Here is a 72,089-nt window from a genome sequence, read left to right on the forward strand (position 1 = left end):
CACGCAAGGGCCTACACCCACACACTTTTGCCAACAAACTGATGTAAATTATTGGGAAGAATGGTGCTGCTATCCGTGAGACTGCAGGGAGGTGATGGTTTATTCTCACCTGGACAGCTTCAAGCTCATGTTCAGCTCCATATTCTGCCAGTTCCTTTCCTTCCAGCTCCAACACGGCCAAGTATCAGACCTTACAGTTGCATTGTTTAACCAGTGGCATACGTCTTGCTTATAAAACAACACTGTTGCTGCTTCCACTCATGGTGATTTGAGCTGGTGGATTTGCAAGTAGCACCAGCCATCAGGAGAAAGGCAGCAGATCCACCTGCAAGCTCCCCTCCTCACCACTCGCCACCCTGACCTCACTCAGTGTCACCACATCGAAATCGTCCAATTCCTGCCACACCAGTGCTTTAAGATCACAGGGGTCACAGAGATCCTTAAGATCCCTGGTGCATTGCCCATGATCAGACACAGTAATTCGGTTTGTGCCCCTTCACTTACCCAGTTTTGGAGTTTGTGTAATGTTGCGCTATCTTTGGAAGCAGGAGACGAGGGAATGTGAAGGTTTACCCACAGTTGTGCAGCTCGACAGCGAATCTGTTTAGCCACTCGAGGATAATGTCCTTTTCAAGAGCCCTCCCTCAGCACAGGCAGCTCCGGGTACCCCGAGAGACAGAGAGGTCCTTCCTTGGAGGGTGCCCCTGCTGATGGTTTGCTATGCTTCAGCTCTTTGTGTTAATGTCACACAGGCCCAACCTGGGACTCAGAGACTTCGAGGGAGTGGGACTCAGTGCTGCTGGCCCCAGGATAGCCCTCCCTCCCCCCAAACCCCCACCCTACCCCCTCCTCTCCCTCACCTCCCCTCCCTCCCTCTTCCCCCCCTCATTCCACTACCCCCGCTCTCCCCCGCACCCCTCCTTCCCTCCCTCTCTCCTCCTTCCCTCCCTCTCTCCTCCTTCCTCCCCCTTTCCCTATTCTCTCCCTGTTCCCCCTCCCTCTCCCCTTCCTTCCCTCTCCCCTCCCTCACTCCCCTCGCCCCGTCCATCTCCCCTCCACTCTCCTTCTCCCCTCTCACTGGTGACGTTTTTCCCGGGAAATGACTCACTGAGACTGGGGCTATCACAGAGAGAGGAGGACCAGACCCTGATGGGAAAGGAGGCGTTCCCTTTCAGAGACTGGGATAACTCAGAGCAGCGAGAGAAGACAGAGAGAGAGAGGCAGAGAAAGTAAGAGAGACAGAAGGAGAGAGCCAGGGATAGAGGGAGAGACAGAGTAACAGACAGAAAGGGAAAGACAAGTGTAGAGAAAGATACAGAGAGAGAGGGAGAGAGAGAGGCAGAGAAAGTAAGAGAGACAGAAGGGGGGAGCCAGGGATAGAGGGAGAGACAGAGTAACAGACAGACAAGTGTAGAGAAAGATAGAGAGAGAGGAAGAGAGAAAACGAGAGGGAGACAGGGATAGAAAGAGAGACAGGAGAGAGAGAGAGGAGTACGGAGGGAGAAGGAGAGGGACAGGGAGAAATAGACAGAGAGAGAGAGAGAGGGGGAGCGACAGGCAGAGAGACGGGGACAGTGAGGGTGAGAGAGAGAGAGAGAGACGGAGGAGCGGCTCACTTCCAGCTGTGAGTTAGCCAGGAATGAGCTGGATATTCCCGGGGGACAGAGAGCAGGGAGAGGGGGAAAGGAGGCAGCGCTGAGGGGAGGTAGGCAAGGGACCTGCCTCCGGTATGAAGCCGTTTCTGTTGGGTGACTCTGTCCTGCTGCTCCTGCTGTGCCCAGGTAAGCACTCACTGACTCAGGGAGGGGGGACATCCCGGAGCCATCCTCCCCGTCAGCTCAGCCCACAGCCTACACCCCACACCCCACAGCCCAGACCGGAACCCGAGAGAGCGGCTCCCTCACTCTCATACTCTCTAACACTCACTCTCTCCCAGTCTGCGCTCTCTCTCACACTCTCTCTAACACTCACTCTTTCCCAGTCTGCGCTCTCTCTCTCTAACACTCTCTCTCTCTCTCTCTCTAACACTCACTCTCTCCCAGTCTGCGCGCTCTCTCTCTCTAACACTCACTCTCTCCCAGTCTGCGCTCTCTCTCACACTCTCTCTAACACTCACTCTTTCCCAGTCTGCGCTCTCTCTCTCTCTCTAACACTCTCTCTCTCTCTCTCTCTCTAACACTCACTCTCTCCCAGTCTGCGCGCTCTCTCTCTCTAACACTCACTCTCTCCCAGTCTGCTCTCTCTCTCACACTCTCTCTAACACTCACTCTCTCCCAGTCTGCGCTCTCTATCCCTCTCTAACACTCTCTCTCCCAGCCTACTCTCTCCCTCACTCTCACACTCTGACTATATTACCAGCCCCAATTTGCTGCCTTGGTGTTTTTTTAAATTATGTTTTAATGAGTTTCTGCTCTTTGATGTGATAAACAGCCCCCAGTGGCGGGGATTACCTTCAGACTGTTTTACCTGCTCACTGACCCCAGTAAGCAGTAAAACAGATCTCTCAGCTACAATTCTGTCGGATCCCTCAAACTGAACGGACTTTCTGAATCCCGAACTCGAGATGCTTCCCACAGCCACTGCTCCTGATGTGCTGTCTGTATGCGGTTCAGTTCACATTGTGATGGGGAACTCGAACTGACCCTTATCATTATCCCAACAACCCCACCCGCTCTCCAACAAACCCTCCAGTTGTACCCCCTGAACCAGATGGGTTTTACAACTCTCAATGGTTTCTCATGGGCAAGCTTTCAATTCCAGATTCATTGATTGAATTTTTACAAGTTTATAAGGTGGCCCAGGTGGGATAGAACCCGTGGCCCAAGTGAGTTAACCTGGGTCGTGGAATGGGCAGGACATGAGCACATCAATCAGATTGATAGCTCTGCTCCTGACAGTGCCCGGGCTGTGAACCGGTCACAAGTTGATTTGTCCACAAGTTAGAACACGATGCAAGACAATAGAAAGGAACTACTTGCAAGCAGGAAATGTTGGAATCTTGGGTCGCTCAAACTATTCTCACATCCCAAACTGGCTGGAACAATACCTCCTCTTCAGACCAGGCACTTTACAACCTTTTGGATTTAATATTGAGTTCAACAAATTGGGAATGATTTCTGTCAGCTTGCTCCCCCATCCCATTTACTGTCCTGTCCAGTCTGGTCGGTACCCACCATTGCTCTGCTATTCTCACATTCCCATCGCTTAATGTAAACGAACATCTTTTCTCCACCAGCACCCATTATCCTCCCAGCCCCCTGCCGAACTATAGTATAACTGCTGTCCTGTCCACACCACGTCAGCTCTGATGAAGTCAATCTAGATTCAAAACATTAGTTCGCTCGCTCTCCATGGATGCTGTCTGACCCGCTGTGATCTCCAGCAGATTCCAGCATCTGCCGAAATGTGTTCCTACCCCCTGTGTAGGATCATGTTTGTAAGTGTAGGTGGTCTTAAATCAGAGCCCCTTGTACAATATTACCTTTTGGCTACTCACTTGCCCTCTCAGATAAACGACCTCAGAGCATCATTTTAAATGAGTGCTCATTTCTCATCAAAGGCCAGAGGGAGGAAGCTCCAGCGTTGAGATTAATGCCTTTTTTTAGAATAAACAATTTATTCATTCATGGGATGAAGAGGGTCACTGGCTGGGCTTGCATCTATTACATCATTACGCAAAAGTGGGTACTGCAGATACTGGAGATCAGAATCAAGATTAGAGTGGTGCTGGAAAAGCACAGCGGGTCAGGCAGCATCCGAGGAGCAGGAAAATCAACGTTTCGGGCAAAAGCCCTTCATCAGGAATGAGGCGAGGAGCCTCTGGGGTGGAGATAAATGGGCTGCCCACCACCTCCCAGCCTCATTCCTGATGAAGGGCTTTTGCCCGAAACGTCGATTTTCCTGTTCCTCGGATGCTGCCTGACCCGCTGTGCTTTTCCAGCACCACTCTAATCTTGATTCTATTACCTCATTGTCGAGGGGGCAGCTGTGGGTCTGGAGTCAAATGTAGGCCAGACTAGGTAAGGATGGCACTTAGTGAAGGACATCAATGAACCAGATGGGGTATCCCCCTGACTGGGAGGTGGTGGGCAGCCCATTTATCTCCACCCCAGAGGCTCCTCGCCTCATTCCTGATGAAGAGCTTTTGCCTGAAACTTCGATTTTCCTGCTCCTCGGATGCTGCCTGACCCGCTGTGCTTTTCCAGCACGACTCTAATCTTGACTCTATTACCTCATTGTCGAGAGGGCAGCTGTGGGTCTGGAGTCAAATGTAGGCCAGACTAGGTAAGGATGGCACTTAGTGAAGGACATCAATGAACCAGATGGGGTATCCCCCTGACACTCTCCAGATTCAAATTCCACTATCTGATATCATTGGGATTTGAACTTTAGTGTTGTGGTTCTGTTCGCTGAGCTGGGAATTTGTCTTGCAAACGTTTCGTCCCCTGTCTAGGTGACATCCTCAGTGCTTGGGACCCTCCTGTGAAGCGCTTCATAGGAGGCTCCCAGCACTGAGGATGTCACCTAGACAGGGGACAAAACGTTTGCAAGACAAATTCCCAGCTCGGCGAACAGAACCACAACAACAAGCACCCGAGCTACAAATCTTCTCCCAAACTTTGAACCTCTGTCTCTGGGTTAACAGGCCTGCAATAACACCACGAGACCATCACATCCCCTTTACCATAAGACATAGGGGTGGAAGTAAGGCCGTTCAGCCCATCAATTCCAGTCCGCTGTTCAATCATGGCTGATGGGCATTTCAACTCCCCTGTCCTGCATTCTCCGCGTAGCCCCTAATTCCTTGTGACATCAAGACTTTACGTTAAAGTCTTTTGTTGCTGCTGTGTATTTTAAGTTGGGAGAATGTGGTTTGTTTTAAATTGAAGATCAGCTGGTTCAGAAGCCTGCAGCCATTCAGTGTAATCCCAGCGAGGGAACCACAGCTCAGCGTAAATCTGTTTTAACCACCAAGAGACCAACTACTTGTAAAATGGAGAATAATTAAACTTCCGTGGTCCTATAGAGAAGTGTTGTGAGGAAAATGAGCCTCGAGCTAAATAAACTAACAGCCTGGAAGATAGAAGCTTTTGATGGAAACAGTTCCAGGGTTTGGAGGCGGGGGGGGGGGGGGGGGGGAGTCTGTGACACATCAGGCAGGTCTGTATTATTATTATTATTATTCTGTAGGGTTGAAGGATATCCCAAGGATAGGAAGGGGCAGGACAGAAAGGGATTTAAGAATGTCCATTCATAATCTGTCCCTGGGACAGTTTCTAACTTTAGTCCCACACAAGCTTTCTGAATCATCTACCAGGACACAGCAGCTAAAATACATGCATATGAATGGATGAATTAGCAACAAGAGGAGGCCATTCAGCCCCTTGAGCCTGCTACAGCATTCAGTAAGATCATGACTGATCTGCTCATGATCTTCACTTTCTCCTCTACCCTTTGACTCCCTCTTCCATCAAGAATTTATTCAGTTCAGCTTTAAAATTATCCATTGACCCAGCTTCCCCTCCTGCTAGTTCTGCCTTATTCTCTGTGCAGAGCTGAGGTGGTGTCACTGACCTCTGTAACAACTGAACTTTTCTGGTGTTTTTTTTCTTCCCCCAGCTTGTTGTAAGTTGGAATCTCAGGTTCAGGCTGAGGAACGGCTGCTGAAAACTCTCTTCACTGGCTACAACAAACTGTCCCGACCCGTGATCAACTCCTCTGACACTGTGCTTGTCCATTTTGGCTTGTCGATTGCACAACTTGTGGATGTGGTACGTGCAAGATATTAGAGTGTCCAGCAATAGTGGTCTCACAGATTCAACTTTGTTAACTAACCTCTAATACTTTACCCACGATATTAAGCAATGTTATATTGTTACATACGGAGAGATATTGTGTTAAAATACACGGAAGGAGGGAACAGTTAAGTTAAGGTACATGTGAAACAATTACCAAAGTAACGTGTAACAAAGTCAATATCAAGAAATATCATTCAAACTACCCCACTCAGAACCGGCAACTGGAAACAGTCCAGGTACATAAATATTGAACACTTTCTAGTATTTTTGATCCAAAACTATTTTTCTTGAGGATAAATAAAGTATAGACTCTTAGCTTTTGACTCACTGACTCCCAAGTGGAACCAGAATTACCTGCTGTGTCTATGTTATTCAGGGTTGAATTTTTAATTCGATCATTACCCTGAAAGTCAAGGTTGGAGTTTCTCACTCACTGTATTACGTTTTGTTGTTACAGAAACAGAAATTGCTGGAAAATCTCAGCAGGTTTGGCAGCATTCATGAAGTGAAATCAGGGTTAATGTTTCTGGTTGCATCACCCTTCTTCAAAAGGGTCTGATGATGCCAATATGCAGGTGGACTGGGTAAATAATGTTGCTAGTGGATCTAAAGAAAGGGAATTCATGGAATGCTTACAGGATGGCTTTTTGGAACAGCTTGTCATGGAGCCCACAAGAGAGCAGGCTATTCTGGACCTAGTGCTTTGCAATGAACCAGACTCTATAAAAGATCTTAAAGTAAGGGAACCCTTAGGAAGTAGCGACCATAATATGGTAGAGTTCAGTCTGGAGTTTGAAAGGGAGAAGGCGAAATCTGATGTAATGGTGTTACAGTTGAATAAAGGTAATTATGAGGGCATGAGAGAGGAACTGACTAAAATAGACTGGAAGCAGAGGCTAACCGGGAAGACACTAGAGCAAAAATGGCAGGAGTTTGTAGGTATAATTGAGGACACTGTACAGAGGTTCATTCCCAAGAAAAGAAAGATTAACCGGGGAGGGATTAGACAACCTTGGCTGACAAAGGAAGTCAGGAAATGTATTAAAGAAAAAGAGAGATCCTATAAAGTGGCTAAGAACAGTGGGAAATCAGAAGATTGGGAAGGATACAAAAGCAAACAGAGGATAACAAAGAGTGTAATAAGAAATGAGAGGATCAAATATGAAGGTAGGCTAGCCAGTAATATTAGAAATAATAGTAAAAGTTTCTTTCAGTACATAAGAAACAAACGACAGGCAAAAGTAGACATTGGGCCACTTCAAACTGATGCAGGGAGCCTAGTGATGGGAGATAAGGAAATAGCAGGAGAACTTAACAAGTACTTTGCGTCAGTTTTCACAGTGGAAGACATGAGTAATATCCCAAAAATTAAAGGGTGTCACGGGGCTGAGTTGAGTATGGTTGCCATTACGAAAGAGATAGTGCTAGAAAAGTTAAAAAGTCTTAAAATTGATAAATCTCCTGGCCCCGATGGGATACACCCTAGAGTTCTGAGAGAGGTTGCTGAGGAAATAGCAGAGGCATTGGTTGAGATCTTTCAAGAGTCACTGGAGTCAGGAAAGGTCCCGGATGATTGGAAGATGGCTGTAGTAACCCCCTTGTTCAAGAAAGGATCAAGGCAAAAGATGGAAAATTATAGGCCAATCAGCTTAACCTCGGTTGTTGGTAAAATTCTAGAATCCATCATTAAGGATGAGGTTTCTAAATTCTTGGAAGAGCAGAGTCTGATTAGAACAAGTCAACATGGATTTAGTAAAGGGAGGTCATGCCTGACAAACCTGTTGGAATTTTTTGAAGAGGTAACAAGTAGGTTAGACCAGGGGAACCCAGTGGATGTGGTCTATCTGGACTTTCAAAAGGCCTTTGATAAGATGCCACACGGGAGACTGCTGAGCAAGGTGAGGGCCCATGGTGTTCGAGGTGAGCTGCTGGGATGGATTGAGGATTGGCTATCTAACAGAAGGCAGAGAGTTGGGATAAAAGGTTCTTTTTCAGAATGGCAGCCAGTGACGAGCGGTGTCCCGCAGGGTTCGGTGCTGGGGCCACAGCTGTTCGCATTATATATTAATGATTTGGATGAGGGAACCGGGGGCATTCTAGCGAAGTTTGCCGATGATACAAAGTTAGGTAGACAGGCAGGTAGTACTGAGGAAGTGGGGAGGCTACAGAAGGATCTAGACAGGTTGGGAGAGTGGTCCAGGAAATGGCTGATGGAATTTAACGTGAGCAAGTGCGAGGTCTTGCACTTTGGCAAAAAGAATATAGGAATGGACTACTTTCTAAATGGTGAGAAACTTAATAAAGCCAAAGCACAAAGGGATCTGGGAGTGCTAGTCGAGGATTCTCTAAAGGTAAACATGCAGGTTGAGTCTGTGATTAAGAAAGCGAATGCAATGTTGTCTCTTATCTCAAGAGGGTTGGAATATAAAAGCAGAGATGTACTACTAAGACTTTATAAAGCTCTGGTTAGGCCCCATTTGGAGTACTGTGTCCAGTTTTGGTCCCCACACCTCAGGAAGGACATACTGGCACTGGAACGTGTCCAGCGGAGATTCACACGGATGATCCCTGGAATGACAGGTCTAGCATATGAGGAATGGCTGAGGATACTGGGATTGTATTCGTTGGAGTTTAGAAGATTAAGGGGAGATCTAATAGAGACGTATAAAATAATACATGGCTTTGAAAAGGTGGATGCTAGAAAATTGTTTCTGTTAGGCGAGGAGACTAGGACCCGTGGACACAGCCTTAGAATTAGAGGGGGTCATTTCAGAACGGAAATGCGGAGACATTTCTTCAGCCAGAGAGTGGTGGGCCTGTGGAATTCATTGCCACGGAGTGCAGTGGAAGCCGGGACGCTAAATGTCTTCAAGGCCGAGATTGATAGGTTCTTGTTGTCTAGAGGAATTAAGGGCTACGGGGAGAACGCTGGCAAGTGGAGCTGAAATGCGCATCAGCCATGATTGAATGGCGGAGTGGACTCGATGGGCCGAATGGCCTTACTTCCACTCCTATGTCTTATGGTCTTATGGTCTAACTTCAACAAAGGACCTTCCAAAGTGTCCACCTTCTTCCACAACCAAGGATTTCCCAGCTAGAAAAGTCATTGGACCCGAATCATGAACTCTGATTTCTCTGCACAGACACTGTTAGACCTGTTGAGCTTTTCCAGAAATTTCAGTTTTTGTTTCAGATTTCCAGTATCTGTAGTTCTTTCGGTTTTTGTCTAGTAATTCTTTGTTAACCTGCTTTAATATTCTTTTGTTTGGTGTTGAATGCTGCAGTGTATCGGACTCTGCTCTTTGAGTTCTATGATTTGGTGCCAATACTGATTACAATATTGTGACCCAGGAATGATGTGAAGAACAGAAAATATCTCGATAGATTTCAGGTTTCCATGATGGAAGGTTCAAGGAATTTTCTTAGTGACTGTTTTGGAGAGTTTCTTTAAAGAACCTCTACAAGGTTTCTGGACTTAACAAGAACTACTTTTTATTACAAAGAAATCCGAAAAACAAAATATGAATCGTCAATAGATAACTCTACAGCCGAAACTCTGACGCACACATGCAATACTCATACACACAGAAACATATGCACATATACACGCACATGTTTACACATACACAAACACACTCGCACACACACACAATACTCATACATACAGAAACATATACACATATACATGTACACAAACACATTCACAAATACACATACACACACACACATGCTCTCGCATACACATACACGCACACACTCTTTCATACTCTCTCAAACACACACACACACATACTCTCATGCATATACACACACGCATATGCACATACACAGACACAAACACATGCACACAAAAACATGCACAGAAACGCATGCACAGACATCCACACACAGACACACATAGATATACAGACTTATATTCACACATACTGACATACGTGCTCTAACATACATTCACATACACACACTTACAGACAAACAAATAAACAAATATGGGTGTAATGGATGGAGGAATAAGTACTGGTGAAATATGATTCAACTCCACCAGGCCGCAGGATTAGATGAAGGGACCCCTTTGCTTCCCATGACCTTCTGTTCTCCATTTCCCTTGTTTCCAGGTTCTTTCCATGCTTTGCAGAAGACACAAGCTTGCTCTGAAATCTCACCATGATCTCTCACTGATTTCCCCAGCCCACGATCCTCTCCGAGATCCACACTCCTCTAATTCTGCTCTCTTGTATATTCCCAGTTATAATAATTGCTCCACCGTTGGTAGCTGTGCTTACATTTGTCTAGGTCCTAAACTCTGGAATATCCTCCACTCTCCACCTCTGTAACCCCCTTCCATCCACTATGGCAATCCTAACTAGGCTTTTGGTCACCTGACCTAACACCATGACTGAATGTCAGAGCCCCCCTGGATGTTTCGTTATGTTCCTGCATCAATATAAGTCGTTGTGCAAATTAATCAGTTAATTTATAAAAATGTAATGCTTTTTGCTTCCTGCACAGGATGAAAAGAATCAAATGATGACCACGAATGTCTGGATCAAACAGGTAAGTTTTGGTCAAAAATCAACTTTGATTGTTTTGTTTCACTGGTTTCTATGAAAAGTCTCCATGTTTGATTTGTCCAACATCTTACCTTTTCTCTTGATTTTCAGGAATGGCATGATTTTAAACTCCGTTGGAATCCCTTGGAATATAGGAATGTCACCTCAATTAGAGTCCCCTCGGAGTTTCTCTGGAGACCTGATATTGTCCTCTACAACAAGTGGGTCACACCAAATGAATGTATTGACCTTGTTTGCTGTCAATTATTGGGATACAAGAATCCCTAAAATTAAAGACACAATAAAGCTGAGGGAGAGCTGGAGTTCATATGTAAACATTAGAATTGAAAGGCAAATTATATCAAATCTGAATTTAGACCACACTTGGAGTACCATATATATTTATGTATAGTATAGATTGAAGCTCTGGATTAGGTGCAATAATTTTTCCAAAGGTGATATTTGAAAAGTGGTGGATTGGAATTAATCCCCTGTGCCAGACATAATGTGCTACAGGTGACTAAATTAATGCAGAAACAAAACCAGAAGCTGCTGGAAAAGTTTAGCAGGTCTGACAGCATCTGTGAAGAGAAATCAGAGTTAACATATCAGGTCCAGAGACTGTTCCTCAGACTGGTGACAGTTAGGAAAATGTCAGTTTATCTGCAGAAGATCATGTGGGGGCAAGGGATGAGGATTAAACAATAGATAGGGATAGAGCCCAAAGAGAGAGACAAACAGTTGGAGAGATAAACCAACTCCTTTGTTTGTCCAACTGTCCTTCTCTCTCTCAGGACTCTATCCCCACCCCCTGCCCCCATCTCATCTTCTGCAGATAAACTGACATTTTCCCAGCTATCATCAATTCTGAGGAAGGGTCTCTGAATCTGAAAGGTTAACTCTGATTTTTCTTCACAGATGCTGCCAGACCTGCTGAGCTTTTCCAGCAATTCCTGTGTTTGTTTCTGCTTTACAGCATCTTCAATTCTTTCAGTTTTTAAATTAATGCAGAGCTTCCCCAGGAACCCTGCTTCCTTGGAGTAGCCAGCCAATCTGATTGGCTGGAAGGGCAGGCAGTTCCCAACAGTGCCTGCACTTCATATAAAGTTAAAAATCACCCAACAGCAGGTTATAGTCCAACAGGTTTATTTGGAAGCACTAGCTTTCGGAGTGCTGTTCCTTCATCAGGTGGTTGTGGAGAATAAGACTGTAAGACACAGAATTTATATGAAAAGTTTTCAGTGTGATGTAACTGAAGTTATATATTGAAAAGACCTGGATTGTTTGTTAAGTCTCTCATCTTTTAGAATGAACATGTTAGTTTCAGTTCTTTCATATGTAACTCACAAAACATTTTTTTTAGAAGTTACATTTTCAAGTGAACTATAACAATTGGTATCATGTCGGCCCAGATAATGTATTGAAGGTGTGAGCTTCCCTGTAGGGTTGTCTGTACCACGATGGTCAGACTGATTCTAATCTGAAAAATGGATTTACCGAATCTTACATGGATTAATGCAGTTTTTGCGCAAAGTAAAATGTAATTTTGCAAGTACAAATTCATCCCACAGACTTACATGTGTATGTGTGCATGTGGGTGGGTGTGTGTCTGTGTGTGGTGGGGGGCAGGTAATTAGTGTCTGTGAGAGAGTGTGTGTATGTGAGTGTAAAAGGGTATAGGTCTGTGAGAGGTTGTGTGTGGGAATGTATGTGTGAGCATATGAGAGTCTGCCTGAGTGTGTGTGTCTGTAAGAGAGTGTGTGTGTGTGGGAGTGTCTGTGTGTGTCTGTGTGTGTGTGGGGTGCAGTGGGGTCACCTGAAGTGTGACATGAACCCAAGGTCCCAGTTGAGGCCATTCCCCTGGGTACCGAACTTGGCTATTTTTTAGGGGTGTAGCACTTTGTAGTGGTGGTTGCCGGGACTGCAGCAGGGCCCAGGACAAAGGCTCCAGTGGATTCTGCATCCAGTTGGTCAGGGCCATTGGGTGGGCAGAGTTTGGTAACCTCAGGGAGGGAGGCAGGCATAAGGGGGGTGGGTTTCAAAGTCAATGTGGAGAGGAAATAGTTATGGTTACTAATGTGCAGATGAGGGGCAGGATCCAATGGGAATTGTTAATGTCAGGGTGAGGAAGCCCCTGATGTGTAGAGACCTGCCAAAGGTAGTAACCTCACCTTCATTCATAACTTTTGCAAAACCTTTTTAAAACTGGGCTGCTCTCTCCCACCCAGCAGCCCACACGCTGTACTATAGAGTAGTCTTGGGGTGAATTGAGCTTTTAACAAATTGTATTGATCCTAATTATTGGGTTAAATATCAATCATACCTGCGCATCCCCCAATTCCATTTCCATCCATTCTACCCTGTACAGCACACCCAGTGAGGGCGTGTAAAGACCAACTCATGGATCGACATTTAATTCTTAGGAGTAAATCACCATGACAACCTGAATGACTTGAGGATTTCCTAAATGGCAACAAAACCTTTCCCAACATTAGCTCCCGAGAATTTGAGCTCTCAGAAAGTGACACAAACATTTCGGGAATAATTCGACTGAACTATCATCTGTAGCAGTTCAGCCTTTCACTCAGTGAGCCGTGAGGGTGAGGACATAGGAACCTTTTCACTAGTAACTTGCAGAAATGAAATTTGATAAACAAGTTAAAACAGTAACGCTGATAGTGTCATGGAAATGACAGGGGAATGAGACTGATTATATTACTCTTTCAAGGAGCTAGTATGGACACAATGGGCTGAAGAGACTCCTTCTGTGATGCATATTTGTTATTGTAATTCCTGATTTATATAAAGAAAGGCAAAAAGCAAAAATGTAACAGAGACAGAAAATCTTATCATTCAATCCAGAAGAATAACAAGGTCTAGACAGTTAGGTGATGGAGGTGCCAATGTTAGACTGGGGTGGACAAGGTCAGAAGTCACACGACACCAGGTGATAGTCCAAAAGGTTGATTTGAAATCACAAGCTTTCAGAGCACTGCTCCTTCAGCCGGTGAAGTTAGTTAGGGAGAACAGGTTGCATCGAACTATTTTGTACTCCCTTGACTACAGGAGATTGAGTCATAATCTAATAAAAAGTTTTAAGATGTTGAAAGGATTTAATAGAATTGATGTGAAGAAACGATTTCACTGAGGAGAGATTAGAGTCCATGATGCCCTAGATTTATGAAGCCAGAGGACACAATCCTGGGGTGAAATCAGGAAGCACTCTTTTATACAAAGGACAATGGAAAACCTCAATGTTCTCCTTCCACCCACTGTTTTAAACCACAGTGGTACATGGTTTTGCCTGTTAAAGGCATTGGGTGACATGCAGTGTAGGTGGGGTAACTAGGGTTCAGGTGCATAGCAGCCATTAGCTAATTGACTAGCAGGACAGGCTGAGTGGACTCTTCCTGGTGCTAATGTTACTATGTTCCTAAAGAGAGGAACATAGGAGTTGAGTGAGTACGTGGGATTAGGAAACAGGTATTGCTTGAATGGAGGAAAACACCAACTTGGTTGGACCAAATAGGCCATGTTTTATGTGATTTATGTAACTCCATGACTGGGTTCCTGAAAACTCTATGCTACTTTCTCCCCACCCCCACCATCCTCTCATTTATCTCTCCACCCTTCAGGCACTCTGCCTGTATTCCTGATGAAGGACTATTGCCTGAAACGTCAATTTTCCTGCTCCTCGGATGCTGCCTGAACTGCTGTGCTTTTCCAGCACCACTAATCCAGAATCTGGGTTCTTTCATTAGGCAGCATGATGGCTCAGTGGTTAGCACCGTTGACTCATAGTGCCAGGAACCCAGGTTCAATTACACTCTTGAATAACTATCTGTGTGGAGTTTGCACACTCTCCCCGTGTCTGCGTGGATTTCCTCCGGGTGCCCCAGTCCAAAAATGTGCAGGTCAGGGTGAATTGGCCAGAGGAAATGTAGGGTTTCAGGAATGGGATGGGTCTAGGTAGGATGCTTTGGAGTGTCGGTGTGAATACGATGGGCTGAATGGCCTGCTTCCATGCTGTATGGATTTTCTTCTATCTCCCCTGGTATTTATCTTAAAACATTCTGCCTTTTGCTTTCAGAAATAGCTCAGATTGTTTTGTGACCAAGAAAGGTACGAGAATAGAATTGAATAGTAATTTATTGTCACTTGTATTTTTTTATAAAAACTACAGTGAAAAGTGTTTAAGTTGCTATACTCTGACACATATATTAATAACAGAAATCATATGTAAAGAAAAATTAAGACAAATCTCAGTCCTGTCTTTCTTTACTTGCAGTGCTGACGGAGACTTTGCCATCACCCACTTGACCAAGGCCCACCTGTTCCACAGCGGCAGGATCAAGTGGACTCCTCCTGCTATCTACAAGAGCTCCTGCAGTATTGACGTGACCTTCTTCCCGTTTGACCAGCAGAACTGTACCATGAAATTTGGATCATGGACATTTGACAAAGCCAAGATAGACCTGGTCAGCATGGCCAGGCATGTAGACCAGCAGGACTACTGGGAAAGTGGGGAATGGGTCATTATCAGTGCAGTTGGGAATTACAACATCAAAAAGTACGAATGTTGTCGCGAAGTCTACTCCGATATTACCTACTCCTTCCTGATCAGGCGCCTCCCTCTGTTCTACACCATCAACCTCATCATTCCCTGTTTGCTCATATCATGTTTAACAGTGTTGGTCTTTTACCTCCCCTCAGATTGTGGGGAAAAGATCACACTTTGTATCTCTGTGTTACTTTCTCTGACTGTCTTCCTACTCCTTATAACAGAGATTATTCCGTCCACATCCCTCGTCATCCCTCTGATTGGGGAATACCTTCTCTTCACAATGATATTTGTCACACTATCCATTATTATCACGGTGTTTGTGTTAAATGTTCACCATCGCTCCCCCCACACACACACCATGCCAGGTTGGGTCCGAAGGTTCTTTCTGGATTTTCTTCCTCGCGTTCTCTTCATGCAGCGGCCAATGGCTGTGATCACAAACTGTAATGAACTGATCATACCGATACACGAAGCCTCGAGCTCTCCAATGTACCCTCCCAAAGGTGAGGAAGAGCAAAACCAAATCTTGGCCCGAGGATCAGACCAACAATCGGGTACTAACCCATCATTGACGACTTCGTGTTATCTTCAGGAAGATCAGGGCACGCCCAAAACACAGTGCCCATCACAATCCTGCCCGGAGGACCAGTCCCAACCTCACTATCCATGTTCTTCACCCACCAATCTCCCTCATCACCGTATCAAAGAACAGCCCAAGGGGAGGTCATTGAGTCCTCAATACATTTGCAGGCAGGATGATTCGCTAGAGACTAATATCCACTGTAGGTCCCGCAGGATCCAGTACAGCCATCTACATGAGGATCTATCCTACTCGAATGGGCAACCCAGAGAGACTCAGCAATGCCATGAGAATGGAAATACACCTCAATCAGCTCCATCTTTGTGTAAAGGCAAACTTGGGAACAAGGTGAAGAGAACCGCCTCGGGCACAAAGCGAGAGTCAAAAGTAGCCAAGCGCAGAGAGCAGAAGATAGCAACATTAACCCCAGCTCTGAAATTGGCAGTGGAAAGTATTCATTACATTGCAAACCACTTACGAGCAGAGGATGCTGATTTCCTTGTAAGTAGTTATGTTATTGAACTTCGATATAGACATAGATTCAGTCAGATTTTTCTTGTCATTCACATTCTAATGAAACCTTATCAATAACACAATGACAAAGACATTTTATGATGACAGAATGGTATGTAAACACAAACGACTTTCAGTATTGACAGGAGGTTACTACCTCAATGGTATCAAATTAGGTAAAGGGGCTGTTCAGAGAGATCTGGGTGTTCTTGTCCACCAGTCAATGAAGGCAAGCATGCAGGTACAGCAGGTCGTGAAGAAGGCTAATAGCATGCTGGCCTTCATAACAAGAGGGATTGAGTATAGAAGCAAAGAGGTGCTTCTGCAGCTGTACAGGGCCCTGGTGAGACCACACCTGGAGTACTGTGTACAGTTCTGGTCTCCAAATTTGAGGAAAGACATTCTGGCTATTGAGGGAGTGCAGCGTAGGTTCACGAGGTCAATTCCTGGAATGGCAGGATTGCCTTACACGGAAAGACTGAAGCGACTGGGCTTGTATACCCTTGAGTTTAGAAGACTGAGAGGGGATCTGATTGAAACGTATAGGCTTATGAAAGGACTGGACACTCTGGCAGGAGGGAACATATTTCCGTTGATGGGGGAGTGCCGAACCAGAGGACACAACTTAAAAATACGGGGTAGACCATTTAGGACAGAGATGAGGAGAAACTACTTCACCCAGAGAGTGGTGGCTGTGTGGAATGCTCTGCCCCAGAGGGCAGTGGAGGCCCAGTCTCTGGATTCTTTTAAGAAAGAATTGGATAGAGCTCTTAAAGATAGTGGAGTCAAGGGGTATGGAGATAAGGCTGGAACAGGATACTGATTAGGAATGATCAGCCATGATCATATTGAATGGCGGTGCAGGCTCGAAGGGCAGAATGGCCTACTCCTGCATCTATTGTCTATTGTCTATTGTCTATTGTCTATTGAGGTCACCTGTATTGCTGGCAGCAAAAAGGAGGGCACATATTGTTTAGAAGATAAGATTAAATGTGATAAGACAAACAGCAGGATCTCAGGGTATGCACTCACAAATCTTTAAAAAATAAGGGGCCAGAACTATAAGATATTCTCGAAGAATTGGACTTTAATCAGAACTCAGCTGCAGTATGGTGCCTAGTTCTGCTCTCCAGATTTCAAAAATGAGATAGAAGAGAGAGTGCCAGAATTCTGAAGTGTATAACTTTTTGTTCTTGACTCCCCAAAGCCTGTCCACCATCTACAAGGCACAAGTCAGGAGTGTGATGGAATACTCCCCACTTGCCTGGATAGGGGCAGCTGCAACTACACTCAAGAAGCTCAACACCATCCAGGACAAAACAGCCTGCTTGATTGGTACCCACAAACATCCACTCCCTCCCCCACTGACGCTCAGTAGAAGCAGTGTGTGCTATCTACAAGAAGCACTGCAGAAATTCACCTCAGACAGCACCTTCCAAACCCCCGACCATTTCAATCTAGAAGAATACGGACTGTAAGTAAATGGGATCACTACTCCCTCCACGTTCTCCATGCCACTCTCCATCCTGATTTGGAAATATATTCCTATTCCTTCAGCGTTACTGGGTCACAAACCTGGAATTCCCAGTAGGTGGGTCGACCTACAGCACACAGTCTGCAGCTCACTCTCACCTTCTCAAGGGGCAACTAGAGACGGGTAATAAGTGCTGGGCCCAGCCAGTGACACCCGCGTCCCATGAGTGAATGAAGGAAAAGGTTTATGAAAGTGATTTCAGGGAGCAGAAGCTTCAATAATGAAGAAAGATTGGAGTATTACAGAGAGGGCAAGAGGAGGTTTGACAGAAGTTTTTAAAATTGTGAAGGGCCTGGACAAAATAAATAGGGAGAAACTATTTCTGCTTGTAAAAAGAATGAGAATGTGAGAACACAGATTTTAAAGTAATTTGTAAAAGAAGTAAATGCAATGTGACAAAAAAAAATTCACACAATGAGTGGTGTGGAAATCAGGTGGAGCTGGGTTCCACTGAGGCATTTAAGAGGGCACTGGATAATTATTTAAACAGAAACAATGAGCAAGGTCACAGGGAAAGGGCAAGAGATTGACTCTAGGTCATAACGCTCAATCAGAGAGCCAGTGCAGATGCAATGGACCGAAGGGCCTCCTTTGGCACTGTAACAATGTTATGATTCTCTGCAGAATCCCAGTAAGGAATCAGGAGAAACTTCAGCCGTGAAAATGTGGAACTTGCCAGGGTGTGGTTGAGTTGAATAAGATTGAAGCATTAAGGGGCAAGCTAGAGAAGCTCATGAGGGAGAAGGGAGCAAAAGGGAAAATGATGATGGGGTTAGATGAAGGTCACAAGAGATTGAGTATTGAGGAGAACATCATATTTCTCATCACTCCAGAGAACTGAGCACAGCTTCCAGGTAATTACTCAAGTGCAGTGCGGATCGAGTGCGTCACTGTCAGAGGAACTGTCAAACAGATGAAGAGTTAAAGTTATGTACACACTCCCAGAGGCCACTATTTGAGAAAAGCATGGAGCTCTCCGTAGTGTTCTGGTTGATATTTATCTCTCAACGAACGTCACTAACAGATAAATAATCTGGTCTATATCACATTTTTGTGGGACCTGGTGGAGAAATTGGTTACAGCATTCCCCGCATTTGATAGTGATTATGTTATTGAGCATAAAGCAGTTTGTGACCTCCTGACATCATGAAAGGTGCTATATAAATGCAAGTCTTTCTCTTTCTGTAACCTTGATGGTTTTTTTCCGTGGGAGAGGTCTATTTGGACAGGGACACATTTTGGTTCCTGTAATTGCCGCCTGAGTGTTCTTGGCTCTCCCCCTTGATTTGTGCCCTAACCTGTGTTATTGGGGTTCCACCAAATTCCTGTTAGTTATGGGAGCAGCACAACAGGAAGTGTAAAGGCAGTGTGAGTAAAAGAGCATTTTGATTTAATTCACGGCAACAGGCATGTTCCATGAATAAAAATGCTCTGAAAGCAATCTGCTGTCAACTTGTCATCTTGCCTTTGTCAGTCTGAGCCTGTCAGGGACAATCAACTTGGTCACAAGGTGCTACATTAACAGATCCGCATCAAGGTTGACAACTTAGCTCTGAAGGACATCGTTTATGTGGAGCCTGTTAGTATAGAACTGTATCAAGTCTGATGTCTGATAAATTGTCTCTTAATCTTTATCTGAGGGATCTGCAAACAAATTATGGAAAACACCATCTTAAAATGTTCAGTGTTTAAGCCCACTTCTCAAATGCTAATCCTTGGATAAAATTTTAATTTCTTAGCTCATGCTTTGTTCTCCCTTGTCAGTGACGATATCGCATTTCGAGATTAATCATTTGATGTTATCTTGGACTAAATTCACCCAAAGATCAAATGTGACATTATGCCCTTTGCAACCTATTCACAGCCAATAGCAAATGACACCAAGGCCAAACGACGATAGGAGATAGGAACAGGAGTTCTGCCCCTCGTGCCTGTCCTATCCTTCAATGAGCTCACGCCATAGACCTGCCTTTGGCTCATATCCCTTAAAATCTTTGCTGAACAAAAAAGACTCATCTCTCTCCAATTTACAATTATCAATTGCTCCAGCATCCACTGCCATTTGTGAAGAGAATTCCAAATCTCTCCCACCCTGTGTGTGTAGAATGCTTCCTAACACCTCTCCTGAATGCTCTGGCCCTCATTCTCAGTTTACATCCCCTAGTTCTAGAATCCCTAACGTCTTGAAAGCTTCAATTGGATCACCCCATAACCTTCTAAAATCTGGAGAAAACTGGCCTAATTTGTACAACCTCTCCTCATAACATTAACTCCTGATGCCCAGGTATCATTCTTGTAAACCTACGTTGCACTCCTCCAAGATCAATCTACCCTTTTTAAGGTGAGCGTTGTTATGCTAAATGGACTGAGAAATATATTGAATTTCCTACAGCAGTTGGAAAGTATATTTAGACAGCATTGAGCAAGATATAATGTATCGGAAAATGATGATTGTCATGACCAGGCAGAATAAAATGCCCTCTGTGCCCTCCAGTAGGGATTGAACCATTTCCTAAGCCAAATATAATGAGCTGACATAAAGCCTGGTGTAGCAGAGGCCATATGCATTAACCAGTCTCCAGAAATCGTCTCCCTTCTCAAAGGTGACCCTCACAGAATCTTTGTACAGATACCTTTCATCAGATCAAATTTGAGACAAAGCTTCTGTTGGATCAGAACATTGAATAATGATCATTGAAGGCAGCTCAGTTCTATCTGACTTTAGCAAAGAAATTCAGATGATAGTCGAGTGGTATTACCACTGAACTGTTAATCCTGAGATCCAGGTAATCTTCTAGGGACCCGGATTTGAAACCCACCACGGCAGATGGTGATGTTGTATTCAATTTTTAAAAATGTAGTTAAGAGTCTAATGATGTTGATTGCCAGGATAAAAAACCCCATCTGGTTCAATCATGTCCTTTTGGGAAGGAAACAGCCATCCTTACCTGGTCTGGCCTACACGTGACTCCAGACCCACAGCAACGTGGCTGACTCTTAACTGCCCTGTGGGTAATTAGGGATGGGTAATAAATGCTGGGCCTAGCTAGTGATGCCCATATCCTGTGAATGGATTTTAAAAAACATTTGTGTTGTGCTGTAAGGTGACTGTAATATAATAACCAAGATGTTGCGTTGCTCCCGGTAGTTCAGCAGTACTCTGACCTGTACCATACCTATGATTCTCAAGGTTAAAAGCAGAGATTATGAATCATATCACAAAGTCTGACAAAGTTCTACATAATATCTGTGACACAGAAATGAACCATTTGGTCCAGTTGGTCTGCGCTGAGGATTCTACTCTGTACAAGTCTTTTTCCACCCTCTTCATCTCAAGGCCATAAGAAATAGAAACAGTAGTAGGCCATTCGGCCCCTCCCCAATTCAATATGATCCTGGCTGATCTGACAACATTTCTCACATTCACTTTCCTGCCCTTTCTCCTTGATTCCCTGACTGATCAAGAATCTATCGATCTTAGCCTTAAATCTGCACAAGGACTCTGCCCCCATGGCTCTCTGTGGCAAGGGGTTCCAAATACTCGTAACCCTCTGAGAGAAGAAATTCCTCTTCATCTCAGTCTTAAATTGGCACCTCTTTATTCTTATAGAGACAGTGCCCTCTGGTCCTACACTCTCCCATGGCGGGGAGTACCCTCTCAGTATTTACCCTGTCAAGCCTCTTAAGAATCCTGTATGATCATCTCTCAACCCATCAGCATAACCTTCTACATCTGTCTGTCTTTTGTATTTATCTTTCTCTTATATTTATCAATACCGTTCACCTCAAATATTCCTTGTGGTTATGGGTTGCCACCCTTCACTGGCTAACAGTGTTTCTTCTCAGTTCTTACTGGATTTTTGAGGGCCAGCAGCATTCAGTGTAATGTTAAGGTTGTTTCATTAAACAAGGAAGATTTAAAAGAGGTAAAATGACCGATCAATGTCTGAAATTTACTACAGGGGACTGTGTGCTAAATTTATACAACTTTGGTGCCACAGACATAATGTATAATTACAAACTGAAAGATTTATCATTGCATTAAGGGAGTCATTCTATAGTAATTCTCTTATACCACTGTCTGGCTTTCAGCAGAGTTGCTACATTGCTAGAGTTTCCCTTTGGTGTGGCTACTGTCTAATTGTTATCCACCAGTGTTGTGGTTAAAGAATCAGTTCAACAGATTATCCTCAGGACAGTGATCATTCGCTGTACCAACAGAATGGTTACATGGTACAGGAGGTACAAGGTGACGTGAGGGGTGGCATTACAAATTTTTCATTGAACTTGTTCAAGTGACAATAAGGGCTATTCTATTCTATTCACACCAGTCCTCAGAACTAGCAACACACCGAAGGTCTCGCCACTGACCATCTCCCCTCATTTTCCAATAATAATCTAATTTCCTCTTGAATCCCTCTCAATTTGACGTGCCTGCACCACCCTCTTAGGCAGAGCATTACAGATCTCAATCACCACAATGTTTTCCTTCTGTCATCAATTAGAGTCATAGAGATGTACAGCATGAAAACAGATCCTTCAGTACAACTTGTCTTTGCCAACCAGATATCCTAAATTAATCCAGTCTCATTTGCCAGCACTTGTCTCATATTCCTCTGAACCCTTCCTATTCACATACCCATCCATTGCCTTTTAAATGTTGCAATTGTACCAGCCTCCACCACATCCTCTGGCAGCTCATTCCATACACATAGATTAGATTAGATTACTTACAGTGTGGAAACAGGCCCTTCGGCCCAATAAGTCCACACCGCCCCGCCGAAGCGTAACCCACCCATACCCCTACATCTACATCTACCCCTTATCTAACACTACAGACAATTTAGCATGGCCAATTCACCTGACCTGCACATCTTTGGACTGTGGGAGGAAACCGGAGCACCCGGAGGAAACCCACGCAGACACAGGGAGAACGTGCAAACTCCACACAGTCAGTTGCCTGAGGCGGGAAATGAACCTGGGTCTCTGGCGCTGTGAGGCAGCAGTGCTAACCACTGTGCCACCGTGCCACCCACACACATCACCCTCTGTGTGAAAATGTTGCCCCTCGGGGTCCCTTTTAAATCATTCCCCTCTCACCTTAAAACTATGCCCTCCAGTCTTGGACTCCACTACCCTGGGGAAAAGACCTTGTCCAGTTATCCTATCTATGCCCCTCATGATTTTTAAAAACTTCTATAAGGTCACTCCTCAGCCTCCGAAACTCCAGGGAAAATAGCCCCAGTCTATGCCACCTCTCCCTAGAGTTCAAACGTTCCAACCCCGGCAACATTCTTGCAAATCTTTTCTGAATCCTTTCAAGTTCCACAACATTCTTCCAATCACAGGGAGACCATAATTGAATGCAGTGTTCTGAAAGTGGCCTAACCAATGTCTTTTTCAGCGCAAAATGACCTCCCAACTCCTGTACTCAATACTCTGACCAATAAAGGAAAGCATACCAAACACCTTCTTCACTATCCTATCTACCTGCGACTCCACTTTCAAGGAGCTTTAACCTGCACAAAGGTCTCTTTGTTCAGCAACACTTCCCCAGGCTCTACTATAGATGTATAAATCTTGCTCTGATTTGCCTTTTCAAAATGCAGTGCCTCACATAAATTAAACTCCATCTGCTATTCCTTGCCCATCTGATCAAGGTCCCTTTGTACTCCGAGATAACCTTCTTTACTGTCCACTACACCTCCAATTTTGGTGTCATCAATTAATTTGCTTTTGTAAATTATCTCAAATCTGTGCCTGCCCTATCATGACTCTCAGGTTCTCAATTCCTTTGTGACCAGGCACTGTTTTCCTCTACTCTGTCCTGATCCCTCAATTTTAAAACATCTTATAAAATCTTGTCACAGCTTTCTCTTCTCTATGGACACCAATCTATACATATAACTGATGTTCCTAATCCCTGAAACCACTCTCATACATCTTTCCTCTATTGTCATGAAAGGTGTGTGATTTCTATACCTAAATGTCAATTTTTTTAGAGTTATAATTTCAAACTAGTCATATGTGATGATTGTTAAATTTTTTGATTGAGCTTTAAAAATTACCTCGGTTACTCTTCTCAGATCCACCATTTTAAACCTGTATGGCCTCCAGGAGATTCCTGAAGAAGGGCTTATGCCCGAAACGTCGATTCTCCGGCTCCTTGGATCCTGCCTGACCTGCTGCGCTTTTCCAGCAACACATTTTTCAGCTCTGATCTCCAGCATCTGCAGTCCTCACTTTCTCCTGGCCTCCAGGAGTGTTAATGGAAGTTTATTTTGAGCAGGATTATGGCAGGAGCAGAAAATATTGAAAGACATTAGCTTGCTTTTGTGTTTAGAATAAGCAAGGATTGATTTTAATGTAGAAAAACACAGAGTTGGAAAGCATTTGGATGACTTGAAAGAAACTCGACTAAACTTAGATGCAGGTATTGTTTTTTCCCCTGAGAAAGGAAATTGTTCAGATCAGTTAAGGAAACAAGCTGCTTCAGTTAGAAAAAGGGTTTATTTTGTGAAACTTTAAGAAATAGAGTGTTTGATGAGAAACGTGCATTGGTTATTCAAAGTTGACAAAGTCAAAGCTCTCAATTGTGTGAGTGATCAAAGGTGGAAAGGCTTTGTGGGGCACAGCACCAGAACTGAGAAGAAGCACTTAACTGAAATTTGTGGATAGAGCATAGAACATTATAGCACAGTACAGCTCACCCCCGCCTTCTCAAGGGGCAACTGGGAATGGGCAATAAATGCTGGCCCAGCCAGGGATACCCACATCCCACAAATAAATAAAACATATCTTTAGGCAGTCCATATGCACCACATCCACAGCACTCCCCTAACAAAAAACTCTCAAGTAATTTAACTAGACATCATTTGTCCTTAACAACTCCATTCTGGATGTCCTTAATAAAACCATATTTGCTCAAGTGACTTTTGGTGTTGTCCCAAATTAATATTTCTAGATGTTTCTCCACTGCCAAGGTTAATATGATTGGCCTGTAGTTGCTTGACTCAATTTCACATTATTTTTGAACAAAGATATAAACTTTGTTGTTCCCCAGTGCTGTGTCATCAACCTAAGTCAACACAAGACTGAGGAATTATAGCCAGTACCTCTACAAACTATAATTCTCTTTTCCCTCAGTTTCATTGGGTATATCCATCCCAGTGTTAGTGCCTAATCACCTGTAGGTATACGCAGGCTATCATCCTCCCTATCAATTTTAACCACCTGAAGTAAAGCCATATTGGACTCAAAACATTAACACTATTTGCCTGCACAGAACCTGCCAGACTTTCTGAGGGCCTCTATACCTTTCTGTTTTTATTTCAGATCTCCAGCATCTGCAGCATTTTGCTTTGTTTCCTGTCAGACATCTGACAAAAGCATTATATTCATCTTCATTTTAATCCTTTTACTTTTACTCACCTGGATTGTTGGATCTCTTTGCTTTGCCATTCTCCTTCCAGGGAATTTTCCTTGGCTGCACCTGAACTCTCATTTCTTTAAAGGTTGTATTTCATTTAGCTCCTTGTTTACAATGTACCTGGGCTGGATCCTTTCTGGAGTTGAATTTCCCCTCAGTTAACTATTCTTAATCTGGATATTTCTTTGTCTTTTTACAGACCTTACAATATAAAGATCATTGTCTTCTAAACACTCCCCCCATTTCATTCCCATGAACCAATATCACCTTTATTGTTGAATTGGGGATATGCAGTCCACGAGCTCCATCCCTTCTCTCCCTTTATTCTCCTGCTATCCCAGATTACATGCAAATAATTAAAGTGCCCCCATTCTATAATTTTGCATCTCTCTGAAATGTATTTGCAGATTGGTTCCTCTGTACATTTCTCACTAGTCAGTAGCTCATAGACTGCAGTGAGCAATATGATTGTACCTTTTTTGTTTCTTAACCAAAGCCATACTGATTCTGTCCTTGACCTTTTGTGGGACATTCCGTGTTAGATTAGATTAGATTACTTACAGTGTGGAAACAAGCCCTTCGGCCCAACAAGTCCACACCGACCCGCCGAAGCGCAACCCACCCATACCCCTACATTTACCCCTTACCTAACACTATGGGCAATTTAGCATGGCCAATTCACCTGACCCTTGCACATCTTTGGACTGTGGGAGGAAACCGGAGCACCCAGAGGAAACCCACGCAGACACGGGGAGAACGTGCAAACTCCACACAGTCAGTCGCCTGAGGCGGGAATTGAACCCGGGTCTCTGGCGCTGTGAGGCAGTGCTAACCACTGTGCCACCATGTCTCTCAGTATTTAACACCCAGTCCACTTTTTCTTTGAGTCGCAGCTCCATGATAGCTATAGCATCATACTTATACCTGGCAATCTGGGTCTGTAAACTCTTATTGACCAATGTGTTCCAAAATGTAATTGCACAGCAACAAAGAGAATGACTTCTCTCAGGAGGTGGTGAATTTTTGAAATTCTTTACCACAGAGGGTTGTTAAAGTTGGGCTGTTCAGATTATTTAAGGCTGAGAGAGAGTATTTAGTCTGGAAAGGAATCAAGGGGCTTGAGGAAATTGTCAGAAAAATGCAGCTGAATATTATCACAGCCATGATCTCATCGCCTGGCAGAGCAGATGGGCTGCTTGGAAGGTTTATGGTCTCAGCACACTCTGTGCATCCACTCACAGTGACTGTAGTACATTCTCAATTCCGCAGAACTCACTGATAATTTGCTATTTCCTACACTAGGAGACAGTGAGGTCTGCAGGTGCTGGAGATCAGAGTCAAGTGTGTGTTGCTGGAAAAGCACAGCAGGTCAGACAGGATGATTCCTGATGAAGGGCTCTGGTCTGAAACGTTGATTCGCCTACTTCTCGGATGCTGCCAGACCTGCTGTGCTTTTCCAGCAACACACTCTTGATCCTATTTCCTACCCTAGGCTTATCCGTCTCACCCAGTATTCTGTGTATGTGGTATCACTCCCTATTATTATCTCCTGGTTTTCACACCCTTGCCAAGCGAGCTTAAATCTTCCTATGTAGTTGAAAAGATGATCCCTTATTGGTTGAATGAAATATTCTGTGTTCAGTGATAGGTTGCTCAGTTGAAACTGGAATATTTATTTCCTCTGGTTCAATGTTCGCCTTGTTCCTGTTTTGTGTCGAGTCATAGCAAGTGTTGACACTGCTGAGATTGGGCAGTTCAGGATGGGGTTCCCACGGTTTGTTAGCCTCCGTCCCAAAGCAGCACTTTCTTGTGTTCCTTGTGGTTTGCCCTTTTACCCAGGATTGATGATGTTCTCTGATTTTCAGGTGAAGGAAGACTGGAAGTACGTCGGCATGGTGATTGACCGTATCTTCCTGTGGATTTTTATTTTAATTTGCGTACTGGGAACGCTGGGCCTCTTCCTGCCTCCTTGGATGGCAGGAATGCTGTGAGAATGAAAGACATCAACAAACCCATGGCAAGATAGACCACTTCGATGGGAGTGATGGGACTGTTACTTTGACCTCCGTCTCCACCTCTCCATCACTTCCCAGTTATTGGAAACTACATTAAGGAAGATAAGAATTGTCTGGGCAAGAGAAATATCATTTTACTCTTCTGTAAATATTAGGTGACATTACTATTATATCACAACTGCAACATTGAACTGAAAGGTTTAAACCATCAGGACTTCCTTTACAAAATCAGAAGTCACATGACACTAGGTTATAGTCCAACAGGTTTGTTTGAAATCACACGCTTTCGAAGCGCTGCTTCACTTGACAAAGGCTCACTGGACTTTACATTAGGCACTTGTAATTTCAAACAAACCTGTTGGACTATAACCCGGTGTCGTGTAACTTCTGACTTTGTCCACCCCAGGCCAACACCCCCACTTCCACATCTTTAGAAAGATGAAGGCCAAAAGAAGCAATCTTTAAGATTACAAAAGGACTCAATGGGTTAGACACGGAAAAGGTGTTGCCACTGGTGGGCAGGAGCAGAAAGAAGACCACAATAAAACATAATCACCAAAAAATCTATTCAGGAGAAACTTCCTTACTCAGAGAATGGTGAGAATGTGGAAATGAATATCACAGTAAGTAGTTGAGGTGAATAAGGTAGATATATTGAATAAACACACAATGGGAAAAGGGATTGGAGTATATATTGATAGGGTGAGAAACCAAGTGGTGGGAGGGGGCTTATCCAGTGTGAATCAGTTGGGCTGAATGGCCTTACACTGCTATGAAAACCCTGACAACAAAGAACAATTAATCCATTTTTAACTAAATATATAGAAATGTAGAAACCAGGAGCAGGAGTAGGCCATTCGGCCCTTTGAACCTGCTTCCCCCAGTCAATACAATCATGGCTGATTGTCCAACTCAGTCCCCTGTTCCTGTTTTCTCCCCCATTACCTTTGATTCCTTTAACCAGAAGAACGATATCTAACTCCTGGATAAAAGCAAATTCCTACGGATGCTGGAATCTGAAACCAAAAGAGAAAATGCTGGAAAATCTCAGCAGGTCTGGCAGCATCTGTAAGGAGAGAAAAGAGCTGATGTTTCGAGTTTAACTGACCCTTTGTCAAAGCTCAAAAAAGGGAGAAATAGGGAGGTATTTATACTAGGCTGAGAGAAGGGGAGTCATGGTCCCAGAAGCAAAGGTAGCAACAAAGAGGTGACAATGACCGTGCATAGAGAGATTATAGGGAGATTAGAAACTGGGAATGACCAAGGCTGAAGCCAGTGCTATGTGACAAAATATGTGGGGGATGGAGGGGGGATGGGTGAAGCAGAGGCAAAATGGAAAACAGGGGAGAAGGGTAGCAAAGAGGGAAGAGGAGAGGAAAAAGGTGATGGGAGAGTGGGGAGCAAGAGGAAGAGACACAATCAAGAAATAAGAGGTACAGAACAGTGAAAAAAATATAAAAAAAGATAAATAAAATAAATGAAATAAAATTATCTGAAGTTGTTGAATTCAGTGTTGAGGCCAGCAGGCTGTAACGGGCCTAGTCGGAAGATGAGATGCTGTTCCTTCAGTTTGCGTTGAGCTTCACTGGAACATTGCAGCAATGATACCTGGCTCAGCATTCAGGTGTTAAGAGATTTGGGGGTAGATAGGGATGTGGAATTCAAAGCATCAACACATCTTCCATGAATGGAAGGGCAGGTATGAGGGGCAGAATGGTCTACTTCTGCTCCCATTTTATATGTTCACCTGCATGGTTAAGACTCAGTAGCTAGTTATGTACACCTGAGTTGCATAACATTTCTTCTGCAACCTCAGACTCGATGGGCCAAATGGCCTCTTTCTGCTCTATAGGGATTCTATGATTCCAAGATTCTAGACTTAAGAGTAATTACGCATTACAATTAGCAACTTGATGAAATCAAACAAAAAACTGCAGATGCTGGAGATCTGAAACAAAAACAGAGAGTGCTGGAGAAACTCAGCAGGTTCTGCAGCAGCTGTGGAGAGTGAAATAGAGTCAATGGCATGAGTCTAGCGAGGCTTTGTCAGAACTGACGTGGATTTAGCACAGAATTGGTTATCTCCTCCCAGCACCAGTCCATTATAGCCTGATGTGTGGAGTTTATCTTGTCATGACAGGTAATCCTCTCAGACACTAACTGTTTTAAATAACACAGGGGGGCTGGAAGACACCTGGGTACATGGAGTTACAGTGTGATACTGACAGAGAAAACAGTTTACATCAGCACAGGGAATGATGTAGCATCCTATGATCATAATCTTGCTCTCCAATAGCCTCATAGCCTAACTTCTGTTAGACGCTGTCACTGTTGTTATGTTTGCTAATAAAAGTAATTGTTTTCACCCTACCAACTTGGTCAATATTATTTGGCAATACAACAATACTGAGAATAGTCTGGGACCACTAGAACTGACAATAATGGAGAGCGATAGGCAGTGGGGAAGGTTTGGGAAAGGAAATTTGTAGGTTGAGGTGTAACCAGACCGGGAGTTCAGGCGAATGGGACTTGGAGGAAGTTGGAGGGGCAGAAGGGATAAGCTGAAACCTACAGGGAGTAGGTGTCTCATTAGGGACCGTTGAACAATCCAGTTGATGCGGAATAACCACAATTCAGTTTCAGTTGCAAGTGGGCCATGGTCGGTGGAGAAGGCTTACATCCCGTAAAAGGCAGAGGGTAGTGGTGGAAGGGTGGACAACTGTCATTATACAATTAACGGCAGGACCCGGAACAGCACTGATGTACAGAGGGATCTTGGGGTTCAAGTTCATAGCTCCCTGAAAGTGGCCCCACAAGGAGACAGGGTGGTAAAGAAGGTGTACGGCATGCTGCCTTTATTGGTCGGGGAATTGAGTACAAGAGTCAGGATGTCATGGTGCAGCTTTATAAGACTTTGGTTAGGCCACACTTGGAATATTGTGTTCAATTCTGGTCACCACATTACAGGAAGGATGTGGAGGCTTTGGAGATGGTGCAGAAGAGGTATATCAGGATGCTGTCTGGATTAGAGCAAATCAGCTACGAGGAGTGGCTAGAAAAATTCAGGTTATTTTTCTCTGGAGCGGTGGAGGCTGAGGGGACACTTGACGGAAGTTTATAAAATCATGAGAGGCATAGATGGGGTCGATGGTCAGAATCTTTTTCCCAGAGTTGAAATGTGAATACAAGGGGGCATGCATTTAAGGTGAGGAGGGGGGGGAAGTTCAAACAAGATATGAGGGACAAGTTTTTTACACAGAGAGGGGTAGGAGCGTGGAGCATGCTATCAGGGGTGGTGCTGGAGGCATGTACGATAAGAGCATTTAAGAGACATTTAGACAAGCCACATGTATATGCAGAGAATGGAGGGATATGGACCAAGGGCAGGCAGAAAGGATTAGTTTAATTCGGCATCATGTTTGCCACAGCATTGTGGGCCGAGTTCCTGTGCTGTACTGTTCTCTGTTCTAATTAGGAAATATGGGCAGAAACAAATCTGGGATCAAATAGGAAGTGACCATCCAGCCAGCCAGTTTCCAGTTGTGAAGCATCCTTCATTTTATTGCTGTGAGAGTCACAAAGTGAAGCCTCCTGACTGCTAGGTACCTCTATCGCCTTATGCTCTCTCACTGACCACTGACCCTGCATTACACCCATTGCTGCAAAAAACTCACCAACACCATCCAATATATGTAAATAGGTAAGTCCCTTGGGCCAGATGGGATTTATCCCAGGATTCTCTGGGAAGACAGGGAGGAGATTCCTGAGCCTTTGGCTTTGATCTTTATGTCATCATTATCGACAGGAATAGTGCCAGAAGACTGGAGGATAGCAAATGTTGTTCCCTTATTCAAGAAGAGGAGTAGAGACAACCCTGGTAATTATAGACCAGTGAGTCTCACCTTGGTTGTATTAGGAAGGATTATAAGAGATAGGATTTATAATAATCTAGAAATGAATAAGTTGATTAGGGATAGTCAACACAGTTTTGTGAGGGGTAGGTCGTGCCTCACAAACCTTACTGAGTTCTTCGAGAAGTGACCAAACAGGTGGATGAGGGTAAAGTGGTTGATGTGGTGTATATGGATTTCAGTCAGGCATTTGATAAGGTTCCCTATGGTAGACTATTGCAGAAAATATGGAGATATGGGATTGAGGGTGATTTAGTGGTTTGGATTAGAAATTGGCTAGCTGAAAGAAGACAGAGGGTGATGGTTGATGGGAAATGTTCATCCTGGAGTTCAGTAACTAGTGGGGTACCGCAAGGATCTGTTTTGGGGCCATGGCTGTTTGTCATTTTTATAATTTAAGTTAGTGGAGTTATGGACAGTGTGGAAGCATGTTGCAGGTTACAGAGGGACATAGATAAGCTGCAGAGCTGGGCTGAGAGGTGGCAAATGCTGTTTAATGCGGAAAAGTGTGAGGTGATTCACTTTGGAAGGTGTAACAGGAATGCAGAGTACTGGGCGAATGGTAAGATTCTTGGTTGTGTAGATGAGCAGAGAGATCTCGGTGTCCATGTACATGGATCCCTGAAAGTTGCTACCCAGGTTGATAGGGTTGTTAAAGCTTACAGTGTCTAGATTAGAGTGGTGCTGGAAAAGCACAGCAGGTCCACTGTAATCTAGACTCTGGTTTCCAGCATCTGCAGTCCTTGATTTTAACTAAAGCATATGGTGTGTTAGCTTCTATTGGCAGAGGGATTGACTTTTGGAGCCATGACGTCATGTTGCAGCTACACAAAACTCTGGTGCAGCCGCACGTGGAGTATTGTGTACAATTCTGGTAACCACGTTATAGGAAGGATGTGGAAGCTTTGGAAAGGGTTCAGAGGAGATTCACGAGGATATTGCCTGGTATGGAGGGAAGGTCTTATGAGGAAAGGCTGAGGGACTTGAGGCTGTTTTCATTAGAGAAAAGAAGGTTAAGAGGTGACTTAATATAGACATACAAGGTAATCAGAGGGTTAGATTGGGTGGACAGTGAGCACCTTTTTCCTTGGATGTTGATGGCTAGCATGAGGGGACATAGCTTTAAATTGAGGACTGATAGATATAAGACAGATGTCAGAGGTATTTTCTTAACTCAGTGAGTAGTAAGGGTGTTGAATGTCCTGCCTGCAACAGTAGAAGAGTCGCCAACTTTAAGGGCATTTAAATGGTCATTGGATAAACATATAGATGATAATGGAATAGTGTAGGTTAGATGGGCTTCAGATTGGTTTCACAGGTCGATGCAACATCGAGGACCACAGCACCACTGTGCTGTAATGTTCTGTGTTATATGTTCTAACCACAATCCAAAGTGTGCTTGGGAATCTGCATTGTACCCCCTCCCAAGTCAATATCTCCTTCTGGAGTGTGGGACCCCAATCTGAAACCAGTTATATGGGGCTGACAAAACTCTGTACAACTAAAACATCTTTTCCTCCAGCAGACTATATGATATAGGAGCAGAAGTAAGTCATTCAGCCCATCGAGTCTCCTCCATTACTCAGTGAAATTGGGGCTGATCTGATAACCCTCCCCTTTCCTACCTTCTCCCTGTAACCCTCGATTCCCTTCCTGATTAAAAATCTGTCCATCTCAGCTTGAACATACTGAATGACCCACTCTCAACAGCCCTTATAGTAAAGAATTTCACAGATTGACTAATCTCTGGGAGGAGAAATTCCTCCTCATCTCTGCCTTAAGTGTGTAACACACTACTCTGAGATTACGCCCTCTGGTCCAACACTCCCCCACAAGAGGAAACAAACTCCCCATATTTACCCCCAAAGGTCCCTGTAAGTCTTGTGCCTTCAACAAGGTTCCCTCCCATTCCTCTAAACTCCACGTACAATCCCAACCTGCTCAACCTCTCCTCGGCAGTCAGTCCCTCCATCCCTGCTATCTACCTTCTCCGGCCAGTATCTAATGTCAACATATCTTTCCATTGTTAAAGTTATCAAAACTGTTCACAGTATCCCAGCTGTGATCTGACTTGGTCCCTGGCACCGTTTTAGTAAGACCTTCCTGTGCTTTTATACCATTTCCTTTGAAATAAAAGTCAATATTCCATTTGCCTTCCCTATTAGTCACTGAACTTAGATGCTTAGTTTTTGTGTTTTATGTACTAGGATTCCCAAATATCTCTGTGCTGAATTCCTCTTCCTATTTCAGACCCTTGAGGTAAAGATCAATATTCCATCAAGTTTTTGAATGACTTGTCTACCTCAATCACTCCACTCTGATTGTTCTCAGCTTCTCTTTGTTTGGAAAGTACCTGGTTGATCTTTCTTAGGATCAAGTCAGAACTCACACGACACCAGGTTATAGTCCAACAGGATTATTTGAGATCATAAGTTTTTGGACCGCTGCTCCCTTGTCAGGTGAAGTCAGGCACCTCCACATCTTTTCTTAGGCTCCAACATGGATGATCTCATATTCCCACACTGAATTCCTTCATTCATAGTTTTGTCCACTTAGTTTTTCCATCAATGTTTCTTTGTAAGTTGCTACTCCCACATTAATAACTGTACTGTCCAACTCAGTATTTTCAGCAATTTGATTTGACTTGTCTTCCTAAGGAGGTTGTGGCATAGTTACAAGATCAGTAACCCAGAACCTCTGGCCAATGTTCTGAGCGTTAAAGACAAAGATTGATAGGTTCTTGATTAGTAAGGGGATCAAGGGTTATGGGAAAAAGCCAGGAGAATGGGGTTGAGAAACAATTCAGCCATGATTGAATGGCAGAGCAGACTCAATGAGCTGAATGTCCGAATTCTGCTCCCACACCTGATAGTCTTATAGATATTGTTTTGAATCTAACCCCATGGCAGATGGTGAAATGTGAATTCAATAAATAGGAGTTGGTCTAATGATGATCCATGAAACCATTGTTGATTTCCATAAAAAAACCCCATCTAGTTCACTAATATCCTTCAGGGAAGGAAATCTGCTAACGTTCCCTGGTCTGGCCTACATGTGACTCCAGGCCCACAGCAATGTGGCCCACAGCAGACTGCCCTGTGAAATAGCGCTGTTGAAGGACCCTGAGGGGTGGGCAATAATTGATTTCCTAACAATGGCACCCAGATCCCATGAATTAAAAAAAAACTTTGTAGAATATTTTTAAAAGGATTTTTTCTTAGGAAGTGGGTGTTGGCAATGTTGGCATTTGTTGACTATTGCTAATTATCCTTGAACTGAGTGACTCGTTTGGGCTATTTTGGAGGGTCGTCCACTCCACCACATTGCTGCTTGTCTGGACTCACGTGCAGGACAGATTGGGTAGGAAGGCAGGTTTCCATCCATAAGGGAAATGAGTGAATCAAATGGGTTTTTAACAATCGATAATATTTTCATGGTCATCTTCACTGAGATTAGCTTTCAAATCCAGGTTTATTCATTGAATATAAATCCCACCAGCTTGGCTGGAACTGAACATCTCAGAGCATTATCCTGGCCTCTGTATTATCAATTACACCCCCATCTCCCTGTCTCACTGTACACAGAAGGTCATCGCACCCATCATACCTGTACTGGCAATCTGCAAAAACAAAGATTCAGTTAATCTCACTCTCTGCATGTTCCCAAAACCTTGTAAAAGCATTTCCCTTCAAGTACTTATTCAGTCATCCTTTAAAATATTTCATAAATTTGCCTTAACCAGCCTTACTAACAAATGATAGACCATTGACTGTACAAAAAAAAGTGACTACTGCTTCCTTTTGTCAATTTTCTTAAATCTGCATCTTTTGCATAGCAATTTTCCTGACACTGAAAACAGTTTTACCCTGTTAATGTTATTTTGTATCCTTCACCCTCTAAACATTATTTTATATCCTTTTCCCTGTTAGCTTTATTTTATATTCTTCAAGATTTAAAACACTCCTACTAAATCTGCATTTGAAGGAGAACATCCCCAGCTCTCAACAGAGCTGGTGCTCCTCCTCCTTGATACCCTTGTAATATTATCACTAAGTCATTAATAAGTTTTTAGTTATTTGACATTATCGCGTGACCTGGAAGGCCAAAGGAACTGGTATCCAAACATGGAACAGCATAAAGAATTTAACTTCCCTCAAACGGTTACATTTATTGTTCGTATGGAGGGAGACTGCCCCCTGGAGGATGCATTGACTTTTAAAAGGCTGTTCAATGTACAATGTTTTCCTTATTCCTTCAGGGGACGGGGTGAGCTGTTTATTGCTCATCCTTTGTTGAGATTGGATTGAATGGTTCACTAGGGCCATTTCAGAGGGTAATTGAGAGTCAAACACCTTGCTGTGGACTGGAATCTGATCAAATAAATATACAGATTCCTTCCCTAAAGGGAATCAGTGAGCCACGTGGGCAATTATGACAATTCATAACCATCTTATACTCATGACACTGCAGCTTTCAGCTCCAGGCTGTTGACTGAAACTGAATTTAAATCCCACCAGATACTGTGGTGAGATTTGAACAGCTCTTCATCATTTATATCAATGATTTGGATGTGAATACAGGTATGGTTAGTAAGTTTGCAAATGACACTCAAGTTGGTGGTGTAATGGACAGTGAAGAAGATTATCTCAAAGTACAATGGGACTTTGATCAGATGGGCCAATTGGGCCAGGGAGTGGCAGATGAAGTTTAATTTAGATAAATGTGACGTACTACGTTTTGGAAAGGCAAATCAGGCAGGATGTATATACTTAATGGTAAGGTCCAAGGGAGTGTTGCCAAACAAAGACATTTAGGGGTACAGCTTCCTTGAAAGTTCCTTGAAAGTGGAGTCTCAGGTCGACAGGATAATGAGGAAGGTGTTTGGTATACTTGCCTTCATTGGTCAATGCATTGAATATAGGAGTTGGGAGGTCATGTTGAGGCTGTACAAGGAGACTTTTGGAATACTGCGTTGAATTCTGGTCTCCCTGCTATAGAAAAGATGTTGTTAAACTTGAAAAGGTTCAGAAAATATTTACAAGGAGGTGCCAAGTTTGGAGGTTTTGAGCTATAGGGAGAGGCTGAACAGGCTGAGGCTGTTTTCCCTGGAACGTTGGAGGCTGAGGGGTGACCTCATAGAGGTTTATAAAATCATGAGGGCATGGATAGGATGGTTTAGACAAAGTTTTTTTCCCTGGGGTGGGAGAGTCCAGAACTAGAGGGCATCGGTTTAGGGTGAGAGGGGAAAAATATAAAAGAAAGTTACGGGGTAACTTTTTCACACAGAGGGTGGTACATGTATGGAATGGGCTGCCAGAGGAAGTGATGGAGGCTGGTACAATGACAACATTTAAAAGGCACCTGGGTAGGTGGTGTTTAGAGAGATGGGGCCAAGTGCTGGCAAGTGGGACTAGATTAATTTTGGATCATGTGGTCAGCACAGATGTGTTGGACTGAAGGGACTGTTTCTGTGCTGGACAACTGTAATAATGTATGAACTCATTTACCCAGATTTTCAGCCCAGGATTTGAGATTAGTGACCAACAGACTTTACTGCTGCAGCACCAACTCCTCTGCTTTGAATCCTTTGGGAAAGAAAATAGAAAGATTCACGTTTGTATTTTGCAGTTTTTCACAACTTCAGAATAGTTTCACGAGCAATTGCTGTTGAGATACAGGAAATGTGATAGCCATTTTGTGCACAGCAAGCTCCCATAAACATCAATGTGCAAATAGCCAGATAATGTGTTTTAGATGATGCTGGTTGAGGGATAGAACTGGCCTGGATGCCAGTGAGATGTCACATCCTCTTTTTTGCAATAAAATCCTGGAATCCACCTGAGAGGCAAGACAGAGTCACATTTCAGCCTGAGCTGGGTTTTCCAGCAGTCGTCCCCATGCTGTCCATTTCCACCTCAGTAATATTGTCCAACTCTAACACCAGCCAAGGCCCATCACTGTGCCTGTGTTGCCTCTAGGTGTGATATTTCTGTTGCACTCCTGACTGGTCTCCCAAGCTCGAAAAATGCGGTGCCGGAAAAGCATAACCAGTCAGGCAGTATCCAAGGAGCGTTCCTAATGAAGGGCTTATGCCCGAAACATTGACTCACCTGCTCCTTGAATGCTGCCTGACCTGCTGTGCTTTACCAGCACCACACTTGTTGACTCTGATTCCCAGCATCTGCAGGCCTCGCTTTCTCCCAGTCTCCCAGACTCTCCCTCCTATAAAGTAAAGGTCTTCAAAACTCTGCTGTTTGTATTGCGAACTCAAGGCAAGTCCCATTCACCTAAGTCCATTTGCACATCGAGATATATTAGCCCCTGGTTAAACAACATTTCAACTTGTAAAATCTCATTATTGCTCATTTTTATTCATTCATGGCATGTGAGTCTCACTGGCTAGGCCAGTGTTTATTGTCTATCAGTAGTTGCCCAGAGGACAGTTGAAACTTAAGCACATTGCTGTGGGTCTGGAGTCACATGTAGGCCAGACCAGGTAAGGATGGCAGATTCCTTCCGTAAAGAACATTCATAAACCAAATGGCTATTTCTCTAGCAACAGTTTCATGGTCATCATAAGACTCTTAATTCTAGATCTTTTAAAAAATTGAATCCAGATTCTACCAGCTAACTAAGACTTGAACTCAGGTTCCCAGAACATTGCCACCATCTCTGGATTAACAGGCTTGCAATTATATTACTAGACTAGTAACTCCCCATGGCACCTCTGTGCATCCAATCCCCACATGACCTCAACCCTTCCCTATCTGTACAATCTCCTTCAACACCACAGTCTCTGAGATACCTTTGCTGTATTCACCATCACCTTTTTATATTGACCTGGTTTCAGTTCCTGAACTCTTGAATTCCCTCCTTAGACAATGATGTCTCTCCGCCCCTCTCTCCACCTTTAAAAAAAACTCCTTAAAATGTAGTTCTTTCTCTGAAATATGTGCTGGCTGACCTAATATCTCTGTAACTCATCCTCCCGTAAGAATGCATTCAACTTAAAAGGAGCCAAGATATAAAGCTACGGTTGCAATTAAATTGTAATTAGAAGGCTGTTGTTAATGGACAATTATGAGCGCAACAAAACTCTTCTAGTTAAACCAGCGATAGTTAGATGGCATTCCTTATTCATGCTAGATCACGTTGGGTTTGAAGGAGATAACGCAGACAACATGCTCAATAACAACATAGAAATATAGAAACTAAATGCAGGGAGAGGCCATTTGGCCCCTTTCAGCTTGGTCTCCCATTCACTATGATCACGGCTAATCCTCTATCTCAATGCCATATTGCTGCTTTCTCCCCATATTCCTTGATGCTTTTAAAATCTAAAAACTTGTCAATCTTTTTATCGATCCCTTTTTATTCTTCTGATCTCTAGTGAGGACAGGCCCAGTTGCACTAATCTCTCCTCATGGGCCTGTCCTGTCATCCTTGGTATCAGCCTGGTGAACCTCCACTGCACTCCCTCTGTAGTGAGTATAGCCTTTCTGAGGTCGAGAGACCAAAAGTACCTACAATACTCCGGGTGTGGTCTCACCAAGACCCGGCATAACTACAATATGGCATGGAAGCACCAAAGGTCTGGAAGCTCACTTGGATGATGGCAGAAAGATAGGTTAGAGAGTGAGTTGAGAAGAGGTCATAAGGAGCCTACCAAGGGATAGAGATCGGGTCAGTGGGTGGACAAAGATCTGCCAAATGGAGTACCTTGTGGGAAACTGTGAAATTGTCCATTTTGGCAGAAAGAATAAAAAGAAGAGTCTTATCTAAACAGTGAGAAGTGGTGGAACTCTGAGATACAGAGGGAGCTGGGTGTCCCAGTGCATGTTTCACAGAAGGTTAGTCTGCAGGCACAGCAAGTCATCAGGAAAACTAGTAGGATGTTACTGTGAGGGGAATTGAATGTCGATTAGGGAGGTTATATTTCAGTTATACAGGGCATTGGTGAGACCACATCTAGAGCATGGTGTACAGGACTGGTCATTGAACTTACAGAAGGATGTTATTGGAATCAGTTCAGAGAAGGTTTATTAGACTAATCCGTGGAATGAGCCATTGCTTTATGAGGAAAGGCTGGACAGGCTAGGCATGTATCCTCTGGAGTTGAGAAGAGTCTGAGGTAACCTAATTGAAACAGATTAGATCCTGATGGGTCTTTACTGGTTGGATGTGGAAAGGATGTTTCTTCTTGTGGGAGAATCTAGAACCTGGGGTCAGAGAATAAAAATAAGGTAACATCCACTTCAAACAGAAAAGGAGAATGGTTTTCTCTCAGAGGGTTGTGAGTCCCCTCCTCAAAAGGCAGCAGATGCAGCACCTTTACATATTTTTAAGGCAGAGAGAGATAGACTCTTGATGACCCAGGGGACAATAGATTATTGGGGAAATACAGGAACGTAGAGTTGAGGGTTAAATCAGATTAGCCATGACCTTACTGAATGGTGGAGCAGAGTCAAAGGAGAGAGTGACCTACTCCTGTTCCTTCATTCTCACATTCTCACTTCAGAACTCAAACCATCTTGCAATGAAGACCAACTTACCATTTGTCTTCCTCATTGCTCCCTGCTCCTGACTGTCTATTTTCATTGAAGGGTGTACATGAACACCCAGATCCCTCTGTACATTCAACATAGTGAGAATAATGGCCTTTGACACAATTCAGTGAATGGTGGTGACCGGTGCTATATCTAAATGGTGCCAACAAAGAAAATTCAACTCCAGACCTTCAAGATGAAAAAGAAGACTCCAACAGAAACAGATACTTCTATTGGCTGCCAATAGCAAACCCCAACACATGAGAATACTTCAGAGAATGACACAGCAGTAAGCATCATTGCACTGTATTGATATCATGGAGAATTGGTTAGAGTAAAGAAGGAGATAATCAGGAAGGCTAATGGAATGTTGGCCCTTATTTCTCGGGGGTTGGAGTATAAGAGAAGGGAAATCTTAATACAACTGGGTCAAGTGCTGGTGAGACCATATCAGGAATACTGTGCAAAAACAAAGAACTGCACATGCTGGAAATCTGAAGCAAACATTGCTGGGAAAACTCAGTGGATCTGGCAGCATCTTTGGAGAGAAGGCAGTGTCAATGTTTCTGGTCAGAACCGAAGAAGCATCAACTGGACCCAAAATGGGCAAAGGTCAGGACTGCAGATACTGGAAACCAGAGTTTAGATCACAGTGGTGCTGGAAAAGCCCAGCAGGTCAGGCAGCATCTGAGGAGCAGAAAAATCAATGGTGATTCTCCTGCTCCTCTGATGCTGCCTGACTTGCTGTGCTTTTCCAGCACCACTCGAATCTAAACACTGGACCCAAAATGTCAACTCTGATTTCAATCCATAGATGCTGACAAACCTGTTGAATTTTTTCCAGCAGTTTCTGATTTTGTTTCTGGAGTACGTGTGCAGATTTGGTCCCTTATTTACCAAAGATATCATCCTACTGGAGGCAGTTCAGAGAAGGTTCATTAGGATGATCCTCGGTATGGAGGGATTGTCTCATGAGCAAAGATTAATCAGGTTGGGACTCTACTCCCTGGAGATTAGAAGAATGAGAGGTGATCTCATTGAAACATATCGGATTCTGAAGGGGCTTGATGGGGTCAATGCTGAGAGGATGCTTCCCCTCATGGGAGAGTTTACAACCAGAGGGTACAGTCTCAGAATAAAGGGGCACCAATTTAAGACTCAGAAGAGGAGAGATTCCTTCTCTCAGAGGGTTGTGAGTCTTTGGAACTCCTTGCCACAGGGAGAGCTGTGGGGGCAGAGTCCTTGTGTGTATTTAAGGCTGAGATAGATTCTTGATCAGTCAGGGAATGAAGAGTTACAGGGAACGGACAGGAAAGTGGACATGAGGAATGTCAGATCAGCCATGATCCTGTTGAATGGTGGAGAGGCTGAAGGAGCCGAATGGCCTCCTCCTGTTTCAAATGGTCTTAATGGAGACAGACCTGAGGTTCTGTAATAATGAAGGCAATATTCAGGAAATCTGTAAACAGCTTCAGTGGTTCAATAAACATCCTGTTGTTTACTCAATCGGGATTATTCTAGTTAGACCAGAAAGGTGGGTATTCTCACCCACAATTCAATCATTTCAGGCTTGAGGGGGCCAACAGAAATAGCAGTGAACTTTGATTCTCTCTCTACAGTTTTGATCTGGCTTTCTGAATAATTCCAACCTTCTCTGCCCCTGATTTCCTGCCTGTGCTGTACATTCTGTTGTTAATAGTGTTGAAGATTTCACTCGACATTCTGCACTCAGGGACATTCGGAGGAGTGAGCTCCAGACATCCAATAGGTTCTTGCGTGTGAATTTGTATAAATTTACCAAAGAAATTCAATTTAAATCTTCAAAATGGAAGATAATTACAAAGCACAATCTGTACGCTAAACTGTCTTCTGTCGGTTGGCTTTCAAGGAGTAGTTTACCTTCCTCATGTCTGTTTCATGAGTTTAAATAGCGAGTGAAACCAGGCTGACATTTTGTGAAGAGTTTAATTTGTTTGACTCAGTCACATTCACACACTGCTCTCTCTTCAGACCTTCCTGACCTAATGTAAAATTCATAACTGTGAAAACTCATTTAAAAAAAAAACAGGTTGCTAAATCTGTGCCTGAACCCATCACAAAAGTATACATTATGTTTCTTGCTTTTGGAGTCACTTTCAAAACCTGGAACTGTAAAGACCATGATTATTTTGGAAAATTGGCCTTACTGCAGCACAAGGCAGAGCTCTGCACAAAGACCAATTCGAGGCAGAAAGTAAGGTGTTTCAATCTTCGGCTCTGAATCCAGACTGAAACCCCTAATTAAACCATGATCTACTTCAGGAACATAGAAAGAAAACTGGAAATGTTAGATTACAATCCAGAACCCAGACTATTGCTGTGGGGACAGTGGTTCAAATCCCACCATTGCAGGTGGTGAAATGTGAATCCAATTACATTCTGGAATAAAAAAAACTTGTCTCATGGTGATCATGTAACCATTGTTGAATGTTGTACAAACCCATCTAGTTCACTAATGGTCTTTAGAGAAGGAAATCTTTGTCTTTACTCAGTCCAGACCCACAGTGATGTGGTTAGCCCTTACCTGCCCTCTGGACAATAAGGATGGCTAGTGAATACCAACCAAGACAGTGACACACTCATCGTGTGACTGAATAAAAGACAACAAACTCACTGGACAGGGAAACTCAATCAACAGAATTGAGGTTTCTGGTCAATTCCCTTTCCCTTACTGGTTACCAACAGAAGACGCTGGAATTATTTAGTGGGACAGAAAGGATGGGAGAAAATAGCAACAGTCCATGGCTCAGATCCACTAAGCTCCAAATAGTCAGAGAGAGAGTGACATACTCTGAAAGATATATACCGGGAAATCCTGACACACTGACTACCCGGGAAGCTAAAACATTTGATGGACAATTATCCGACATCTGGAACGCTCTAAAAAGGTCCCCAACTCGGAGATAGATCAGAGAATTCAGTAGGTTCTGACTGACTTATCTTAATAGTTAATCAGGAAAGGTTAGAGGACTAAAGCCTGCTCTAACTCCTGGATAACTATAACCCATCAAGACCACATCAGTGACCTTCCAACCACCTAAATAATCCAATACAATATAATCCATTGGTGGCACATAAAACCCATTCATTCTCAAGGGTAGTCTCAAACACTGTTCTGAAAGAATTTCTCAGGGCTACAAATGTACTTACTTGTGTATTAGACAGGGGTAAATGTATGTCAGGGGAATGGGTCTGGGTGGGTTATTCTTCGGATGGTCGGTGTGGACTTGTTGGGCCGAAGGGCCTGTTTGTACACTGTGGGAATTCTAATTCTAAAAATTCTAATTCTTGATTATGAACATCAGATACACAGAAAACTCATAGGTTGCCAATTCAGTAAACCAGAAACCAAACTTAGATAAATAATATGAAAACAAAATGAATACAAGTTTCCCCAGCTATCCGGAAGTAGAGTGTTCCGATGAATCCTTTCATAAAGTGAAGAAACATTAGCTTATATGGGGAAAAAAGTGGGGTAAAGCGAAGTTTCGAAAAGTGGGGAATACCTGTATAAGTCCCACAGTTTACATTACAGTACTGGAATATGGCAGCAATGCGCTTAAAAACAGCAGCATCGTGTCCTTTGACACTGATCTTGCACTCAATTGATTCCAAGCCTGTTTCCAACAATTGAAACAGCTGGCACAGGCCAGACTCGGAAATCTGACCATAAAGATAGCTGCCAACCAGGCGAGTCAATCTGCTGAGATGGTAATGGAAGATCAGCATCAATGTTTCAGATCAATGTTTATTCTATTTTAGTGAAACTAAACAAAGAATTGCGAATGAGGGAGATACAAAACTCAGCAGGTCTGGCAGCATCAACGGAAAGAAAGCAGAGTTAACATTCTGAGTCCAGTGATTCTTCATCAGAACTCTTCACATGATGAACAGTTTCTGGGGAAATTGCTGGAGAAACTCAGCAGGTCTGGCAACATCTGTAAAGAGACAGTTAACGTTTCATAGAACATAGAAAAGTACAGCACAGAACAGGCCCTTAGGCCCACGATGTTGTGCCGAGGATTAATCCTAATGTAAAATATAATATTTTAACCTACGGACCCCTCAACTCACTGCTCTCCATGTGCATGTGCAGCAGTTGCTTAAATGTCTCCAATGACTCTGCTTCCACCACCACTGCTGGCAATGCATTCCATTCATTCACAACTCTCTGCGTTTCCAGTCCAGTAAACCTTCTTCAGAATGCCAGACCTGCTGAGTTTCTCCAGCAATTTCTGTTTTTGTTTCAGATCTTCAAAATTCATAGTTCTTAGAGATATTTATTATTGTTCATTGGAAGGATTGCAGTCCCATTGATGTCCTGTTAGGGGCACTGTTGGTCCATTGGAGGGCAATGAAGTCAGCATCGCCACCTACAGTGTGTGCTGACACTGCAGCTGTGATTTGACCGTAATGAACAGTATCAATTGACTGAAATAAATGTTTTAATCGCAAACTGAAACACACAGAAACATTAGAAGAATTAGGGCGTAGTTTAATCAAATCAGGCAGTATCTACAATTGCCAAAAACAAAACAGATATCTTGGAAACAATTCATTTAATTAGTTGTAAAATATTAAAAATCCTCTGATTGCAGAACATGTCTGAACCACCAGACACCAAGTTGGCTGACTGCCTTTCTATTCTTCAGTATTGCAAAACAATTACTGGGCATAACTCTTCGTGTTTTAGATCCTGGGTCTTTTTAACCTACTGCAGGTAAGATACAAACTGAGCATTCATGTCTTGGGCATTTAAAGGCTATCAACTTGTGTATGTGTGTGGGTATGTGTGTATCTATGTGTGTGTGCCTGCGTGAGAGTGTGTGTGAGTATGTTCTACATGAGAAACAATTTGTGAAGACAGACAAACAGAGCAAAATAATCCATGGTCCCAGCTGATGCTATTATTGGACAAGTCAGATCCCAGAATGAAAACCATCTTGATAGATCATATGTTTATTTTTTATTTAGTTAGCTAACAAGATGATTAATCTTGGATTTAGTGGTCACTTCAGCAGAGGGTTCAATATAGGAAGCTTCCAAACCAAGAGAGTTTGGTTAGAAATCTGCAACATCTTTGAACAGAAAAAGTGCAACCTTCCTGATCTGTGAAAGAGTTCATGTTGGCAGATTTGAAAAGGACTCATTGTCTTCAACATTCTGGGTGAAGAACCTTTTAGTGGTCAGTTAAGTAGAAGATCAAAGAGTCGAGAGAGGGGTGCAATTTCTCTGGACTTGAGTCATCTTGACTGATAGTGTCAGAAACCAGGTTGGAACTTTGCAATGTGATTTAAATTTATTCGAACAATCACCTATATTTCGAGAGCTTGGTTTTTTTTACTTCTTTTGTGTAATAAACATCTGTTTTGCTGTTAGCGAAAGTTTGCAACTTTCTGTGAATATAATTCAATGACTCATCGTCATGTTAATTAATTAATTAGAAAATTAAACATGTGATCTATAAAGCAAAACTTCATCCTGGGAGCTGGTGAAACCACACTTGAAGTACAATGTACAGTATTGATCACCCTATTAGGAAGTAGTTCAAAGGGTAATACCTGAAATGGTTGGGTTGTCTTATGAGATGAGTTGGATTAGTTAAGCTTGTATCCACTGGTGTTTGGAACAGTAAGAGTTGATTTAGTGGAATTGTAGCAGATTCTGTGAAGTCTTGAGGGCGTGGATATGGAGAAGATGTCCCCTCTTGTCAGAGAATCTAAAACCAGGGTCACTGTGTAATAGAATCAGTGGTTAACCATTTCAGGCAGAGATGAGGAAATTTTCTTTCTGACAGAGGATCACGAATCTTTGGAATTCCCTTTCTGAAATGAGGGTGAAAGTAGAGAGTTTGGATATTTTTAATACAGAGGTCGGGACGATTCTTGACAAGTGAGGATTCTGAGTGTTAGGCAGGAATGTGGAGTAACCAGATCAGCCTTGATCTGGTTGAATTATGAAACAGATGTGAGGAGCAGAATGACCTACTTCAGGTCCTAACTTGTAGCTTCTCATGTGCTTTTCATCATCACTGAACAAATGGCAGTGATAATGATTGATGCAATGATTTCCCAACCCCTGTGTTCCATTAGTTCAAGAGGAGATGATATATTTATTTCAATAGAGTACTTAAGTTACTGGGAAAATATAGGGTAATGGCATTGAATCAACATGGTTGTTCAGGGAGAGGGCCAACTGGCCTCTTTCTGTGCCGTAACAATTCTATGATCTTGATAATCAAACCATTTATTATTTTTGGGAGAAAGTGAGGACGGCAGATGCTTGAGATCAGAGTCGAGTGTGGTGCTGAAAAAACACAGCAGGTCAGGTAGCATCCGAGGAGCAGGAAAATCAACGTCTTGGGCGTCAGCCTTGCCCCACCCCCTCCCATTTATCTCTCAGTCCCCCTGGCCCACAAGCCTCATTTCTGAAGAAGGGCTTATGCCTGAAACATTGATTCTCCTGCTGTTCGGATGCTGTCTGACCAGCTGTGCTTTTCCAGCACCACACTCTCGACAGTGACCATTTCTGTTTACATGTGTGTGGTGCTGATGCTGTAACAGCTATAAAAAGTCATTAAACATCGAAGAACAATTCTCTTCTGATCAGCCATCCTGGCTTTAAATGGCAGGACCCAGTTGAAAGTGGACAGCAACTGTGGTCACTGTTTGCATGGATGAAATTCTAGAATATTCCTTCATATCATTTCCTGATGAATGCGGTCTCACACTCCAACTCCACCTGTGATTTTGCATAGTTTTTAATTTCGATTGCATTCTTTTATTCACTAGTTTACACCCAAATCTCTCATCACTCACCACCTCTGAGAATGTGCCATTGTTGCAATATAATGAAAAATTCTTCAGTGCCACAACAAACTCACCAACTGCTCACTCATTTTCCAGCTCTACATTTGTAACTTGCCACTGTCTCTAGGAGCTTAGGGCAGGATCGCTTGACTGGTTTAGTGAAGATTGTTCTGAGTAGCGCAGGATTTGTTGTGTTGGGAACAGGAAAGTTTGTTAGCATATTGTACAATTCCAGGCTGACACCTGTTAACAAAACCGCTCTCCTGTGCTCAAGAAACATCTCTGAACCTGTCACTTTTGAGTTTGATTATACTACTGGCTCTGGATGGTGTTGAGCTTCTTGAGTGTTGTTGGAGCTGCCCCCATCCAGGCAAGTGGGGAATATTCCATCATACTCCTGACTTGTGCCTTGTAGATGGTGGACAGGCTTTGGGGAGTCAGGAGGTGAGTTACCCATCGCAGTGTTCCTCTGTCCTGCTCTGGTATCCACTGCATTTGTAGAATCATAGAAATGTACAGCACGGAAACAGACCCTTCGGTCCACGTTGCCCATGCTGACCAGATATCTTATATAAATTTAGTCCCATTTGCCACCAATTGGCCAATATCCCTCCAAACCCTTCCTATTCATGTAGCCATCTGGGTGCCTTTTTAATGTTGTAATTGCACCAGCCTCCAACACTTTCTCTGGCAACTCATTCCATCAGCAGTGAAATTGCACTGTTTGTTTTTCTTGATTGAACTCTGATTTCCAGAGATGTTTGTACTTTCACAGTCAGTCAGCTGTGAAAGCTCACTGCTCGGGTTTTTGATGAACTGTCGAGCCATTCTTTGACCTCCTGAAACCCCTGAACTCTCCCTTTCCTCCTGTTTAAACTATCATTGTAAAGTTGTACGTTCATTCGCTAGTATTGTTATAACTCGCTAGTAGCTCAAAAGTATCACTGTTTTCGATTTTGCTTTGAAATTTCCAAAAACAAAGTAAAAATTTATAAAAGTAGAACACAGAACAATACAATGCAGAACAGGCCCTTCAGCCCTCGATGTTGCGCCGACCTGTGAACTAATCTAAGCCCATCCCCTACACAATACCAAAATCATCCATGTGTTTATCTAAGGATTGTTTAAATCTCCCTAATGTGGCTGGGTTAACTACATTAGCAGGTGGGACATTCCACACCCTTACCACTCTCTGCATAAAGAACCTGCCTCTGACATCTGTCTTAAATCTATCACCCCTCAATTTGTAGTTATGCCCCTTCGTACACACTGAAGTAATCATCCTAGGAAAAAGACTTTCACTGTCTACCCTATCTAATCCTCTGATCATCTTGTATGTCTCTATCAAATCCCCTCTTAGCCTTCTTCTTTCCAATGAGAACAGATCTAAGTCTCTCAGCCTTTCTTCATAAGACCTTCCCTCCAGACCAGGCAACATCCTGGTAAATCTCCTCTGCACCTTTTCCAATGCTTCCACATCCTTCCTGTAATATGGCGACCAGAACTATACACAATATTCTAAGTGTGGCCACACTAGCATTTTGTTTAGTTGCAGCATGATATTGTGGCTCCGGAACTCAATCCCTCTACCAATGAAACCTAACACACACAGTGTGCCTCCTTAACAGCACTCTCCACCTGGGTGGCAGCTTTCAGGGATCTATGTACATGGACTCCAAGATCCCTCTGCACATCCACATTTACCAAGAATCTTTCCACTGATCCAGTACTCTGCCTTCCTGTTATTCTTCTCAAAGTGCATCATCTCACATTTAGCTGCATTGAACTCCATTTGCCACTTCTCAGCCCAATTCTGCAGTTTATCCAAGTCCCCCTGCAACCTGTAACATTCTTCCAAACTGTCCACTACTCCACTGATTTTAGTGTCACCTGCAAATTTACTAACCCATCCACCTATGCCTGTGTCTAAGTCATTTATAAAAATGACAAACAGCAGTGGTCCCAAAACAGATCCTTGTGGAACACCACTAGTAACTGGACTCCAGGCTGGATATTTTCCATCAACCACCACTCGCTGCCTTCTTTCAGAAAGCCAGTTTCTAATCCAATCTGCTAAATCACCCTCAATTCCATGCCTCTGCATTTTCTCCAACAGCCTACCATGTGGAACCTTATCAAAAGCTTTACTGAAGTCCATGTAAACCACGTCAACTGCCCTACCCTCATCCACATGCTTGGTTCACCTTCTCAAAAAGCTCAATGAGGTTTGTGAGACATGACCTGCCCTTGACGAAACCATGTTGACTATCTCAAATCAAATTGTTGCTTGCTACATGATTATAAATCTTATCTTTTATAATCCTTTCCAAAATCTTTCTTACAACAGAAGTAAGGCTCACTGATCTATAAGTACCTGGGTCATCTCTGCTGCCCTTCTTGAACAAGGGCACAACATTTGCAATCCTCCAGTCCTCTGGTACTAAACCTGTAGACAATGATGACTCAAAGATCAAGGCCAAAGGCTCTGCTATCTCCTCCCTAGCTTCCCAGAGAATCCTCAGATAAATCCCATCTGGCCCAGGGGACTTGTCTACTTTCACTCCTTCTAGAATTGCTAACACCTCCTCCTTACTAACCTCGATCCTTTCTAGTCTAATATCCCATATCTCATCTTTCTCCTCTACAATATTCTCCATTTCCTGAGTGAAAACCAATGAGAATTGATTAGATTAGATTACTTACAGTGTGGAAACAGGCCCTTCGGCCCAACAAGTCCACACCACCCCGCTGAAGCGCAACCCACCCATACCCCTACATCTACCCTTTCCCTAACACTACGGGCAATTTAGCATGGCCAATTCACCTGACCTGCACATCTTTGGACTGTGGGAGGAAACCGGAGCACCCGGAGGAAACCCACGCAGACACGGGGAGAACGTGCAAACTCCACACAGTCAGTCGCCTGAGGCGGGAATTGAACCCGGGTCTCTGGTGCTGTGAGGCAGCAGTGCTAACCACTGTGCCACCGTGCCGCCTCAATGTTTGTTTATCACCTGTCCAATCTCCACAGGATCCACACTCAACTTCCCACTTCTGTCTTTGACTGGCCCTATTCCTATCCTAGTCATCCTTTTATTCCTCACATACCTATAGAAAGCTTTAGGGTTCTCCTTTATTCTAGTTGCTAAAGACCGCTCGTGTCCTCTCTTTGCTCTTCTTAACTCTCACTTTAAATCCTTCCTAGCTGATCTGTAACTCTCCATCGCCTCATCTGAACCATCTTGCCTCATCAACACATAATCCTCCTTCTTCTTCGTAACAAGAGATGCAATTTCTGTAGTAAACCACGGTTCCTTTACCTTATCACTTCCTCCCTGCCTGACAGGGACATACCTATCAAGGACATGCAGTATCTGTTCCTTAAACCAGCCCCACGTTTCCATTGTCCCCATCCCCTGCATTTTGCTACCCCATTCTCTGCATCCTAATTCCTGCCTAATCGCATTATAATTGCCCTTGCCCCATCGATAACTCTTACCCTGTGGCATGTACCTATCCCTTTCCATCACTAAACTAAACGTAACTGAATTATGGTCACTCACTCCAAAGTGCTCACCTACAACTAGATCAAACACCTGGCCTGGTTCATTACCAAATACCAGATCCAGTGTGGTCTCCCCTCTTGTCGGCCCTTTGACATACTGTGTCAGGAAACCCTCCTGTACACATTGGACACAAACTGATCCATCTGACATAGTAAAGTTATAGCATTGCCAGTCAATGTTGGAGAAGTTAAAGGCCCCCATAATGACCACCCTGTTCCATTCTCTCCTACCCAGAATCATTTTGCCCATCCTCTCTTCCACCTCCCTGGAACTCTGCGGAGGCCTATAAAAAACTCTAAGCAGTGTGACCTCTCCTCTCCTGTTTCTAGTAATTATTGCTCCAAGCAATCAAGAAAATTAACTCCAGCACTGAGAAAACCTCATCTTGCATCCATGATTCTCTCGGTCCAGTTTCTGGCCAATGGTAACCCCCAGGATGTTGACAGTGGGGGATTCCTTGATGATAACACTATTGAATGTCAAAAGGTAGTGGTTAGATTGTCTCTTATTTGAGTCAGTTATTGTCAGGTATTTGTGTGATGCAAATGAAAATGATAAGATCATTTGAACTTGGGACAGAGTACAGCTCAAAGGAGCTAGGCCTAACCTGGTCTCCTTGTAGTCTCAGAAACAAACACCAACATATGGAGAGAAAACAGAGTTAGTGCTTCAACTACAGAACTGGAGAAGGGTCACTGGACTCAAACTGTTAACTCTGTATCTCTCCACAGATGCTGAGTTTCTCCAGCAATTTCTGTTTTGTTTCAGATTTACAGAATCCATAATTCTTTATTTACTCAAACATACCAATGTAACCTGTACCTGATTGTGAAATAAGATAAGTCTATCTAATCTCATTAGATTACTCTTGACCTGAGCTGGTGTGTTATTTTGTAACCGCCACAGTATAGGAGAGATATGAACAGGTTGGAGAGAGTGCAGACGCGACTTACATAACTGGTTCCAGCGATGAGGAAATTCAGTGATGAGGAGAGATGGAAGAAGTTGGGACTGTTCTCCTTGGAGAGAGAAAGGTTCATGAGGAGATTTGACTGAAGTTTTCAAAATCATGAATGGGCTGGACTGTGTAGATGGTGAGAAATTGTTCCAGCTTGTGAAAGGAACAAGACCAAGAGGGTTATAGATTTAAAGTGAGATGTATAAGAAGCAAGGCTGATGTGAGGAAAGGTTATTTTTACTGAATGAGTAGTTAGGGTGTGGAGTACACTACCTGGAAATGTGCTGGAGGCAGGTTCAATTGAAGCTTTCGAGAGGATATTGGATGGTTATTTGGATAGAACCAGTGGGTAAGGGTGTGGGGGGAAAGGCAGGAGATTGGCAATACATTATGATGCTCATTCGAAGGGTCAGTCCAGGCACAATGGGCTGAATAGCCTCTTTGTGCACTGTGTCATCTCTGTGATTCTGTATGGGTTTCCCTCTGCCACACGAGGCAAGTCAAGCTGTGTTGACCCCGACCCACAGAAAGGGGGAGGTGGTGGTAGTAAATGGTGGGGTGCCCAGTGCTCCAGACAGGACATGAGGAGCAGTGGCAAGGGTTTCATCAGGCAGCAAGCTGCCTAAGCAGGAGGAGACCAGCCTGGCTCTGCTGACAGTCTGGGTCTCTGTGATAGCTAACTCCACAGCAAGTTAGAGAACTGTGTTTGGTTCTAGTTGTTATATGAGCCAAAGCTGTGCAGGGAAGAAAATGACAAAATGATGGCACCAGGATTTCACCCTGTTACTCAAATCAGCTTAATTACAGTGCAGAAAGGAGCTGTAACTCAGATCCTGTGGTGGTTGAAGAATATTTTTAACTTTACTGATGCTAGCAATTTTCTATCCTCATATGCAAAAATAAGTTTGTGAGTGATGAGTATTGTGGCAGAGAGAATGTGATAGTTTCTGTTAATTGATAGTTGGACATTTCCTCATCTTTAACTATCTCACTCTCTCTCCTAACTTTTAATTGAAATAGTCACTTGGTCATACACAAGAGACTTGAGCACTCTGGGAAAAGACAATTTCCCATCAGAATGTTTCCTCTTACACTCAGCAGGATGATTTGTAAGAAATACCAACAGAAAGAGAAAGCAATCTTTGGATATTGTATGAGAAGGGAGTGCTGATGAATTGGCAAGTGGATTGGTAAAGGCATTGCTGTGGGGAATGAACCAGCTAGGTGATGATTGACAGTTAACTACTGAGCATTGTTTAAATTTAAACCAGGTGGGTTGACTCCCATTGGTCAAGACACTGGCATTGAGAATAAACCAATGAATAGACAAGAAAGCTGAAACATGGCACATCAAAACCATCCTACAGGTAATAAAAAGGTCAAGTCACCATCGTTTTGCTCTTTCACTGGAGAGAGATAATCTAAGGGTTATCATGTTCAGCTAGAGAGTCTTCATGGTAACCTCACCAAGTGCAGGAATTAAATTCACACTGTTGGTGTTATTCTACATTACAAACCAGCCAAATGAGCCATAATGAATGGTGGTGCTGGCTCGAAGGGCTGAATGGCCTACTCTTGCACCTGACTAACTGAGCTAACTGACACCCATATGGTTTGTGATGCAGTGACACTAACAGTTTGGGTTCAATTCCTGCACTGGCTGAGGTTCCCATGACAGACTGTCCACCTCTCCCTTTGCCTGAGACATGGTGACCCTGAGATTAAACCATCACCAGCCGCCTCTTTCTAATGAGAGAGCAGCTCTATGGTCCTCTGGGACTACAGTGAGTTTACCACTCTGCAGGATAATGGCTATGTTGATCAGATTGCCTGATGCTGTATTTCTTCAATCATTTCTGTATTTGTTTCCCATCATTTCCTCTTAAAGAGGATGATCTCGCTCACAGAGCCGCGTGAAGGTGGAGTCAAACTGTTCCTTAATATTGACCCCCATGTTTTCTGACAGATCTGCCAATGCCACAAACATTCCCCTCTCTAAAATTGTCTGCAGCGGGACATCTGTACAGCTCTGCCTTGTGTGTTATCCTCAACCTTTATCCTGGCTGGAGATTCCAAGCTCTGAGCCTCCCTCTAACACACACACACACACACACACACTTTAACACACGCATGCACATTCACATGGACATTAAACTACCCCACCACCAGGGATATATTTCCCTCCCCACCCCTTTCCGCCTTTCGCAAAGACCGTTCCCTCAGTGACTACCTGGTCAGGTCCACACCCCCCTACAACCCACCCTCCCATCCTGGCACCTTCACCTGCCACCGCAAGAACTGCAAAACCAGCACCCACACCTCCTCCCTCACCTCCATCCAAGGCCCTAAAGGAGCCTTCCACATCCATCAAAGTTTTACTTGCACATCCACCAATAATTTTATTGTATCCGTTGCTCCTGATGCGGTCTCCCCTACACTGGGGAGACTGGATGCCTCCTAGCAGAGCGCTTTAGGGAACATCTCCGGGACACCCGCACCAATCAACCCCACTGCCCTGTGGCTCAATATTTCAACTCCCCCTCCCATTCTGCCGAGGACATGGAGGTCCTGGGTCTCCTTCACCTCCGCTCCCTCACCACCAGATGCCTGGAGGAAGAACGCCCCATCTTCCACCTCAGAACACTTCAACCCCAGGGCATCAATGTAGATTTCACCAGTTTCCTCATTTCCCTTCCCTCCACCCTACTCCAGTTCCAACCTTCCAGCCCAGCACCTTCCTCATGACCTGTCCTACCTGTCAATCTTCCTTCCTACCTATCTGCTCCACCCTCCTCTCTGACCTATCACCTTCATCCCCACCCCCATTCACCTATTGCACTCTCAGATACCTTCCCCCAGCCCCACCCCTCTCCAATTTATCTCTCCATCCCCAAGGCTCCCCACCTCATTCCTGAAGAAGGGCTCCAGCCCAAAACGTCGACTTTCCTGCCCCTCGGATGCTGCCTGACTTCTGTGCTTTTCCAGCACCACACTCTCAACTCTGATCTCCAGCATCTGCAGACCTCACTGTCTCTTGCACATTTACATGCACGCACACAACCTGGTGGCTGAGAATCTGAGACTGAGTGGCAGAGTTTCACATCCTCAGTCTATATCTCCTGAATTTCACACTCCAGCATTAGTGCCTGGCCAAGGTACTGTTCTTGGCTGTCCAAACGGCGAAAAGACAGAAGGAGTAAGATCACCGTGAGGGAAACATGAAACCCATTACGATACTGTCTTCAGCTGGGGAAAATGAAGAGATGGAGGAGTTGGTGGAGGGCGGGGAGGGGGATTGTTTCAGTGCAGACGTTGGTCACAGGGTCAGTGTCGGCCATTCCCACAGTGATGCCAATTACTGTCGCGTCCATGAAAGGGAAGGATCTATGTCGTACCCCCTCCCTACTGGACTGGACCCTACACCCTCAAGTGCTGGACCAGTTTGTCTTTCTAAGTGACAGGGAAGTGTGTCTGGGAGTGTGGAACAATGCTCTTGAACAGCTGCCAACACGTGTACAGTGTGAGATGTGGGTATGACAGCAGGGAAACAGACTCTTCAGCCCAACTCGTCCATACCAACTCTGTTTCCTAAACTGAACAAGTACCATTTGTCTGCAATTGGCCCATATCCCTCTGAACCTTTCCTATCTATATACCTGTTAGAATGTCGTTTAAATGTTGTAATTATACCAGCCTCCACCATTTCCTCTGACAGCTCATTCCATTCACGCACCACCCTCTGCATAAAAAAGTTGCCCCTCAGGATCCTTTTAAATCTTCCCCTCTCAGCTTAAACCTATACCCTCTAGTTTTGGAGATCCCCACCCTGGGGAGAAAAGCCCATTTGAATAGACCACGTCTGTCCTCCTGTTTCTTGCCTGCTTTATAAGCTCCATTGCAGGGAATTTGGAGCTGTGCTCCCTGATAATTATGCTGACACCCTGCCTTCCCCAGCCTCTGCCCTGGTCAATATTCACCTGAACGCTGGCTGCTTCTGCAGGTCTCGTCATGTTGCACAGTTTCACCCTGAAATCAGTGTGGAGAGTGTGGTGTTGGAAAAGCACAGCAGGCCAGACAGCATCCGAGGACCAGGAGAATCAATGTTTCGGGCAAAAACCCTTCACCAGGAATGAGGCTGGAGAGTGTGATAGGTGGATGGAGGTGGGGGTAAAGGTGATAGGTCAGAGAGGAGGGTGGAGCGGATGAGTGGTAAGGAAGATTACAGGGAGGACAGGTCATGAGGACGGTGCTGAGCTGAAAGGTTGGAACTGAGGTAATGTGGGGGGAGGGGAATTGAGGAAACAGGTGAAGTCCACATTGATGCCCTGGGGTTGAAGTGTTCCGAGGTGGAAGATGAGGCGTTCTTCCTCCAGGCATCTGGTGGTGAGGGAGCGGCGGTGAAGGAGACCCACCTGGTCAGGTCCACGCCCCCCTACAACGCACCCTCCCTTCCTGGCACTCTCCCCTGCCACCGCAGGAAGTGTAAAACACCTCCCACACCTCCTCCCTCACCTCTATCCAAGGCCCTAAAGGAGCCTTCCACATCCATCAACGTTTTCCCTGCACATCCACCAATATCATTTATTGTATCCGTTGCTCCCGATGCGGTCTCCTCTACATTGGGGAGACTGGGCGCCTCCTAGCAGAGCGCTTTAGGGAACATCTCCGGGACACCCGCACCAATCAACCACACCGCCCCGTGGCCCAACATTTCAACTCCCCCCTCCCACTCTGCCGAGGACATGGAGGTCCTGGGCCTCCTTCACCGCTGCTCCCTCACCACCAGACGCCTGGAGGAAGAACGCCTCATCTTCCGCCTCGGAACACTTCAACCCCAGGGCATCAATGTGGATTTCAACAGTTTCCTCATTTCCCCTTCCCCCACCTCACCCCAGTTCCAAACTTCCAGCTCAGTAACTGTCCCCATGACTTGTCCGGACTTGTCCTACCTGCCTATCTCCTTTTCCACCTATCCACTCCACCCTCCTCCTTGACCTATCACCTTCATCCCCTCCCCCACTCACCTATTGTACCCTATGCTACTTTCTCCCCACCCCCACCCTCCTCTCACTTATCTCTCCATCCCTCAGGCTCTCTGCCTGTATTCCTGATGAAGGGCTTTTGCCTGAAACGTTGATTTTCCTGCTCCTTGGATGCTGCCTGACCTGCTGTGCTTTTCCAGCACCACTAATCTCGAATCTGGTTTCCAGCATCTGCAGTCATTGTTTTTGCCTGCCTGAGGCCCAGGACTTGCATGTCCTCAGTGGAGTGGGAGGGGGAATTAAGGTGTTCGGCCACAGGGCAGTGGGGTGATTGGTACGGGTGTTCTGGAGATGTTCTCATCCTGAAATCATTCAATCCTACCTTTTGGAGGCAGTCTGCTTTGGGCTCACTGGGTATTAATTAGTTGTGCATTAATGTGGTAATTTTAGAGAGCGTTTGAATTCTGCTGTTTATCTAACTCCTTCTGGAGAATGGTTTGGCTTCAATGGTTTTCTATGGAAGAGGATTCCACTGACTCAGAGTGAAGATATCTCTCCTCATCTTAGTCCTAAATGGCCTACCTCATATCCTTAAGCCATGACCTCTGGTTCTGGACTCTGTCGTCATTGGGAACATTGTTCCTGTGTTTATCCAGTCTAGTACCTTTGGAATAATTGGATATAATTATAAAGTGTATGAAACACACACACATTGAACTTTTTTGTCATGGTTACAGCCGGGCGTTATTGTGGCCAACCATCTGTTACTGATGAGGCAGTCTCTCTGCAAAGAGAACTTTGGTCTTTTAACAGGGGAGCTTTGAGATCCCTGCTCTGTGAATATAAAATGAAAGGAGAGAGAGAGTTGCTACAGATGAGGACAACAGAGTCTGAGAAACAAACCAGGCAATTCCCTGAGCCCTTCACCCTGCGATCTGAATAATCATGATCCGAACAATACATGGATGGCATTTAGACAACCACAGCCTCAAACTCCTGGACAATAGTTGCATTCCAAAGGGAATACTTCTGCAAAAAAAGGTCTTGATTACAATTTTCAAAGCAATTGGAATCAACATGTTTGGCAAAGGTTAAAAAAAACTGAACCAGAAGATAACTCCAGAAAAACAACAAGCTCAACTGTCATTGAAGGAAGAACATAACCCAAAACTCTCGCAGGTGTGTGTCACCAAACATCAAGCCCCATGAGGGTGTCCTGCAGTTTGGCCGACCAGGTACGTTTTCAGGAGTACCGTAAAGGAGCAGTTGGAGGAGGAGACATTGAGAGGTTTGGAGAGGGAATATCAGAGCTAAGAGTCCAGGGAGCTGAAGATACAGCCACCAAGGATGGAGTGATTAAAATCAGGGAATGCTGGAAAGTTCAGGGTACGAGGAGCATGAGACTCCTGGGTGGAGAGTATCAAGGAGAGGGATGGGGCTGTGGAGAGAGACTGGAAAACCAGGGTGAGAAACCTCGGTGAACAGGAATGAGAGTTGAAATGAGGGGGAGAAAAAAAGTCACATTCTTGAAAACAAACCCAGAAATTGTTGTAAAAACTCAGCTGGTCTGGCAGGAGTTGTGGAGAGAAAGCAGAGCTCTGATCCAGTCACCCTTCTTCAGAATGTTGTCAGACCTGCTGAGTTTTTCCCAGTAATTTCTGATTTCCAGCATCATAGAATCTCTACAGTGTGGAAGCAGGTTATTCAACCCATCTACTTCATGATGACCCTCCAAAGAGTATCCCATCCAGACTCACACCCCCCACCTTATCCCTCCATTTCCTATGGCTAATCCTTCTGGCGTACACATCCTTGGATACTATGGGCAATTGAACAATGGCTAATCCACCATAACCTTCACATCTTTGCAGTGTGGAAGGAAACCCATGTAGACATGGGGAGAATGTGCAAACTCCACACAGAGATACACCTGAGGCTGGAATCGAACCCAGTCCCTGATGATGTGAGGCAACAATGCTAACCACTGAGCCACCTTGCTATCCCAGCTCTTTGGCTTCTTTTAATGTCACACATTTGGAAGACTTGGTATCATCGCGTTGGGTGACCTTTCCTGTTTTTTAATTGTTCAGTGGGATGTGGGCATTGCTGGCATTTTTACCCATCCTGCTCTGTCCTTGATCTGACGGACTTGCTCACAGTTCGTCAGTGGGCATCATGTGTCATTAACTTTGCTGTGGGTCTTGGAGTCACATGGTAGGCCAGACCAGGTAAGAATGACAGATTTCCATGAGTCAGTCAGGCGGGTTTGTTCTACAATCAGTTGTAGAAGGTTAGATTAGATTACTTACAGTGTGGAAACAGGCCCTCCGGCCCAACAAGTCCACACCGCCCCGCCGAAGCGTAACCCACCCATACCCCTACATCTACATCTACCCCTTACCTAACACTACGGGCAATTTAGCATGGCCAATTCACCTAACCTGCACATCTTTGGACTGTGGGAGGTTGCCACGGTCACCGTCCTGAGACTGGCTTCCAATTCCAGATCTATTTACTTCCTGCTCTAGAATTAACCTAGAACATAGAACGTAGAACAATACAGCACAGAACAGGCCCTTCGGCCCACGATGTTGTGCCTAACATTTGTCCTAGCTTAAGCACCTATCCATGTACCTATCCAGTTGCCGCTTAAAGGTCACCAATGATTCTGACTCTGCCACTCCCACAGGCAGCGCATTCCATGCCCCCACCACTCTCTGGGTTAAGAACCTACCCCTGACATCCCCCCCATACCTTCCACCCTTCACCTTAAATTTATGTCCCCTTGTAACACTCTGTTGTACCCGGGGAAAAAGCCTCTGACTGTCTACTCTATCTATTCCCCTGATCATGTTATAAATCTCTATCAAGTCACCCCTCATCCTTCGCCGTTCCAATGAGAAAAGGCCTAGCACTCTCAACCTATCCTCGTACGACCTATTCTCCATTCCAGGCAACATCCTGGTAAATCTCCTCTGCACCCTCTCCAAAGCTTCCACATTTTTCCTAAAGTGAGGCGACCAGAACTGCACATAGTACTCCAAATGTGGCCTAACCAAGGTCCTGTACAGCTGCAACATTACCTCATGACTCTTGAATTCACTCCCTCTGCTAATGAACGCTAATACACCATAGGCCTTCTTACAAGCTCTATCCACCTGAGTGGCAATTTTCAAAGATCTATGAACATAAACCCAAGATCCCTCTGCTCCTCCACCTTACTAAGAACCCTACCATTAACCCTGTATTCTGCATTCTTATTTGTCCTTCCAAAATGGACAACCTCACACTTGACAGGGTTGAACTCCATCTGCCACTCCTCAGCCCAGCTCTGCATCATATCTAAGTCCCTTTGCAGCCAACAACAGCCCTCCTCACTATCCACAACTCCACCAATCTTCGTATCATCTGCAAATTTACTGACCCACCCTTCGACTCCCTCTTCCACGTCATTAATAACAATTACAAACAGCAAAGGACCCAGAATTGATCCCTGCGGAACTCCACTTGTAACTGGGCTCCAGGCTGAATATTTACCAACTACCACCACTCTCTGACTTCGACCAGTTAGCCAGTTCTCTATCAAAATTGGCCAAATTTCCCTCTATCCCAACACTTCCAAAGGGTGAGAGAAATCATCAATTTTAACTGGGAGTTACATAGTCCTTGACATGAGGAAATCCTTTTGGGTTTTGAGGAAGACTGGGAGGGGTGGGGGAGTTAGTCCTTACAGAAAGACAGTGTCAGCAGGCAAGATGGGCCGAATGGTTTCCTTTGGTGCCGTACCATTTGATGACAATCACCTGCTGAGAAGGAATAACAATGAGCAGGTGAGTGAGGTGGACCCTGAGTGCTGTTCCTGCACTGTCTCTGATCCAGCCTGGCAGTTTACATGTGAAGAGTCACAAAGCAGTCCATGGTGCTTCCTGTCCGTTGCTAATCCATGTCCCTCAGGGCAATCGACCTGCTTATTTTAACCAAGTGAGGCTGGCAGCATCCTCTCACCCTGATCACTGACCTTTTAAGCCCTATTAAACAGGAAAGGATGGAGGAGGCAGGAGGGAGGTGTGCAGAATGCAGTGACTCATGAGATTATTTGATGTTTATTGGTTCGTACTATACTTCAGAAGGTCACAACCTATGTTACTTCTTGGAGATTTTTTGAAAAAATAAGCAAAATGAACTGGCAATTGTTTCAATGTTGGAAAACCTCCCTCTCTCAGTCTTTAAGATTCACACAAACACAGTTCTAGCTTCTCACTGTCTGTCACTCTGTGCACACACTTCCTGGTGTAATCCTGAATTATTTCTTTGGGACTGTTTCTGATATTTTTCTCCCTGCTTGCCTTACCACATTTCATGGCAGACAAGCAGGAGGCTGGAGGAACACAGCAAGGCAGGCAGCATCAGGAGGGAGAGGGACACAGCAAGGCAGGCAGCATCAGGAGGGAGAGGGAACACAGCAAGGCAGGCAGCATCAGGAGGGAGGGGGAACACAGCAAGGCAGGCAGCATCAGGAGGGAGGGGGAACACAGCAAGGCAGGCAGCATCAGGAGGGAGAGGGACACAGCAAGGCAGGCAGCATCAGGAGGGAGAGGGAACACAGCAAGGCAGGCAGCATCAGGAGGGAGAGGGAACACAGCAAGGCAGGCAGCATCAGGAGGGAGAGGGAACACAGCAAGGCAGGCAGCATCAGGAGGGAGAGGGACACAGCAAGGCAGGCAGCATCAGGAGGGAGAGGGAACACAGCAAGGCAGGCAGCATCAGGAGGGAGAGGGAACACAGCAAGGCAGGCAGCATCAGGAGGGAGAGGGACATAGCAAGGCAGGCAGTATCAGGAGGGAGAGGGAACACAGCAAGGCAGGCAGCATCAGGAGGGAGAGGGACATAGCAAGGCAGGCAGTATCAGGAGGGAGAGGGAACACAGCAAGGCAGGCAGCATCAGGAGGGAGAGGGAACACAGCAAGGCAGGCAGCATCAGGAGGGAGAGGGACATAGCAAGGCAGGCAGCATCAGGAGGGAGGGGGAACACAGCAAGGCAGGCAGTATCAGGAGGGAGAGGGAACACAGCAAGGCAGGCAGCATCAGGAGGGAGAGGGAACACAGCAAGGCAGGCAGTATCAGGAGGGAGAGGGACACAGCAAGGCAGGCAGCATCAGGAGGGAGGGGGAACACAGCAAGGCAGGCAGCATCAGGAGGCTGGAGGAACACAGCAAGGCAGGCAGTATCAGGAGGGAGAGGGACACAGCAAGGCAGGCAGTGTCAGGAGGGAGGGGGACACAGCAAGGCAGGCAGTATCAGGAGGGAGAGGGACACAGCAAGGCAGGCAGCATCAGGAGGGAGAGGGACACAGCAAGGCAGGCAGCATCAGGAGGGAGGGGGACACAGCAAGGCAGGCAGCATCAGGAGGGAGAGGGACACAGCAAGGCAGGCAGTGTCAGGAGGGAGGGGGACACAGCAAGGCAGGCAGTATCAGGAGGGAGGGGGACACAGCAAGGCAGGCAGCATCAGGAGGGAGGGGGACACAGCAAGGCAGGCAGCATCAGGAGGGAGGGGGACACAGCAAGGCAGGCAGCATCAGGAGGGAGGGGGACACAGCAAGGCAGGCAGTATCAGGAGGGAGGGGGAACACAGCAAGGCAGGCAGCATGGGGAGGTGGAGAAGTCAATGTTTCATTCCTATGTTCATGAAGCAGACAACAGGTCTCTTTCCAACTTGGACACTTTTATTGATTCTCTCATGGGATGTGGGTGCCACTGGCTGGACCAGCGTTTATTGCTCATCCCTATGCTGCTTGAGAAAGTGGTGGTGAACTGCCTTCTTGAGCTGTAGTAGTCCCACCTTCCATCTATGTGTCCATTCTGATTTTAATCACTCGATCATCGCTGGCTGTGCCCTTAGCAGCCTGGGACCCAAAGCTCTGCAGTCTGTCTCTAAATCCCTCCCTCTATCGCTCTCTCTCTCTCTCCCTCCCTCCCTCTCTCCCTCCCCATTAAGATACTCCCCACTTTGAAGAAGCTTTTTAGCTTGTGTTGTAGCATCGCTCTTTGCAGCTTGAGGTTAGTTCAGTTTGGTGTACTCCAGTGAAGTGCCTTTGGAAATTTTACGAAATGAAAGGGGCTATGTGAATGTTGCACCTCAGGCAGATACATCCCAGACATAAGGACCACTGATTCTACTTCAACATATTCCCTTATCAGGAGAAAGTGAGGCCTTGCAGATGCTGGAGATCAGAGTCGGAAAGTGTGTTGCTGAGAAAGCACAGCCCGTCAGGCAGCATCCAAGGAGCAGGAGAATCGATGTTTTGAGCCAATCCTGATGACTTTTCCAGCACCATACTCTTTGACTATGTTCCCTTATCAGATGACCACCCAACCAGTTATTATCCATCTCCAATGTAATCAAAGCATCAAAAGAGGGATTCAGATAATGAGGACCCCCCCAGGGTTAGTGTAAGGACTACTGCTTTCTTTGTTATTGGTATAAATAAATGATGTGGAGTAAAAGGTAAATTTCACGAGCTGCCAACCTTGGAGAAGTGACAGAGAATGAGGAAGCTATGAATCAACTGCAAGAGCCCATTGATAGACTAGAGGAATGGGCAGACAACTACTCCTTAATCAAATCTCTCCTGAATATCCTTTACTCCAGGGAAAACAATCCCAGCTTCACCACAGAATCAGAGAGGTGTTACAGAAGTAGGTCATTTGGTCTGTTGTGTTCGAACTAACTCATTAACTGAACAACATCATCTAAAGTCAATCTCCTGACATTTTCCCCATTCCTTTGTGCACTGTTTCTACCCAGATAACCACCCCATACCCTCTTTAATGCTTCAATTAAACCTGATCCCACCACATTTCCAAGCAACGCATTCCAGACCTGAACCACTCGCTGGACGAGAAAGATTGTTCTCACCTTGCATTCGCTTCTTTTGCAAAGTGTTTTAAATCTATGCTGTCTGGTTCATGTTGCTTTAACAAACAGGAACAGTTTTCCCGATCTGTTCTATCCAGTCTGCTCATGATTTTGAAACCTCTTTCAGATCAACTCTCAGCTTTCTTCTCTATGTTAAGAACTTCTCCAACCTATCTGAATGAAGTCTCTCATCCCTAGAATCATTCCCATTAAGCTTTTCTGTGGTGCTGCCACCGTACACAATCCTCCAACTGAGGCCTAACAAGAGTCTTGTACAAGTTCAGCGTCACCTCTTTGCTCTTGTACTCTATGCCCCTAGTAATAAAGCTGAGGACACTGTCTGCGTTATGAACTGCTCTCTCCACCTTCAATGCTCTGTGTACATTTACAACCTGCTCCCCCCTTTTAGAATTATATCCCTTCAGCATTTTTGGTTTTCAATGTTCTTCCAACCAAATGCATCACCTCACATTTCTCTCCATTGACCCGCCATTGCTAGGACTTTCCTCGTGACCTTTCTTGAACAAGGCCGTTATGTTTGCAATTCTCCAGTCTCTGGGCAGTTCCCTACAGTCCGGGGAAGACTGAAAGATTGTGGCCAATGTCCCCCACAATCTCTGCCCCCACTTCCTTGAAAATCCTTGGCTGTGTCTCATTCAGTCCCTGTGCTGTCTCAATGCTCATCAGTAAACAGCCTGTCCAAGAGCACTTCATTATTAGTTGTGAACCTTCTAGTCCTCTCCTTTCTCACCATAGTCTGGGCAGCATCTTGGTTTTTGGAGGGACAAATATTAAACTGTTAAGTTAGCCACACCTCTGGCCTCTCGGTGTGGGCCTCTTACTGGTTCCTGTTCAGCCTTACACATCCTTTAACCACTTTTTAAAACTATTTACAGACCGAGAGAAGACTTTGGGATTCTACTTTATGTTGGCTGCCAGTCTTTTTGTCCTCTAACACAATTCTTCATCTACCTCTCACCCTTCTTCATTCCTTTGGGTTCTCAATTGTATTTTCTAAATGATGCCTATCTTCATCACACTTTAACTCCATTATCTTAATCCCTTATCTCTTTTGTCATTCAGGGAGCTTGGGATTTGTTCAATCTACTTTTCTCATTTGAGGGTGCCAACTGCACCCAAGCCAGCTCCTCCATGAGGGGAGCCCATTTCTCCATCTGCCAACCTATCCTGCCAAGCCTGCCCCATTGAAGTCAGTTTTCCACAAACTGACTTTTTTTGCTCTGGACTGATCTTTGACATTCTCCACCGTCATCCTAAACATCCCAATACAAATGGTCATTGTCTCCTAAATGTTCCTCCAGTGATCCACTGGGCTCTACTTATTTCCAAGGACCAGGTCCAACAGTGCAGCTGTAGGAAACTCACCTCAACACAATCAGAAACACTTGCCCCTGACATGATCAGTCTCCCAGTCTATATTTGGGTAATTGAAGTCCACCTTATAACTACTTTATAATGTTGGCATTTCTCTGTAATGTCCCTGCAGATTTGTTCCTCTACCTCCTCCCCACTTGTTGGTGTCAATCAGCTGGCACCGAGCAATAAAATTGTACCTTTTTGTTCCTTAGCTCAAGCTAGAATGATTCTGACCTTGAACCCTATGGGGATGTCCTCATTCCCCAGGGTAGACATGCCCTTGCCAACTTGGTGTTGGAAACATAGGCTCATACAGAGCAGGAGGCATGTGCTTATGCTGGCTGTTTGAAAGATCTGTCTGATTTGTCCACCCCACTACCATTTTGCCCCTGGTGGTTAGAAGTCAACTCCATCTCTAACACAAGTTAGATCATGGGGCCCACACTTTTCGGGGACTCTAGCGTCTCACAATCTTCCATGTGAAGGCTTTCCTCTTAATTTCCCTTAAATCTTTATTTTCCTTCATTCTCAAGATGCTGGCATTGAAGATTAGCACAGCATTTATTGCCCATCCCTAATTGCTCAAAATAACGATAAGCCACATTGCTGTGGGTCTGGAGTCACATGTAGGCCAGACCAGGGAAGGACAGTAGATTTCCTTCCCTGAAGGGCATTAATGAACCAGATTGGGTTTTGCCAACAATGGCTTCATAATCCTAGACATACCAAGATGGTGGGAATTAAACACGGGTCTCCTGAACATTACCTGGGTCTCTACATTCATAATCTGATGATAATACCACAAAGCCATCATCTCCCCTTGCCTCGAATGCTAGTCCAGTGGCATTACCACTCTAGCACAGTGTTTGTGACATTTTCCAGAGGTTAATTACTGCTTGCTCATTATACCAGGAAAATCCTCACGTTGAGAGGGTCCTGGAAATACCTAGTGGGGGAATGCACTGCACACTGCCTCTTTTTCAGGACTAGAGATCACCAAGTTCAAACCCTGCTGCTTGTCTGAGATCTTTGAAGCGTTGTGGATTAGGATGAGGACATGCCTTATGAAGTCTGTGTTTGGGTTGGGCTGCTTTGAGGCACTGTCCCCTGAAGGCTGTGCAATCCTTCAGAATGTCCTAAAGGTGGTTGGACACGGAGGATTTTGCTGCAGTGGTCATTATTATGTGATTGCTGACAATGTGTGGTAGTAATATAAGTAGCAAATTGGAATCCAGTTAATTCATCAGCAGAGCTACTCTCTCTCTGTCTTTCACACACACACACGTACACACAAAACCACGTGCTCACATCACACACACACACACACACACACACACAGAAACATACACACGCTCACATACACACACACGCTAACACACACACGCTCACACACACACACCCCCTCACCCATAGAAACACACACACAGACACACACCCCCACACCCACAGACATACATACCCTCCCACAGAAACACACACACACGTGTGTGCACGCACTCACACAGACACATACACTCCCATAGAAACATGCACTTACACATGTGCACTCAGATAGACACTCACACACCATCTGTTAACAATCAGAAATGAGATTCCTGGCTGAAGTGTGGCATCTTGGAATTTTGTTGATAGCTGGGGGGCTGCGGGACAGTGGGAGACATTTGCTCTTATTTCATCAGCCAATGGTAATGGGCAGGGGATTCTTACCAGCGCGGTGAGTGCTATACAGCAGGGTCTCTGCTGGCTGGCTACAGGGAATTATTACAAATATTACAAATACAAATTCAATATGTTTCTTTCTGACAATAACCTCTTGGGGCATCATGTATGAATAATTTGAGGCCCAAAGTGTAGTGACTGTGATGTTTTTCAGGAAAGCAGAAGACTATGGAGCTAGTAATTGGAATACCTGGAGTTTTGGGCTGTGGTTTGTGATCTTGCCCACAGTGAGGTGGGGGGTGGGGTGGGGAGGGGGTGCGTGGTGTAGGATGTTAACCTGGCATACCCACTGGATGTGAATGAGTGCCACCTTGGCCGCAGCAATGCAGAGTGCAGCACTGCAACACTCACCTTAAAGCAATGAAGTAGAGCATGGGGTGGACAAACCTTACTCCTGTTGAAGGATTACTCCTTAGTAAAAGGAATGTTTATGCCTGTATACCGTTATCATTGGCACCAGCAAAGGAGCACACTCCTTCTGGAAGAGCTGGTCTCCTGCCCATTAGAACTAAATCATAGGGTCGCCAAGTTGGTCTGGAGGGACCCAGGACCTGTAATTCATTTGGGTGCTGGAACCCTGAGCCCCAGATTGAAAATGCAGCCCCTCACATCTGGACAATAGAATGCTGTGAATATTAGGAACTCCATTACCATCACATCCAGTTTCTCGCAGACAGTGGAGGGTGAATTATTGGGAAATGATGTTTTTCTTCGCAGCTCAGAAAAGGAGTTCCTCCTGTGCTTGTGTTTTCACTACTTTCCCATTCTTAAACAATGACCATGTGTGAGCTGAAACAATGACCATGTGAGAGCTGAAACAATGACCGTGTGAGAGCTGAAACAATGACCATGTGTATGAGCTGAAACAATGACCATGTGAGAGCTGAAACAATGACCATGTCAGAGCTGAAACAATGACCATGTGAAAGCTGAAACAATGACCATGTGTGTGAACTGAAACAATGACCATGTGTGAGAGCTGAAACAATGACCATGTGTAAGCTAAACAATGACCATGTGTGTGAACTGAAACAATGACCATGTGTGAGAGCTGAAACAATGACCATATCAAAGCTGAAACAATGACCATGTGAAAGCTGAAACAATGACCATGTGTGTGAACTGAAACAATGACCATGTGAGAGCTGAAACAATGACCATGTCAGAGCTGAAACAATGACCATGTGAAAGCTGAAACAATGACCATGTGTGTGAACTGAAACAATGACCATGTGTGAGAGCTGAAACAATGACCATGTGTAAGCTGAAACAATGACCATGTGTGTGAACTGAAACAATGACCATGTGTGAGAGCTGAAACAATGACCATGTGTGTGAGCTGAAACAATGACCATGTGAGAGCTGAAACAATGACCACGTGTGAGCTGAAACAATGACCATGTGTGTGAGCTGAAACAATGACCATGTGTGAGCTGAAACAATGACCATGTGTGTGAGCTGAAACAATGACCATGTGTGAGAGCTGAAACAATGACCATGTGTGAGCTGAAACAATGACCATGTGTGAGCTGAAACAATGACCATGTGTGAGAGCTGAAACAATGACCATGTGTGTGAACTGAAACAATGACCATGTGTGTGAGCTGAAACAATGACCATGTGTGAGAGCTAAAACAATAACCATGTGTGAGAGCTGAAACAATGACCATGTGTGAGAGCTGAAACAATGACCATGTGTGTGAGCTGAAACAATGACCACGTGTGAGAGCTGAAACAATGACCATGTGTGAGCTGAATCAATGACCGTGTGTGAGCTGAAACAATGACCATGTGTGAGCTGAAACAATGACCATGTGTGTGAGCTGAAACAATGACCATGTGTGAGCTGAAACAATGACCATGTGAGAGCTGAAACAATGACCATGTGTGAGAGCTGAAACAATGACCATGTGAGAGCTGAAACAATGACCATGTGTGAGCTGAATCAATGACCGTGTGTGAGCTGAAACAATGACCATGTGAGAGCTGAAACAATGACCATGTGAGAGCTGAAACAATGACCATATGTGTGAGCTGAAACAATGACCATATGTGTGAGCTGCAACAATGACCATGTGTGAGAGCTGAAACAATGACCATGTGAGAGCTGAAACAATGACCATGTGTGAGCTGAATCAATGACTGTGTGTGAGCTGAAACAATGACCATGTGAGAGCTGAAACAATGACCATGTGAGAGCTGAAACAATGACCATGTGTGTGAGCTGAAACAATGACCGTGTGTGAGCTGAAACAATGACCATGTGTGTGAGCTGAAACAATGACCATGTGTGAGCTGAAACAATGACCATGTGAGAGCTGAAACAATGACCATGTGAGAGAGCTGAAACAATGACCATGTGTGTGAACTGAAACAATGACCATGTGAGAGCTGAAACAATGACCATGTGTGTGAACTGAAACAATGACCATGTGTGAGCTGAAACAATGATCATGTGAGAGCTGAAACAATGACCATGTGAGAGCTGAAACAATGACCATGTGAGAGAGCTGAAACAATGACCATGTGTGTGAACTGAAACAATGACCATGTGTAAGCTGAAACAATGACCATGTGTGTGAGCTGAAACAATGACCATGTGAGAGCTGAAACAATGACCATGTGTGTGAGCTGAAACAATGACCGTGTGAGAGCTGAAATAATGACCATGTGTGAGAGCTGAAACAATGACCATGTGTGAGAGCTGAAACAATGACCATGTGTGAGCTGAAACAATGACCATGTGAGAGCTGAAACAATGACCATGTGTGTGAGCTGAAACAATGACCATGTGAGAGCTGAAACAATGACCGTGTGAGAGCTGAAACAATGACCATGTGTGAGAGCTGAAACAATGACCACGTGAGAGCTGAAACAATGACCATGTGTGTGAGCTGAAATAATGACCATGTGTGAGCTGAAACAATGACCATGTGTGAGCTGAAACAATGACCATGTGTGAGAGCTGAAACAATGACCATGTGTGTGAGCTGAAACAATGACCATGTGTGTGAGCTGAAACAATGACCATGTGTGAGCTGAAACAATGACCATGTGTGTGAACTGAAACAATGACCATGTGTGTGAACTGAAACAATGAACCATGTGAGAGCTGAAACAATGACCATGTGAGAGCTGACACAATGACCATGTGTGAGAGCTGACACAATGACCATGTGAGAGCTGAAACAATGACCATGTGTGAGAGCTGAAACAATGACCATATGTGTGAACTTAAACAATGACCATGTGAGAGCTGAAACAATGACCATGTGTGAACTTAAACAATGACCATGTGTGAGAGCTGAAACAATGACCATATGTGTGAGATGAAACAATGACCATGTGTGAGCTGAAACAATGACCATGTGTGAGCTGAAACAATGACCATATGTGTGAGATGAAACAATGACCATGTGTGAGCTGAAACAATGACCATGTGTGAGCTGAAACAATGACCATGTGTGTGAACTGAAACAATGACCATGTGTGTGAGCTGAAACAATGACCATATGTGAGAGCTGAAACAATGACCATGTGTGAGCTGAAACAATGACCATGTGTGAGCTGAAATAATGACCATGTGTGAGAGCTGAAACAATGACCATGTGTGTGAACTGAAACAATGACCATGTGTGAGCTGAAACAATGACCATGTGTTTGAACTGAAACAATGACCATGTGTGTGAGCTGAAACAATGACCATGTGTGAGCTGAAACAATGACCACGTGTGAGCTGAAACAATGACCATGTGAGAGCTGAAACAATGACCATGTGTGAACTGAAACAATGACCATGTGTGAACTGAAACAATGACCATGTGTGAGCTGAAACAATGACCATGTGAGAGCTGAAACAATGACCATGTGTGTGAACTGAAACAATGACCATGTGAGAGCTGAAACAATGACCATGTGTGTGAACTGAAACAATGACCATGTGTGTGAGCTGAAACAATGACCATGTGTGAGCTGAAACAATGACCATGTGAGAGCTGAAACAATGACCATGTGTGTGAACTGAAACAATGACCATGTGTGTGAACTGAAACAATGAACCATGTAAGAGCTGAAACAATGACCATGTGTGTGAACTGAAACAATGACCATGTGTGAACTGAAACAATGACCATGTGTGTGAACTGAAACAATGACCATGTGTGAGCTGAAACAATGACCATGTGTGAGCTGAAACAATGACCATGTGTGAACTGAAACAATGACCATGTGTGAGCTCAAACAATGACCATGTGAGAGCTGAAACAATGACCATGTGAGAGCTGAAACAATGACCATGTGTGAGCTGAAACAATGACCATGTGTGTGAACTGAAACAATGACCATGTGAGAGCTGAAACAATGACCATGTGTGTGAACTGAAACAATGACCATGTGAGAGCTGAAACAATGACCATGTGTGAGCTGAAACAATGACCATGTGAGAGCTGAAACAATGACCATGTGTGAGCTGAAACAATGACCATGTGTGAACTGAAACAATGACCGTGTGTGAGCTGAAACAATGACTGTGTGTGAACTGAAACAATGACCATGTGTGAGAGCTGAAACAATGACCGTGTGTGAACTGAAACAATGACCATGTCAGAGCTGAAACAATGACCATGTGAAAGCTGAAACAATGACCATGTGTGTGAACTGAAACAATGACCATGTGTGAGAGCTGAAACAATGACCATGTGTAAGCTGAAACAATGACCATGTGTGTGAACTGAAACAATGACCATGTGTGAGAGCTGAAACAATGACCATGTGTGTGAACTGAAACAATGACCATGTGTGAGCTGAAACAATGACCATGTGTGTGAACTGAAACAATGACCATGTGTGTGAGCTGAAACAATGACCATGTGTGAGCTGAAACAATGACCATGTGAGAGCTGAAACAATGACCATGTGAGAGCTGAAACAATGACCATGTGTGAACTGAAACAATGACCATGTGTGAGCTGAAACAATGACCATGTGTGTGAACTGAAACAATGACCATGTGTGTGAGCTGAAACAATGACCATGTGTGAGCTGAAACAATGACCATGTGAGAGCTGAAACAATGACCATGTGAGAGCTGAAACAATGACCATGTGTGAACTGAAACAATGACCATGTGTGAGCTGAAACAATGACCATGTGAGAGCTGAAACAATGACCATGTGTGTGAACTGAAACAATGACCATGTGAGAGCTGAAACAATGACCATGTGTGTGAACTGAAACAATGACCATGTGTGTGAGCTGAAACAATGACCATGTGTGAGCTGAAACAATGACCATGTGAGAGCTGAAACAATGACCATGTGTGTGAACTGAAACAATGACCATGTGTGTGAACTGAAACAATGAACCATGTGAGAGCTGAAACAATGACCATGTGTGTGAACTGAAACAATGACCATGTGTGAGCTGAAACAATGACCATGTGAGAGCTGAAACAATGACCATGTGTGAGCTGAAACAATGACCATGTGTGAGCTGAAACAATGACCATGTGTGAGCTCAAACAATGACCATGTGAGAGCTGAAACAATGACCATGTGAGAGCTGAAACAATGACCATGTGTGAGCTGAAACAATGACCATGTGTGTGAACTGAAACAATGACCATGTGAGAGCTGAAACAATGACCATGTGTGTGAACTGAAACAATGACCATGTGAGAGCTGAAACAATGACCATGTGTGTGAACTGAAACAATGACCATGTGTGTGAGCTGAAACAATGACCATGTGTGAGCTGAAACAATGACCATGTGAGAGCTGAAACAATGACCATGTGTGTGAACTGAAACAATGACCATGTGTGTGAACTGAAACAATGAACCATGTGAGAGCTGAAACAATGACCATGTGTGTGAACTGAAACAATGACCATGTGTGTGAACTGAAACAATGACCATGTGAGAGCTGAAACAATGACCATGTGTGAGCTGAAACAATGACCATGTGAGAGCTGAAACAATGACCATGTGTGAGCTGAAACAATGACCATGTGTGAACTGAAACAATGACCGTGTGTGAGCTGAAACAATGACCGTGTGTGAACTGAAACAATGACCATGTGTGAGAGCTGAAACAATGACCGTGTGTGAACTGAAACAATGACCATGTGAGAGCTGAAACAATGACCATGTGTGTGAGCTGAAACAATGACCATGTGTGTGAACTGAAACAATGACCATGTGAGAGCTGAAACAATGACCATGTGTGAGCTGAAACAATGACCATGTGAGAGCTGAAACAATGACCATGTGTGAGCTGAAACAA

The 72,089-nt window shown here is 44.5% G+C and overlaps 1 protein-coding gene across 1 annotated transcript; it reads left to right on the plus strand.

Moving 5' to 3' along the window:
- Positions 1-1,174: 1,174 nt before the first annotated feature.
- LOC140462816 (neuronal acetylcholine receptor subunit alpha-4-like) lies at positions 1,175-29,282 on the plus strand. Its single transcript, XM_072556150.1, has 6 exons — positions 1,175-1,781; positions 5,620-5,771; positions 10,308-10,352; positions 10,460-10,569; positions 14,637-15,993; positions 26,834-29,282. Exons 1-6 carry the CDS (start codon positions 1,730-1,732, stop codon positions 26,957-26,959), a joined length of 1,842 nt encoding a protein of 613 aa, XP_072412251.1. The 5' UTR covers positions 1,175-1,729; the 3' UTR covers positions 26,960-29,282.
- Positions 29,283-72,089: the final 42,807 nt, after the last annotated feature.

The sequence above is a fragment of the Chiloscyllium punctatum genome, chromosome 37 (assembly GCF_047496795.1).
Source record: "Chiloscyllium punctatum isolate Juve2018m chromosome 37, sChiPun1.3, whole genome shotgun sequence".
NCBI classification, from domain to species: domain Eukaryota; kingdom Metazoa; phylum Chordata; class Chondrichthyes; order Orectolobiformes; family Hemiscylliidae; genus Chiloscyllium; species Chiloscyllium punctatum.

Excerpts from the sequence above, each read along its gene's own strand:
- LOC140462816 (XM_072556150.1), top strand. The coding sequence starts at position 1,730 with ATGAAGCCGTTTCTGTTGGGTGACTCTGTCCTGCTGCTCCTGCTGTGC. Across the intron at positions 10,353-10,459 it reads CGAATGTCTGGATCAAACAG|GAATGGCATGATTTTAAACT; the intron begins GTAAGTTTTGGT and ends CTTGATTTTCAG. Across the intron at positions 10,570-14,636 it reads GATATTGTCCTCTACAACAA|TGCTGACGGAGACTTTGCCA; the intron begins GTGGGTCACACC and ends CTTTACTTGCAG.